This window comes from Rhinoderma darwinii, chromosome 3 (assembly GCF_050947455.1).
Source record: "Rhinoderma darwinii isolate aRhiDar2 chromosome 3, aRhiDar2.hap1, whole genome shotgun sequence".
Taxonomy (NCBI): Eukaryota; Metazoa; Chordata; class Amphibia; order Anura; family Rhinodermatidae; genus Rhinoderma; species Rhinoderma darwinii.
The window spans coordinates 165,265,717-165,337,805 of record NC_134689.1 but is presented as its reverse complement, the minus strand read 5'-3'; positions in this window follow the sequence as shown (position 1 = coordinate 165,337,805).

Here is a 72,089-nt window from a genome sequence, read left to right as displayed (position 1 = left end):
ATATTTAAATAAACAGTATATGCTGCAATGTATTTCATTTAAGTACATGTCTTAGATATTACTTTATTGTTGACGTCAAATAGTGTTAGATGATGGTGGATTAAGACTATATATTCAAATGTATGCTTTCAATTGTGGGTGTAATGGTAGTGATAATTTACTGAAGATCAAAGCATTTGCTCAAGTGCTTGACACGTTTGTGGGTGTAAACTTAACAGAATAATTTGTTGTTTTAATTTAATTTTATAATATATGAAAGCATCATTATTTAAATTCCCTTTATTATTTATTCATTAATTCATTTACTATTTCTATGTAAAGTATTGGGCATTTACTGTTTCTATGAAAAGTATACTATATACTATTGCTTTTGTGAATGATGGTTTATTTGCTTATATTCTCTGTATGAAATTACATTATGAATTATCAAGCAGGATGCCGAAATACTAAGGCGGAATTCACACGACAGGGATTCCCGGCCGGGTGCCGGCCGTTCATAAATCGGCCGACACCCGGCTGCATTAGGAATAATAGACCCCTAATGGGGCTATTCACACGACCGATTTTTTGACGGCCGGGAAAACCGCCCGTCAAAAAATAGGACATGCTCTATTTTCAGCCGGGTGCCCGGCCGCCCGGCTCCCATAGAAGTCTATGGGGCCGGGTAATACACGGCCATCACCGGAATGTGTTCCGAGTGATGGCCGGGTCTACCGTCGCTCGCGCACTCTCTCTCCTCCTCCTCACAGTGCAGAGTGCATGTGAGGAGGAGGATCTTTTATTGCTCGCTGTAGGAGTCGGAATCCCCAATCCCCGGCTGGGGATTGGGGATTCCGCTACAGGAGAAGTGAGTGACTACACTGTCCATATATGGACACAGCGAAGTCACGCACTTCTGCAGCGGAATCCCCGACTCTATGGCCGGGGATGCCGCTACAGGAGAAGTGAGTGACTACACTGTCCATATATAGACACAGCGAAGTCACTCACTTCTGCAGCGGAATCCCCGACTCTATGGCCGGGGATTCCACTACAGGAGAAGTGAGTGACTACACTGTCCATATATGGACACAGCGAAGTCACTCACTCTGCAGCGGAATCCCCGACTCTATGGCCGGAGATTCCGCTACAGGAGAAGTGAGTGACTACACTGTCCATATATGGACACAGCGAAGTCACTCACTTCTGCAGCGGAATCCCCGACTCTATGGCCGGGGATTCCACTACAGGAGAAGTGAGTGACTACACTGTCCATATATGGACACAGCGAAGTCACGCACTTCTGCAGCGGAATCCCCGACTCTATGGCCGGGGATGCCGCTACAGGAGAAGTGAGTGACTACACTGTCCATATATGGACACAGCGAAGTCACGCACTTCTGCAGCGGAATCCCCGACTCTATGGCCGGGGATGCCGCTACAGGAGAAGTGAGTGACTACACTGTCCATATATGGACACAGCGAAGTCACTCACTTCTGCAGCGAAATCCCCGACTCTATGGCCGGGGATTCCGCTACAGGAGAAGTGAGTGACTACACTGTCCATATATGGACACAGTGACGTCACTCACTTCTGAAGCGGAATTCCCGACCTGTGGCAGGGAATTCCTCTTCAGGAGAAGTCAGTGACTACACTGTCCATATATGGACATTGAAGTCAGTGACTTCTCCTGGAAGGGGGGGGATGGGTGCAACCTACAGGGGACTGTGTGGCATCACCTACAGGGGGCAGGGTGGCATCACCTACAGGGGGCAGGGTGGCATCACCTACAGGGGGCAGGGTGGCATCACCTACAGGGGGCAGGGTGGCATCACCTACAGGGGGCAGGGTGGGTGGCATGACCTACAGGGGGCAGGGTGGGTGGCATCGCCTACAGGGGGCAGGGTGGCATCGCCTACAGGGGGCAGGGTGGCATCGCCTACAGGGGGCTGTGTGGCATTGCCTACAGGGGGCTGTGTGGCATCGCCTACAGGGGGCTGTGTGGCATCGCCTACAGGGGGCAGGGTGGCATCGCCTACAGGGGGCAGGGTGGCATCACCAACAGGGGGCTGTGTGGCATCACCTACAGGGGGCTGGGTGGCATTACCTACAGGGGGCTGGGTGGCATTACCTGCAGGGGGCTGGGTGGCATTACCTACATGGGGCTGTGTGGCATCACCAACAGGGGGCTGGGTGGCATTACCTACCAGGGGGGCTGTGGCATTATCTACAAAGGGCTGTGTGTGGCAACAAATTTAAATGAAATTCATCCGATTTTAAAACGGACAGGGAAAAAAACGGATGCAAATCGGGTCCAAATCGGCCGGAAAAAACGGCAACTCGGCCCGGAACGGAATCGGAACGGATGCAAATCGGATGCAAACCGGCCGGGAAAATCGGCCAAAAACGGCCGATTTTCCCGGCCGACACTCGGACCCTGTCGTGTGAATGAGGCCTTAGATATGTATTATGTGAAAGTGATTATAATAATGTTTAAATCATTTAGTTTCGTGCAGCAGCCATCTTGTCTGGAGTTCCCATCTTGGTTCTTTTGTAGTGAATAAGAAAGACATTGTTCCTTTAACGCCAGTAATGTTGATTTCGTATGTTTTATCTTTGACCTTGGCTCCCATACGAAGCTTGCAGAAAAGGCACAGGGAGTGAGATGGGAGGGTGGCAAATATGCTTGTGGGAATGTCTCCCCCAATTTACAGGAACATTCTAGTCAAGAGAGATAAGGCCACGTGCAAACCTGATGTGTGAAGAATTATAATGATGTATCTGGAATGTATCGTATGTCTGTAATTGGCTGAATAAGAATTATTGTCACATTGTCTCTGATTGGTTAACCTCAAGCCTACACCCTTTCTGAATGATAGTATTATAGTTTGAGTTTGGAAATAAACCTCCAGAGGAGTATTTTGAGCATATCAGCAGTGTCTGTGTGTTTTCTTCTCCTCTCTCGATATATATCGGTATGAAATATCCTGATTAGAATGCTGGATAAAGTGCCTGGCCTGAGAGTCTGTTGGACTCGTCTAAATTTCAGTCTAATATATTTTGAGCCATTGACTTCCACGACACTTTTCATCTGTGGACAGTAACAAATTAATACGAAGACAGCAAAAGGGAATTTCTAGAGTTGCATTATCAGTTTTTTGTATTATAAAGCATGCAAATTAAAATTTCATTCGGATTGTTCAATATCTTCAACATGTTACCTGTGTTTTCAGTCTCTAAAACTTCTAACAGTAAATATTGTACAATACGGAATACTTCCCTATTGCATTTCATGTGGTTGAGATTGTGAAGTTATAAGTCAATAATCTTATACTGGAGATTATAACTGAGCTAAAAGTTCATTAGAAAATGGGTGAAAAGTGAGGTCAGCTCAACAGGGTCTTGTAGCCATGAAGTATGCTTCGTGCATGAAAAAAGTAAGACAAGTGGAGCAAAACTCTTCAGAAATAAAGTCCAACATCCAGGAGGAAATTTTAGAAATATTTGCGTCATAATTGGCATTTTACGCCTCCCCGTTTCTACGCTTTTACTATCATTTACGCCTGAAACACACATAAATTATAGCGGAAATCTACGCCAGCTTGTAGCTGGCATACATTTTACTTACTGGCGCATCGACAGCAGAAGATGCAACAAATTTATTAAGAGATGTGCGCCTCAATAAATTAGTCACATATTACTCCTCTGGGCTTCAGACTAACTGGCGTATGAGATGCCAGTCCTAGTAAATCTTCCCGTTAGTGCTTAATTATAGTCAAGAATAATAAATTCAGTATAACAAAGCAATATGGTGAGATAACTTGATCTGACATATGAATTGTCTGCTGCTTAGTAGTACTCTGTTCTCTTTTAAACTTAAAAGCATTTCCATTCCTACGCACAACCTTAGTTTTAGTCTTACATATTTTGGTACCTCAATTTGAAGCAATTAGGTGATGACACACAGGGCTGGCTCCAGATTTATGTGAGCACTTGGGCGATAGAGACACAGTGTGCTCCAATATGCCTAAACTTCTTTCACCCCTCCAGTGTACCATACAACAACGCTGCCAGTGACATTAAGGAGATGTTCACACGTGGTACATAAATATATTTTCCTGTCATTTTTACCAAAGACTGTAAAAAAAATGTGTCAAATACACAGAACAAATGCCATAAGGAAGATAGGCAGCTGCATGTTGCAGAGTTTGTAGGTTAAAGGGGATATGTGGGGTTAAAAAATTATTAGCAGTGTATTCACTGCAGCATGTGAGCACACTCGCTAATATAGATTCCAGTCCCCCGTCGCTCTGATTATGAGATTTTCATAAATATTATAGCAATGCTGGGGGACCGGAAGTCTAGTTACCCAGCCTTCTTTGATGACGATATGACTCCTCTTCATGTGACCGGCCCCGCTGTATTCTATATACAAGCAGTAGCAGTAGTACAGCGAGTACATAGAGTACAGTGGGGTCGGCCACGTGATGAAGAGTCATATCATCATCAAAGAAGGCTGGGTAACTGGACTTCCAGTCCCCCGGCAGCGCTATAAAAATCTATGAAAATATCTTAATCAGTGCGACGGGGGATCGGAATGTATATTAGCAAGTGTACTCACATACTGCAGTGAGTACACTGCTAATAATTTTTGGTCCCCACATAACCCTTTTAACCCCCTAAGGCGAAATTCACACAAACGTGTGTGTTTTGCGCGTGCAAAAAATGCAGCGTTTTTTGCGCGTTGCAGTTCCGTGTGTCATAAGTGTTTGGTGCGTGGCTGCGTGATTTTCACGCATATGCCATCCTTATGACACGCGGTTTTGAGGTTTAGAAAAAGAAATGAAGGAGGTGGTTTTATTTTTCCCTTAATTTCTTGATCTACTGTTGTGCGAATCACTCACGACACACGGAAGTGCTTCCGTGTGCTGTGCGCGATTTTCATGTACCCATTGACTTCAATGGGTGCGTGATGCGCGAAAAAAGCCCAAGTATAGGACATGTCGTGAGTTTTACGCAGCGGACACACGCTGCGTGAAAATCACGGACTGTCTGAACGGCCCCATTGACTAACATAGGTCCGTGCGATGCGCGTGATTTTCACGCGTGTATCATGGACGTGATCTACGCTCGTGTAAATAAGGCCTTAATATCAGAATTTTGAATGCTCTATTTGTTTAGGTGGGCAGTGGAATTTTTTTTGTTTTTTCCCTCCCACATTCCAACAGCCATAACTTTTTCATATTTACATTGACATATGTGGATGAGGTCTTGATTTTTGCGCTATTGATTCCGCCAAAAAAAGGAAACCTTGCGGAACGGAAACAAATGAAAACCATTAGCAATGGAAGCATTACCATTGAAATCAATGGTAAAGCAAACGGAAGCTATGGTGTCACGAACAAATACACGGAAAACAGTGAGGTCCCTGTTCTTCCCAAATCTCTGTCCCTACCTACTTGTACGACCCGACCTAAATGACAGCACACAACTGGGCGGTATTCCCTATACTAGTACAAGTGAAACTGACAAACAGATAAGACAGAGACAGTACGAAATAACAAAGGGTCACCTGGGAAGTACACTGAGGGAGAGGCAGGGCAATTGCGCCACGGACAAGTCCGGGTGCAAAAGGCGGAGTCAGCCAGGCAGGGTCAGTACCGGGAGAGTGCGGAAAAACAAAATGTCAGAAGGCAAAGTAAAGTCAGGAGTCCAGCCCCCGTCCAGCCCTCCTCACAAAGGAGTCAAAATACAAGTCGCTCAGGGGAGTCTGAAACAAGGGAAAGCACCAGGCTAGTTAACTCTAATTACAGGCAAAGGCCTACTAAATAAGGAGAGGGCGGGAGCTCAGGAACATCAGCCAAGCTTTGATTGGCCTGACGCTCCTGAGCTCCTATTGGCTGCAGACTGCCTCAGTCTGCCAGGCCGGGCGACGCCCGAGCAAGTAACTCGACGTCCTGGGGACCGAGGGAGCTGCAGGAAGGGAGTACGTGACATATTGTTTCCGTTTGCCTTTCCGTTGATCGGTTTCTCCAATGGAAAGGTCTGACGGAACCCATAGACGGAAACTAAACACTGATGTGAACAGGCCCTTACACATAATTTAGCGTTTTATTTACATTAGCTTTTAATTTTGGGGAATTGCATATCTCCATACATCTGCATTCAGGGGCGTACATAGAAATCATAGGGCTCCAAAGCAAAACTTAGCGTGGGCCCTAGCCCCAATGAGAGCATTGACAAATGTACTAATTCTTTTTTTAAAGGGGTTAGCCACTTTATTGAAAAACAAAATCATAAAAAGCATTAAACTGTTAAGTTTTGATTTTACAATTATAATTATTTTTTTAGTATCTTACATCATATGGGAGCACAGAACACATCATTCATTGTTTACACAGCACAGCCATAGGCAGCTGGGGCCTTTATTTGCACATTTGACATCAATATAAATATACTTGTAACATCACAACTTACCCGTTTATTGCATTTTCTGATTCTTTTCTATAAAGTGGCTAATCCCTTTAAGTTAATGTTCACTGCTCAGTCTGAACACCATATTTTTCATTGTATTTACACCAGATAATTGACATAAATAAATTTATAAATCTCCCCCATTGAGCTCTAAATCCCCTGCTTCCCTCTATACAGTACATGATAATACTGGCCGCCTGCATCCTCCACTCTGGGGAGGTTAGTGCATTCAAATTCATACAGCTAGCATTGAACTCAATGCAAGCTGTAAAAATCTACTTGCACTGAACTCTACCTAGTGGTGAATGCAGGAAAATGATATTGCTGTATGTCGGGCACCCGTCTCACCACAGGCCCCATAGCAAATGTGAGCTCTACCTTTATGATGAGTATGTCACTATGTGTATTTGCCCGTTCATTAAGTCTGTAAATAATAATACTATTAGAGCATTTATGCAGAGAAAATTCCCTCATTGATAGCAGTGCAGCCTGTGGCTCACTGCTAGTGTTTCTGTCCCAATATAGAATTGGAGACCCAGCAGGGGCCTCAATGGCAGTTTTCCAAAGTCCTGTGCAGGAACTAAGAATACAGCAGTGTAATTTGTAGTTTCTCCACTGAGGGAGAGATTACACAGGAGGTTATTGCAGGATAGATGGCAGGGGCTACTTTATTGGGCCACGGCATTTGTCCAACCTTGACGGGCCCTGATAATATGGATCTGATTTGGGAACCTTATTACCTGATGATCAGGTAGGCAAAAACTACCTTTGTCATGTTCTGGCTCTTTAAAACATATCCAAAGAGATCTAGAGAGAGTCACCCAGATCATGCTTTTGTGATATACCATTTCTTATATATCTGTTATGTGGTGCCAACGAGGGTGGGGTGGACAAAACATTGTGGGTATTACATAAATATTAGATTAAAAGCAGGTTTCAGATTTGAGGTCCAGTTGTGCTCGGAGGAAATCTGCTGTCAAAAATTGCCATTATTTAACTATTGTTTGAGAACCGCTAAAGTTTTGATGATTGCATAAAATATCTTTCTCGTGATATAAAATTAATTGCTTAAATCTTTCTTAGTTGAGCATAAAAATTGCACATTTGTTCATAGATCCCTTTAATCTTGGTGTGATATTTTATCATCTATTACCTGTAAGACAACAAAAGCCCAATGCTGAAGGAGTTCTGGCAGCCACCCATATAAAATGACAGAATCTGTGGACATTAGTCTAATGTGTGCCTTGAGTGGTTGTTAGGCTATGTTCACATCTATGTTGGTGGCTCTGTTAGGGGCCTCCATCACAGATCTGGTCCAAAAGCCCAGAAAAATAACGAAGCATGCTGTGGTGTTTTTTCCAGTAAGACCACGTACACCATGACGGAAACCCAATGGAACCCATTAAAGTCAGTGGGTTCCGTCGGGGCGCTGTCAGTGTTTGGCATGTGACAGATCCGTCACTGCCGTTATTTTCGCTGTTCTGCTCCTATGACGGAGCAGAAAAACAGAAATAGCAATGCAGATATGAACATAACCTAACAGACAAATTCTAAATAAGAATACTGCTTTTTAGCATTGGTAGCTACTGTTTTTTGTATATATACAACTTAAAAGACTTGCTGAAGAACATAAAAGGGGCAATTCAGGTTATAATGCGCCCCTCAGGAATGGTGGGCCACTTTTGAAGATGACCTCAGTCTTCTGAGACCTTTTCAGCTTTTTCTTTCCTTCACTGTTTTCATCATTATTCATACAATTTGTGAACTAATATTTTCTAGTAAGAACATTTCCCTCCATTCCTTCATTTCCACATAGGAATTCTTGAATTATGTTTATTTTCTTATCACTGATTTCTTTCTCTGAGTCGAGATGTCTGCTTATCACATAATTGCAATAACCCCAAAAGCAGAGAATGAGAACTATTGCAGTAAACTGGTTTGTGGCCAAGGCTTAGAAAGATTAATCACAGAAGTAGGATCCTGCCATAGTAATTTGCTATTTCACTCAGCACAGGCAGCATACAGAGGAACGTGCCAAGTGTAAGATTCTAGGAGAAAAGCGGGAAATTGGCATCATTGAAAGCACACTACAATAACAGGTTTATTGAATGGCGCGAAAACGGGTAAAACACATAAATACATTTCAGAAAGTTTTCAAGCTATATTTTATATTCCCACAATCCACATGCACTGTTTATGTCACACAACGTTAAGTTATAGAGTCAACATACAGTATTTCTAGAATACCATCTGACTGTGATAAATATTCTACAGAAAAAACTTAGGAACATATAAAACAAAGTAAAAGATTAAATATTCAAAGCTGAGCAAATACAGAGATAGGAAATATTGAACTGTGCTTGATGTTTTTGTCGTTTGCTCTTCTTAATTCTTACTTCCAACTGTATAGAGTTAAAAGTACAATAGTAAGATATAAATTATATATTTTTTCCAGAAACGGTTTTGGTACCAGAGAATGAGTTCAATAGAAATATTATTAGCATAATTTGTGAGTTAAATTGTGATTCATTACAAGACGACAGCAACATTACAATAACATTACTTCTGTGTATTTTAAGACTAAATGTACAATTGGACATTAATAAATGATGAACATTGCAAACCATGCTGTTGTTAGCTACATTTAAATGGACACTAACTTCTCAGACAACTTATGCTGATCTAATAGTATACCTGATATAAAACAACTTTGTAATTTACTTACTGTTAAAATGTAGTTGTTTGTTCCATGCAAATTCTGTGTGAAGTTACTGCCACTAGGTGTCTCCCTTCCTGTAATCTGCTGTCCACCTCCTGTTGTCAAGCATTTGCTGTTCCTGGTTAAAGCGCAGAGAAGACGCCTGCAGAAGGTGGGGGTGTGTCACTCACTGCCTGCTATAAAATCCAAAGGAGAGGGGAGGGGGAGCAGGAGGAGGGAGCAGAGAGAGAGTGTGACTCAGCAACACATGCTGGATGTACGCCTATGGAGGGGTGAGCAGGGGGAGGAAGCAGGAGCCGAAAGAAACACACAGATGTGATAGTAAGCTTTCTACAGTATGTCACACTGTGCTGGATTCTCAGCTACACTACTCATTACTGCTGTATAATCTCCCCCAGCATCGGATTGGCCCACCGGAAGGGTGGATGATCTTCCGGTATGCACAGATGCCGAGCTGCACCTCTCTCCAACCACGGGGCAGAGAGCTATTGGCTCCATGCCCCACCGCCTACTGTTGTAGGCCACAGATGTCTGCTTATCACATAATTGCAATAACCCCAAAAGCAGAGAATGAGAACTGTTGCAGTAAACTGGTTTGTGGTCAAGGCTTAGAAAGATTAATCACAGAAGTAGGATCCTGCCATAGTAATTTGCTATTTCACTCAGCACAGGCAGCATACAGAGGAACGTGCCAAGTGTAAGATTCTAGGAGAAAAGCGGGAAATTGGCATCATTGAAAGCACACTACAATAACAGGTTTATTGAATGGAGCGAAAATGGGTAAAACACATTAATACATTTCAGAAGGTTTCAAGCTATATTTTATATTCCCACAATCCACATGCTCTGTTTATGTCACACAACGTTAAGTTATAGAATCAATATATTTCTAGAATACCATCTGTCTGTGATAAATATCCTACAGAAAAAACTTAGGAACATATAAAACAAAGTAAAACATTAAATATTCAAAGCTGAGCAAATACAGAGATAGGAAATATTGAACTGTGCTTGATGTTTTTGTTGTTTACTCTTCTTACTGGTAACGGTATATAGTTAAAAGTACAGTAGTAAGATATAAATTATACATGTTTTCCAGAAACATGCATAAGGTTTTGGTACCAGGAAATTATTAGAAATATTATTAGCATAATTTGTGAAGTAATTTCTGATACATTACAAGTCAACAGCACCATTACAATAACATTAATTTTGTGTCATTTTAAGGCTACAGTCACACGAGCGAGTCAGAGTTACGCACTTAAAAAACGTGCGTAAATCTGGTCCGTGTGCGTTGCGTTATGCATCAGTGTACTTTGCGAGTGGCATGCGTTTTTCATGCACTCGCAAAGCACTTTTTTTTTTTGTAAATGGAATTGTACACACATATGACAGCGTATTCTGAAATGTCCCCTGAAAAGTTAGGTACACTTTAATGGTAAAGCGTATAAGGGTACATCAAATCTGACCTCCGCTCTATGGAACACTTAATGGCTTCTCTTCATCACACATTGGTCAGATTCCACACCATTTGGCCTCCATGTGATTCTAGTATGCATTTTTAGACCTTGTGATTGCTATTTCTAAAAGCATGCTTTCCTGGGTTCCCATATTTTGCGATCTTGTAGTGATTAGGTCTTTGGGTTTCTGATATTCCTTTTCAGATTTACTACTGTGTCTTGGTCAAGAAAGTGTTCAAAATTGGCCACATTTTGGCAAAAAATTGCGCCATTTTGATGTTTGCATCTCACTAGACACTTTTTTTTTAAATGTTTTGGCGCAGGGTGTAGCTTAAAATCCAACAACATGTACCAAAATGCTCCCAAAAAACGGTCCTAATATTGTGGCGCAAAATAAGCCAAATCAAAGTGATATATGGTAGAGAAAAGATGTGCCAAAATTATCATGCAGCATGCACCACTGTGATGGATTTGGCGCATTTTATGCCTGCCTGGTCTAAATTTATGTTGTCTAATTATAATAGGATCTATTTGAAACTTCCCCTTACCTTTAAATGATGGAACAGGGTGTCTGGTAGGCAAATTACCATAGAGCGCTTAGGCAATCCCAGCTAGGATTCCTAGCGACTCTTGTTACATCATTAGGCACACCACCTATGTCAAGGAAAGAAAAGTTACCCATGAACACTGGCTAGCTTAATACTGGACGAAGTAGGAGGTGTCTCTGACATCAGACGCCGAGACTGGAGGCTTTTTTGTTATTAAGCGTGCTGGAAGCAGCACACACACGCGCCCCTGCAATAAATACTTTGTATGCTCTCAGAAAAAACATTTTTGAGGTCTCTGTGGTATTTGAAATATACCCAGGCCTACTCGTCATCCTATTCCCTGAAGAATCCTAGGCCAAACCTGGAGGAAACATGTCGGGAGCATGGAAACACACAGGGGTATACCAGAGTCGCTCTCTTCAGAGTGTTGCCCAAACCTTTAAAGAAAGGGCAGCTTTTTTAGGAACTATAGTCCGCAACTTAATTTTGGCCCTAAATTTCTCCCATTGGACACTACTTGTTCTCTCCAAACATACATGTCACGTCTGTGGGGTATGTGGACCCACTAGGCCGCTCCACCATAGTGGAGTAGCAGCTGACCAAACAACAGTCAGTAACCGTCTCTGGGGTAAGAGTAACTGGGAAGATGATCTGGCAGATACTCAGAGAGACAGGCACGTGGTGTAGTAGACACTACGCACAGATGATACTTGGCGAGTTAGATGACACTGGACATGGCAGATGACACTAGACGTGGCAGATGAGACAGAACATGGCAGATGACAACACAAATCCAACACTAGATACAGCTCAAGAGCAAGCTCAGTTACGGGATACAGGACACAGGAAGCAGGATACAGGAACACTGGGAGCAGTATACAACTAAGGGACCATTTTCTGGACTAACATGGAAATACAACAACAACGCTCATGCAAGGAGTGGATGGGCAGAGCCCTTTATATAGTCCAGGGTGTGAAGGGATAGGTTAGGGAAAATTTTGTTGGAGCACACGCTGGCCCTTTAAGGCCGGGGACAAGTGCGCACCCTAGAGGCAGGAGAGTGCAGCTGCGTGCATCGGTGTCTCTTGGGAGGGAGACACCGACAAGCCCTCAGTGTCCTGCGGTCGTGGTAAGTACAGTGTGCTGGCGGTCAGTGAACACGGACAGAACAATACATACCTAACCACAAGTTCCGCTGGATGGTATAAGCATATATCCAAAGTACGCCTGAATTATGGTAGAAACTGGGTTCGATGTCTCTTTTTTTCTTTTTGTAGCATGGGACTGGACAGTCTTAATTTTTCAAGCATTAATGTGATATATGGACAATTTAAATGATAACATATTAAAAGTCAGCACTCTGCACTTTCCAGTGATAATAAATATTTCCGTAGCAGAGCTGTTGCTCGGATTGGTGAAACCAGATTGTTTACATATACCTATTTTAATTATTAATATATGCAATTATTAATATATGCATAAATGGCAAATAACTAGTGTGAACAATATACATTAAGACTATCTATGCTAGATATATTTGACCTGTTTTATCAGATATATAAATTTAAAAGTCTGCAATAAATATTGTACAAATAATAGAATTTAAAGAGGTTGTCTGGTTTAGAAAGCCTATACTCTATTAGAGAATTTTAAGTTTATACAGGGCAGTCACCAGTTCAGGACCCTTATCTATTAGCTAATGTGGTGGAAATGGGACACTTGTTGCTAGGTTCCCTCACTTTTTACAATACCTTCCTCACCACTGACACCTAAAACACTAATCTCGACCCTAATAATTTCTTGCCTCTCTTATTGTGTTTCACTGCAAATTGGCATTTCACTTAACAGACAGGCTCCACTTCAGTCCATTATGAAATCAGCACCCTGGTGGATCACTCTTTCTAGTGGTTATTCTAATGCCTCTGCTTTTTGCCGTTCATTACACTTGTTACCTATTTCTTTTAGAATTAAATAAAAACTCTCCTACTAGTCTACAAAGCTCTCCACCATGCTGCACAGACATACATCTCCATGCTCATCTCTATTTACCAACCCACAGCTGCTCATTGCTCTCACTACCACTTTCATTCTCCCATACATTACAACCTTTCAGGACTTCTCTCATACTGTACCCATTCTATGGAACTCACTGCCGCAGACCATTGGATTTGCTACTTACATTCATGCAACTTTACTTTGTCTACAACTGTAGTAGAATGGACCATACATAACCTGACCTGGTCCACTCAACTTTGCTATGTCCTCCACTTGCTATCCTTGTTGTATTACTCTGCACTTTACATCCTAGTTGGGTCAGATATGGCTGGGTGACAGGTTCATGCAGCTTTATTTATACTTCCATTGCCAATACAAGGGGCTGGTCCTCTAGACAAAATTAGCACCAATTAGCTATTGTGTCCCTCTACTATTCCACTTAGAGTGTATGTTCTTATGGGCAGGGGCCTTTCTCAGGTTGGAAGTGCTGTGTAATATGTGGGTGGTATATAAATAAAAAATATGAATTGTATTATTATTGATCGCTGGGAGCACTAGTAGAGGGACATTTAGTTATCAGCTTATGGTTGGGGGACCCTTCTAACAAAAAGAGTTGGACAACCCCTTTAAGATTCCATTGAAAGCAAGAGATTTTAATCTGAATCACATGTCCAACTGACCAGGTGTTTTTTGTTTTTTTAACCATTGAGATATTCGAATTTGCCTCTATCAAATTAACAATCTAAACATCATCAGTCTAAATCTCAGTTGGGAGATATAATTACTTGCTACTACTTACATTATCCTATAGAAATTCATCTTTTACATATGGCCCAAGAGGTTACTGTAATACCTTCGTTATTACATTTTATGATATAATATTAGAAATGCAATTCAGTGAAAACTTGCTAAACTTTATACAGTTACTATCTTTTCAGTTCGCATTTTCAAGTATAATAAAATTAATTTGGATTTTTTAGCAATACATAACTTGCAAGATAATTTGATGGTACAAAAAATCGAATTAACAGACAAATCAAAATTATTTCAATTTTGAAAACTCGAAAATGGTTTCTACCAACAGAGCATTGGTTATATGACAACTAACATATTGCCAAATTTCCAAGTTAAATGATATCATTATCAAACATGCTAAAACTGATTAATAATATCAATTTTACAGCATATTTCTCCCATTTCTTTTGCCCTATTTACAATATCTAAACCATTAGCGTTAATGGATTGGATAATAATAGTTCACTTGCATGTTTGCTAACAGTAGGATTTCCATGCCTGTACTTTTTCTAAACCGAGCATATTTAGAGCAGGAAAACAACTTTAGTTGAATACTTTTTTAACCCAAATTGGAAATGTTCTTCTCCACAATCAGCTTCTATGAACATTCATTAAAATTACATCATGGTAATATAAATGTAAACTTCTACTAAAAGCCTAGAAAAAAACCTTTTCATTTAATATTGAAATGTCAAACTTGTTTTAACTGATGTTTGAACATTACAATTATAATTGCTTACAGTTTTTACTAATTTCTCTTCAGTTATTGACAATTATAATTACTCTAATTATTGTGATGAAGGTTCCATACACTTTTTAAAAATGTATTTGATTTATTAATAGTCATTAGAGAAAATCTAAAAGCAAAAAACAAATAAACATAAAGCACAAAAGCAAAAAATATTTAATTGCATGTGAATACATGTATTATACAGTACCTACAAGCAAACATGTTTGTTTTGTTTTTAACATGCAGTGGACTAGTTTTAGGACATAAAGAAGCAGTACCAGTCATGCATGCACTTTTGAGGAACCCATAGAAAGTGTAACGTCCTCCCATCCTGCCGGCGCCTTTCTCTCCAGAGATGCCTGCATATGCGGTCGTCCTGTCCCGCAGTGACCAATAGGGTGCGCGCGCTAGCTCAGTCCAGCCTGAAAGAGCCAGAGCGCACACATGTGTGAGATTGAGCTGATTGCTCCAAGATCACCCTGGACTATAAGAAGGGCCCTGCCCCTTCCTTCATTGCCTGAGCGTTGTTTATACCTACCCGTGTTAGCCTTTGCAAATGGTCCCATGAGTGTTTTCCAGTTCCAAGGATTCCCGTTCCTGCTACCTGTATCCTGTATCATGTGCTACCGTATTCCTGTGCTGTACAGAGTTGGAGTGGTGTTGTGTCGCCTACTACACCTGCTCTGTTTCACCGCACCTGTTGTCTGCCTGCTGCCTGAGTTCCATTCGAGCCTAAACCATCGCTTCTGTCTTCATTGCCACAGGTACCTTTATCCGAACTATAGACATTGACTTTGTACCCTGTTTGGCCAGCTGCTATACCGCTATGGCGGTACGGCCCAGTGGGTCCACATACCCATCGTGGCAGACAGCTAATGCTACATAAGAAAACAGCAGCACTGTATGTGGAACAGGGGCATTGCTAGGGCCTTAAAAGATCAGGGGCACAAGCCCCAAAACATGTGTTTACCCCACAAAAAATGTGTGTGCATGTATTTATATGTGTATATATGAGACAGCATATCTGTGGCACTACGACCCTGTAGCTATGGATATAGGGCCCAGCTCGCTGACATTGTGGCTCCAGTGCTGGTCCCAGGAAAGGTAAGTATAATAATTGCTTTGCTTTTTTATGTGTTACTAATTTTTTTTGTGTGTGTGTGTGTTTTTACAGGTTCGGTTGTTGGACTACTTCGGATTGGAGGACTACTTCGGTGACAGCATTTTTTTATTCTTTAAAAAATGGTTAACATGTAATATGCTTAGATACAGGGTCCAACAGACAGTATCACACATGGGCCCTGTATCTAAGCCTACCACATCTGTTACTAATGTTTTTCTTTGTTTGTGCTTTTTTTACAAATTCGGTTGTTGGACGACGTCGGATTCGAGAACTACTTCGATGACTGCTTTTTATATTTTCAATAAAATGGTTAACGAGGATTGTGTGGTGGACTTTTATTTCAATAAAATATTTTTTCTATGCCCTTGTATTTCTTTTAACCTCTTCCCGCTCCTGGAAGTACTATTAGGTCATGGTAGCTGTATCGTTCGCGCTCCATGACCTAATAGTACGTCACGGGAGTAACGGCCATTTCGGCCGTCTTCCCGACACATACAGGAGCTGTGACAGCAGCTGTCTCGTACAGCAGTTGCCGCAGCTCCTACAACGGGGACTGATCGATGTGTCCCCACTGATTAAAAGCCGCGTTCAATACCGATTGCGACTTTTGGGGGGTTAAGCCACCATCGACGGCCCGCTACACGATAGCGGCCGGCGATGGTGGCTATGGCAACCGGACGCATAAAGATGGTGTCCGGCTATGCCATAGACGGAAGCCTAGTGGGTCCTGACAAAGCCAGGACCCACTATGCTTGCTGTCAGTGTGTAGCTTGTAGTACGCATGTAGTGCAGTGTATTAGAATTGCGATCAGGGCCTCCTGTTCTCAAGTACCCTAGTCGAACAAAGTAAAAAGGTTAAAAAAAAAAGTAAAAAAAATTGTGTCAAAATAAGAAAATGAAAGTTTTAAAAGTAATAAAAGTAAAAATTCACCTTTTTCCCTTATCAGTCCTTTATTATTAGTAAAAATAGATAAATAAACAAAGAAACTATACATATTTGCTATCGCCACATCCGTAACGGCCTGAACTACAAAATTATCGTTATTTCTAGCGCGGTGAACACCATATAAGAAAATAACAATAAACCATACCAGAATGAAAAAATTTTTGGCACTTCAACTTCCAAAAAGTGGAATAAAAGAGATCAAAAAGTAGCATTTACCTAAAAATGGTAATGATGGAAACTACAGTTCGTTACGCAAAAAACAAGTCCTCGCACGACTTTCTTGATGGAAAAATAAAACAGTTCTGGCTCTTAGAATATGGCAACACAAAAAGGAAATTATTTTTTACAATAAGTATTTTATTGTGCAAAAGCCATAAGACATAAAAAAAAACTATAAACATATGGTATCACCGTAATCGTATCGCCCCGCAGAATAAAGTGAATATGTAATTTATAGCGCAAGGTGAACGCTGTAAAAACAAATACTCAAAAAAAACAATAGTAGAAGTGCTATTTTTTAGTCACCACGCCACTTAAAAATAAATAAAGACTGACCAAAAAGTCGCATGCACCCCAAGAAAACTACAATGAATTCTTCAAGGGGTCTAGTTTACAAAATAGGGTCACTTTTGGGGGGTTTCCACTGTTTTGGCACCACAAGACCTCTTCAAACCGGACATGGTGCCTAATAAAAAGGAGGCCTCAAAATCCACTAGGTGCTCCTTTGCTTCGGAGGCAGGTGTTTCAGTCCATTAACACACTAGGGCCACATGTGGGATATTTCTCAAAACTGCAGAATCTTGCCAATAAATATTGAGTTGTGTTTCTCTTGTAAAACCTGCTGTTTTACAGGAAAAAATTGAATAAATAGGATTTTCTGACAAAAAAATGAAATATGTCAATTTCACCTCTACTTTGCTCTAAATTCCTGTGAAACACCGAAAGGGTTAATAAACTTTCTAAATGCTGTTGTGAATACTTTGTGGGGGTCTAGTTTCTAAAATGGAGTGTTTGATGGGGGTGTCTAATATATAGGCGCCTCAAAGCAACTTCAGAACTGAGCTGGAACCTAATAAAAATAAATTAGGCAATACTTCGCTTCTTACATTATACTGATAATGAGCAGTGCCCACCTTGAGATGGCCCCAGTTTTGACCATTTGTCTAAACGGAGACCCTTATTAGGCCGTTTCAGTGCCCGTTTTTCCCAAGCATACACCCCTGAGAAGTGTATTTCTATTGATGAGTCCTTGGTACATTTTAAAGGGAGGCTTCAATTCCGCCAGTACCTGCCGAGTAAGAGGGCAAGGTATGGTGTGAAGATGTATAAGCTGTGCGAGAGTGCATCAGGGTATACCTACAAATTTTGGATATATGAAGGGAAGGACACCAGTATTCAGCCCCCAGAATGCCCCCCTTACTGGGAGTTAATGCAAAAATTGCGTGGGATTTGGTGCACCCACTGCTGGACCAGGGTTACCAACTCCACCTGGATAATTTTTATACCAGCGTCCCGCTCTTCAAGTGCCTCGCTTACAGAAGTACTGCGGCATCCCTAAGACACTGCTTGGGCAAACACTCAGAAGGGGTGAGAGAAGGGCACAATCTAGCAGCAACATATTGTGTGTCAAGTACAAGGACAAGAGAGATGTCCTTGTATTGACAACAATACATGGCCACACCAGTACCCATGTACCTGTACGAGGTACCAGTACAGAGACCCCCAAACCAGATTGCATCCTGGACTACAATAGGTACATGGGAGGGGTGGACTTGTCAGATCAAGTCCTGAAGCCCTACAGCGCCATGCGGTGTATTATAAGAAGCTGGCCGTGCACATCATTATCAAGAACCTAATCTTTAGGGACCAAGAAGGGGGCGCCCAGTACTTCTGTAAGCGAGGCCACACGCATCATACCCGGGCAACACTTTCCAGAAGAAGTTCCCCAAACTGGCAAGAAGGCAAAAAGTCAAAAGAGGTGCAACGTCTACTATAAGAGGGGGATAAGGGAGGACACAATATATAAATGTGACACGTGTCCCCAAAAACCAGGGCTCTGTATGAAAGTGTTTTAAAATATATCATACATCCCTTACATTTTTAATCTACCCTGACGCACTCCGCACAGCTTATCCCCCTCATCTTTATCTTCTGAGCCCTGCTGCGTGCCCAAGCAGCTGATAACAGCCACATGTAGGGTATTGCCGTACCCAGGAGAACATTACATTACAGTTCTCCTGGTGGCTCATGCTGGGCTCAATATATTGGACACTGAAATGGCATAGATATATAGAAAATTGCAAATCTCACACTGCACCAGCTGCTGCGCATTACCTTTTACACAATACCTGTGGGGTCAAAATGCTCACTACACCTCTAGATGAATGTGTTAAGGGGTGTAGTTTTTAAAATGGGGTCACTTCTTGGGGTTTCAACTGTACTGGTACCTCAGGGGCTTCTGCATACATGACTTAGCACAAGAAAAGCTTCAGTATGCCAAATTGTGGTTCTTTCCTTCTGAGCCCTCCCATGGGCCCAAACTGCAGTTTATCACCACAAATGGGGTATTGCCACACTTAGGACAAATTGGGCATCAAAATGGGGTATTTTGTTCCCTGTAAAAATAAGAAATTTTGATAAAAAATGAAATTTTATTGGAAAAAAAGAAATTTTTTTAATTTCACAGCCCAATTCAAATACGTCTTGTGAAAAAACTGTGTGGTCAAAATGGTAACAACCATAAATAAATTCCTTGAGGGTTGTAGTTTCCAAAATGGGTCATTTCTGGTGGGTTTTAATTGCTTTGATACCTCTGGGGCTCTGCAAATGCGACATGGCACCCGAAAACCAATCCAGGAAAATCTGGACTCCAACAAACACAAAGCGCTCCTTTCCTTCTGAGCCCTCCCATGGGCCAAAACAGCAATTTATCTTCAGAAATGGGGTATTACCGCATTCAGAACAAATTGGAAAACAATATGGGGTATTTTGTTCCCTGTGAAAATAAGAAATTTTGATCAAAAATGACATCTTATTGGAAAAAAAATTTTATTTTTTATTTCACAGCCCAATCCAAATACGTGCTGTGAAAAAACTGTGTGGTCAAAATGGTAACAACAACCATACATGAATTCCTTGAGGGGTGTAGTTTCCAAAATGCAGTCACTTTTGGGGGATTCCTACTGTTTTGGCACCTCAACACCTCTTCAAACCTGGCATGCTGCCTAAAATATATTCTAATAAAAAAAAGAATCCCCAAAATGCACTAGGTGCTTCTTTGCTTCTGGGGCTTGTGTTTTAGTCCACGAGTACACTAGAGCCACATGTGGGACATTTCTAAAAACTGCAGAATCTGGACAATACATATTTAGTAGTGTTTCTCTGGTAAAACCTTCTGTGTTACAGAAAAAAAATGGAATAAAATTGAAATTCAGCCAGAAAAATGTGCAAATTTCACCTCCACTTTGCTTTAATTCCTGTGAAATGCCTAAAGGGTTAAACAACTTTCTAAATGCTGTTTTGAATACTTTGAGGGGTCTAGGATTTCAAATGGGGTGTTTTATGGGGGTTTCTAATGTATAGGCCCCTCAAAGCCACTTCAGAACTGAACAGGTACCTTAAAAAAAAAGGCTTTTTACATTTTCTTAAAAATATGAGAAATTGCTGTTTATGTTCTAAGTCTTGTAACGTCCAAGAAAAAGAATTTTTTCTTCAAAAAAACGATGCCAATCTAAAGTAGACATATGGAAAATGTGAACTAGTAACTATTTTGGGGGTTATAAATAACCATCTGTTTTACAAGCAGATGCATTTAAATTCTGAAAAATGCTATTTTTTCAAAATTTTCTCTAAATGTTGCAATTTTTCACAAATACACACTGAATATATCGAACAAATTTTACCACTAACATAAAGCCCAATGTGTCACGAGAAAACAATTTCAGAATCGCTTGGATAGGTTTAAGCATTCCGACGTTATTACCACATAAAGTGAAATATGTCAGATTTCAAAAATGGGCTCTGAGCCTTAAGGACAAAACAAGGCTGCTTCCTTAGGTGGTTAAACTTTATTATTATTTCCTTAGTAATGGCCGCTGATTGTCAGCATCCATTATTAAGGTTGGGCTTAATGTTAACTGGTGAAAAAGCTAACACTAACCCCCATTATTACCCTGGTACCCGCCACCACCAGGGCCCGGTACGATTCAGTACAAAATCCTCTGTAATAATGGCCGGGCACTGGGGCAGCCACAGGCTGGTATTATTAGACTGGGAAAGCCCAAAAACAGTGAGCCAACCCAGGGGCGTAGCTAGGGGGGGCAGACGGGCATTTGCCCCGGGCGCAAGGGAAGGGGGGGCACCGAAGAGCAGCTGATCGCTGCTGACAGGCGCCCCGTATGTCGGACACCTGCAGCAGCTTAGGAAGAGCCAGGAAATATAGGGCGTTCTGACTGGGGTCTGTGACAGCCTTGGAGTGGACCAGTCCAGTCACCTGACCTGTCACCTGACCTCACGTCAGTGACATGAGGTCAGATGAACTCAGGTCAGGGGACAGGTCCACTCCCGTGCTGCAGCCTCCCTGCATCTGCCTCCACTCTGTGATCTGTGCCGAGAAGCAGAGAGGAAGCTCCGCCCACAGCCCGTCCTCACCTGTCAGCAAGGAGACATGGTGAGTGTCTGTCTGTCTCTCTCTGTGTGTGTGTGTGTGTGTGTGTGTGTGTGTGTGTGTGTGTGTGTGTGTCTGTCTGTCTGTGTCTCTGCATGTGTTTGTCTCTTATATCTACTACATTTTCTGTACTGTGTAGCAGAGCTGAGATTGTAATTTAGCACAATGTGTTATCTGTGATTTTACATTGGACTGCAGGGGACACAACTACATTATCAGTACTCAGAGAGTTATCAGTGTGCTATCCAGTGGCGTAACTTCCGCCGTAGCAGCCGTAGCGGCTGCTACGGTGCCCGCGGTATGTGGGGGCCTGTGTCGCCCGCCGGCACGGGCCCCCCCATGGCCGGAGGCTCCGATAGCTGCCACTATGGCTTTACAGTACGACGCCACTGAACACTACGGCAGAGAAGGGAGGTATCTCCCCGCTTTGCCATTAAACAAAAGACATGTATCCCCTATCCACAGGATATCCACAGGACAGGGGATACATGTGTGATCGCTGGCAGCGATAGGGAGAACGGGGGACTGAAAGTCCCCTGAAGTTCTCCATCACAAACCTCGGACTTCCGGGGTCTGTGTTGGCTTCTCCGTAGAAATGAATGGAGTGCCGGTCGCGCTTGTGCGCATGCGTGACCAGCGCTCCTCTCATTTTTATTGAGCTGCCGCCACAGACACCCGAAGTCAGAGGTTAATCATGGAGAACTTCAGGGGACTTTCGGTCCCCCGTTCTCCCTATCGCTGCCAGCGATCACACATGTATCCCCTATCCTGTGGATATCCTGTGGATATCCTGTGGATAGGGGATACATGTCTTTTGTAGGACACACTGTAGGTCGGATTCTTTTTGGAGGGGGGGGAGTATGGCGTTCTCTACAGGGGGGCTGTATGGCGTTCTCTACAAGGGGGGCTGTATGGCGTTAGCCCCATACAGCCCCCTCTGTGATAACGCCATACAGCCCCCTGTAGATAACGCCATACAGCCCCCCCCTGCAGGGAACACCATACAGCCCCCCCTGCAGGGAACACCATACAGCCCCCCCTATAGAGAACGCCATACAGCCCCCCTGTAGAGAACGCCATACAGCCCCCCCTGTAGGGAACGCCATACAGCCCCCCCTGCAGGGAACACCATACTGCCCCCCCCTTGTATGGAACGCCATACAGCCCCCCCTGTAGAGAACACCATACAGCCTCCCCCCTGCAGGGAATGCCATACAGCCCCCCTCTAGAGAACGCAATACAGCCTCCCCCTGTAGGGAACGCCATACAGCCCCCCTGTAGATAACGCCATACAGCCCCCCTGTAGATAACGCCATACAGTCCCCCTATAGATAACGCAATACAGCCCCCCCTGTAGATAACGCCATACAGCCCCCCCCCTGTAGATAATGCCATACAGCCCCCTTTGTAGATATCTACAGCGGGGGCTGTAAAAAAGGCACTATCTACAAGTGGGGGTTGTGTGACACCCAGGGGAGGGGGGCCCCAGTCAAAAGTTTGCTATGGGGCCCAGTCTTTCCTAGTTACGCCCCTGGTGCTATCTGTAGTGTTACATAGGACCGCAGATAACATCTATTACATTATCTGTACTGTGATACAGAGCTGAGATTGTAATTTAGCACAATGTGTTATCTGTGGTGTTACATAGGACTGCAGGGGACACAACTACATTATCAGTACTCAGAGAGTTATCACTGTGTTATCTGTGGTGTTACATAGGTCTGCAGGTAACATCTACTACATTATCTGTGCTGTGTACATATGTGCCTGTGTGGGTATATATGGGTCTGTTTGTGAATGGGTCTTTGTGCTTGTATATTTGTGCCTTTTATGTATTTGTATATGTTCCTGTCTGTGTATTTATCTGTGTGTGTGTGTGTGTGTGTGTGTGTGTGTGTGTGTGTGTATGTGTGTGTGTGTGTGTGTGTGTGTATATATGTGTTTGTACGTCTATATATTTACCTCTATGTATGTATTCCAGAATGTGTGTATGTATATTTGCCTGTATGTCTAAATATCTGTCTTCATGTATGTACAGTATATATGTTCCAGCGTGTCCATATATGTGGTTAATTTTTGGTTTGTGTAGGGGGCGGCAATAGAGAGTCCCGCACAGGGCGCCATCCAAGCGAAGGCCGGCCCTGGCTGTCACCAACCCTAGTCAGAAGGAACTCCGCCGCTGCCTGCGCCGCATGACCTCCTCGGCTTCTCAGGTAAGTCACACCAGGCAGAGCGGAGAGTGGTAGCGGTAGGCTACCGCTCACTGATCTGTTCACAGTGTGGCGCTAAGTACAAGGGGTGGGAGTGTGGCGCTATCTACTAGGGGGGCAGCGGGCTGTGTGTGGCGCTATCTACAAGGGGGGCTGTGTGTGGCCTCTTTAATTTATTTTCTTTTAATTTATTTTTATGTTAATTACATTATATAACTATATCGCTTGTAAAATGTAGAAATGCTTTTATACTCGCGTTACATTAAAAAAATCGTGAAAAAAAATTACACCTCATTGATTGGTAGGGAAAGAAAACATGGCGAGGGGGAAGGAGATGTCGGGAAATAAGTTGGGGGGGGGGGGCGCCAAACTGAATCTTTGCCCCGGGTGCAGGAGAACCTAGCTACGCCTCTGGCCAACCTACCCTGATAGTGCTAGCCTGCTGCTGCTATGTTCTATCTGGCTGGTTATGAAAAATGGGGGGACCCCACACCGTTTTTTTTCTAATAGTTATTATTTTATTTTATTTTTTTAAATGACGTGGGCTCCCCCCCATTTTTCATAACCAGCCAGCTACAACATAGCAGCAGCAGGCTAGCATTACCAGGGTGGGAAGGTACCCTGTTTTTCGGCTTTCCAAACCTAATAATACAGGCCTGCTGTCGTCCCAGTACCCGACCATCACTACAGATGGTCTGGTACTGGATCATACCCGGCTCCTCCCTGGTGACGGTGGGTACCGGGGTAAAAATGGGGGTAGTGTTAGCCTTAGCTGACACTAAGCCCTGCCTTAGTAATGGACGCTGTCAATCATCCAGCGGCCAATACTAAGCCAATAGTAATAACGTTTTAAAAAAATACAAAGATATATAAAAAATATTTTATTTAAATAAAACCCCCCACACAACCCTCGTTATCCAATTTATTGAAAATAAAAAAGCCATCATCGAAGAAGTCCTCGAGTCCAATTTAGTCCAACAACCGAACCTGTAAAAAAAAAGCACAAAAAAATCCCATTAGTAACACAAGTGGTAGGCTTAGATACAGGGCCCATGTGTGATACTGTCTGTTTGACCCTCTATTTAAGTCTACCACATGTTAGGCTTAGATGCAGGCCCAAGTAGACAGTAATCTTGTACAGTATAAAATTACTGTCTGCTGGGGCCCTGTCTCTAAGCCTACTATGCGGTAGGCTTAGATACAGGGCCCAACAGACAGGACCACACATATGGGCTATGTATCTACGCCTACCATGTGATAGGCTTAGATACAGGGCCCAACACACAGGCTCATACCATGTGCATGAGCCCTTAGTCCTCCCCTATCATATTGTTCTCATCTTTCGCTAATTGCATGCAAATTGATAGAACTATGCACTGTACACTTGACAACATGCTGTTCAGACACTATTTAACACTTTGTTGCATCCTATAGTCCTATGTACTTGTTGTTGTTGTTGTTGTTGTTGTTCAGACGTTGTTTTTCTTTGCAGACATTTTTTCCATATAAAAGGGGTTGTACATGAGTAGAAAACATGGCTGCTTTCCTTCATAAACAGCATCACACATGTCCATGGGTTGTGTCCAGTATTTCAGCTCAGGTACATTGAAGTGAATGGGGCTGAGCTGCAATTTCACATACAACCTGCTGTGGCACTGTCTGTGGAGGAAAGCAGCCATGTTTTTTTTAATCCTATACAACCCCATTCATGTACAAGAAGAAAGTTTGGGTGTCAAAAATGTCATACATATTTATGCTCTATTTATTTGAACATTTTGGAAGAAATTAAGAAGTTGTGTAATTATTTCAACTGTTATTACAACAATTTAGCATGATAATTCACCTTTGATGTCACAAACTTCAATGAGACTATGAGGCACATTAAAAAAAAAGGCAAATATCATAAATAACAACAAATAAACTAAACTGGTCATGATTCTCACAACTTCTAGAAAGTCAAAGCTACAATATAAAAATAAAGCTGTAAAAAGTAGAAATGAAGTCATTAATAATAGGCAGGTGAAACTCTGCTATAAGGAGACTTTCATTTATCATTCTTTTGTAGTACATTTCTGAGTCAATCTTTTGTAGCTGTCTGATATTTGATGGAGTAATCACAGAAATATAGACTTTATACATTAAATAATTAAGTTGATTTTCTGTCCCAGGATAAAATTCATGACTAACTGTTTAGGTATATATGCACGTTTCACATAATTTTATTTATTGTTCTTATTGTTACTTTAAAATATAATGTTTGACAGATGCTGACATTCAAAAATAAAGTCACCAAAACAATCTATTACAGAAAAAACTATTGAAAATAGAGCAAACTGAATAAACATGGATAAAGTCACATGGGTCACACGCGTTTCGTAGCCTTTATGTCCTAATAAATATATGTTGTTTAAATACAACTCCGTTATTGCCTTATTTACTACTTCAAATTCAGCAGCGTCTCATTATAGCCCAAACCTTTTTTCGTCCCATACCACTATTTGGGCCCAAGAAAGCATAATTTGCAAAAAAATTGGCAGATTTATATAATAGTATAATAGTCAGAATTCAGTTAAATTAATCTTACGTCAATGCAATAACTTTGTGTTGAAGTACCTAAATGGACCCTTGAAATTTCACAAAATGCATTACAGTACATGAGATGTCAAGAAAAATCTGCCAAGTGTTACTGTCACGAAGGGTCTGTGGACCCACTGGGCCGTACCGCCTTGGCGGTAAGGCAGCTGGCCAACAGGGAGCAGGTGAATGTCTATAGTTCTATAGGTATCTGTGGCAGCTCAGACAGCAGCAGGGCAGGCTCGGCTGGGACTTAGGTAGCAGGCGGACGTCAGGCATGGTGAAGCAGGTCAGACGTGGATGCAGCGCGGCACAGTTATAGGGACAGGGACTGGAACAGGGACTGGAACAGGAAACACACTAGGAGGCCATCACAAGACAAACTATAGGGAAGACAACAACGCTCAGGCATAGAACTAGGGGGCTGGACCCCTCTTATAGTCCAGGGTACTCACGGGTAAAGTTCGTCCATGAGGTCCGGTGCGCGCGCTGCCCCTTTAAGAGCGGGCACGAGCACCCTACGGGATCCGGCAGAGGTGAGTGGAAGCGAGCGCTGGCGTCTCCTGAGGAGGAGGCTGGGGCCAGCGCTTGCCGACTCGTGGCTGCGGCTGTCAGGGGGATGTTGGAGCTGACAGCCCGCAGCCAAGGACATTACAGTTATTCAGCTTTACTAGTAGATAGTTAAGCAGTTTAAAGGAGTTTTCCGAGAACAGATGCTATTTTCAGACTACTTGTGGCCACCTTACTTTGCCTCCCCAAATACCTTTTTTTCCCATTTCAAGTTGTTCCCCTCTGATTATTGTCTCCTGTTGTAATGCTGCGCTTTGTTTACCTTGCTCCTTTCTATTGTATGACCGCGTCCGAATTCGCTCCCAGCATGCAGTTCTCCCTGTGCTGAGCATACATGGATCAAAGAGACATTCATTGAACCGTGCATACACCAGTATGATGCCTGGTCACCTGGGACAACTTACTGACATCTTGATGACGCGCTGTTCATTTACCTAGCCGGAAGAGGCATTCGTCTGGAAGAATAGCAGAGTACTGAACAGTCGGGACGTCATCTGAAGTCCTGAATTCCAATGGGAGTGGTTTCATGTGACCGGTGTGCAGAGGAGGAGAAAACAATATCTTTAAAAAAAGTAAAAGTTAAAGGGTAAGTTTGTTTAATACCTATTTGGATAGGATTGTCAAAACTTATTAAAAACTGGAAAAACGTTTAATTTAAAATACTAAAATCAGTGTACAGTACTAAAAAAGAACAGCACACTAAGAAAATGGGGTTTGAAGCTATTTACAGCCTTTTTTTTGTTTTTGTACCACTGTGTTTTAATAGTCATAACTTCTTAATTATTCTGTTGACATATCTGGATAAAGGCTTGATTTTGCGGGACTAGTATTTTTAATATATATGTACAGATTGCCCAAAAGCAAAAAAAAAAGTGCCTGTTTTCCACCTCACCAACTGATTTAAAATGTAACAAATATTATTTAGTAAGTTTAAAATGTGAAAAGATTCCCTACACGATACAGATACTATTTAAAATTAGCTGTCCCTACCTATCCAAGTACAACTACATGGTATTATTAGATACCACAATTAGCACTCCAAATAAAATGTTTTACATTTTAAGTCAGTCGGTGAGGTGGAAAACAGGCACTTTTTTTTGCCTTCGGACAATCTGTACATAAATAGTTGAAAAAGCCTTACCATACACTTAGGGATGCCTTTTGAATTTTTGTATTAAATATTTCTCATGACACCATTTTGGAATGTGTATATAAAGTACTGAATTTTGTTTTTGGGGGGATGGGAAAAAACAGCAATTCTGCAATTGCTTCTTTGTTGTTATCTTTATTTTGCAGATCAATAGGATTACGGCGATACCAAATTTATATAGCTTATCTTTAGAAAACCACTTTATACAAACATTTTAAGAAAATCATTTATTTTTGTGTCACCATATTCTAAGACCCTTAGGCCTCATGCACACGACCGTGTTTTTGCGTCCGCAATTCCCCCGCAAATCCACGGGAGAATTGCGGACCCATTCATTTCTATGGGCCCATACACACTATCCGTGTTTTCACGGGTCTCCGCATGTCCGCACATCCGTGCCGCAGAAACTCAGGACATGTCCTATTATGGGCCGCAAATGCGGTGCGGACATGCCAATAGAAGTCAATGGGCCCGTGGAAATTGCGGATACACCGCCGTGTGTCATCCGCAGTTTGCGGATTTGCGGAAGTGTTGCTAGGCGCCGACCGGAAATGACTTCTGTCGTCGTGAAGTCTGGAGTGCATGAGAGCAGCAGAGAGCAGCAGAGAGCAGCATGGCTTCAATAAACGTAGAGAAACTAATCATCCTGGTCCAGCACAAGCCCTGTCTGTGGAATAAGCGGGTGGAAGAATATGCAGACAGGAATATGAAAGATCTTGCCTGGCAGGAGGTCTGCAGTGAGGTGCATCCTGAGTGGGAGAAGGCAACTAAAGTGCAAAAGAAGCGCATGGGTAAGTTTCACAACTTGATGCGGTTTCTGAGTACTCCTGTCATGTCATAATGACATGCCTGACGTTTTGTTTGGCGGTTGGATCACTGAAACACCCACCAATCGCTGAAATGAAGCTGCAGAAGTGCACGTGAGATTGTGGGGGTCTCATGGCTCTGAACAGCACCGATCAAAACGTGACATGTCACTATGAGGGTATGTTCCCACACACTAATTACCGACGTAATTAGGGGGTGTTTGACCTCTATTACGCACGCTAAATACGCTGCAATAGCGTTGACAAACATCTGCCCAGTGAAAGCAATGGGCTGACGTTTGTGTGTTCAAGCGGCGTGTATATTTACGCGTCAATAGACGCCCGCGTCAAAGAAGTGACCTGTCACTTCTTGTGCCATAATTGGAGCCGTTATTCATGGGCTCCTATGAAAATCATTTACGTCCGTAAAGGACGCTGCGTTAAAGCGCCAGCACATGCCTTTACGTCTGAAATTACGGGTGATGTTTTCTCATGAAACCAGCAACGTCATTTCAGCCGTTACGGACGCTGTCGTGTGGGCACATGGAAAACGTGGCAAGTCTGCTGTAGTTTCTGCAACGTCGGAATTACCTGTAGGTGCAGATTTGTTTGCGGCATCATTTTCATATAATAAACCACATTTCCTAATATCTAGTAATGTACTCTTCTAAAATGTTGATCTGTGATTGGTTTATTTTATATCATAGTCGAAAACGTCAAAACACGCTGGAACACGTGCAGAGACCAATTCAAGCGTGAGATAAATGACAAGGGGAAGAGCGGAGACGGACGTCTGAAAAAAAAGCCATACATGTACACCAAACAACTTTCGTTTCTTCTTGATGTAATGCAGGTTGGCCCGTAAGTATTGCTTATATACTTTGACCATTGTAGTCTGCCCATGTAGCCAGTTGTGTAAGTACCGCTGTAGCAGCCGTAGCGACTGCTACGGGGACCGCGGCATGAGGGGACTCCACCATGTCCGGAGGCTCCGCTAGCAGCCGCTATGACGGCTACAGCGGGACGCAACTGAACACTACGGCTGAGCAGGGTGGTATCTCCCCGCTCTGACATTAAACAACAGACATGTATCCCCTAACCACTGAATCGGGGATACATGTGTGATCGCTGGCATTGACAGGGAGAACGGGGGCCAGAAAGTACCCTGAACTTCTCCATCCCAAACCTCGTACTTTCGCCAGCTCCGTCAAAATGAATGGAGCCAAAGTCGTGCTTGTGCGCATACATAACCAGCGCTCCTTTCAATTTTTGGGAGATGTGCAGACGACAGAACTTAAGGGGACTTTCAGTCCCCCCTTCACCCTATCGCTGCCAGCGATAAGGCATGTATTTATAGGACACACTATAGGTGGCATTTGTCCGGGGGGCGGGGAGGGGGGCCTGTATGGCGTTAGCGGCATACATCCCCCTCACTAGATAACGCCGTACAGTCCCCCTATAGATAACGCCATATAGTACCCCGGTAGATAATGCCATACAGTGTACAGTGTGGGGCTGTATGGCGTTATCTACAGGGGTGGGGGCAGCAAAAAAGGCACTATCTACAAGGGGGGGGGTTACACCCAGTGGAGGGATGCCCCCAGTCAAAAGTTTGCTATGCGGCCCTGTCTTTCCTAGTTAGGGCTCTGCATGTAGTGATGCATACATAGTGTATTTGCCCAGCTGTAGACATGACGTTAAATTACTACAAAAATTCCCTAACATTATGTTTTCATTTTCAAACAGAACCAAGGATAATCTGGAGGAAGAAGAAGACTCTGATGAGACTCAAATTGAAGAGCCTGACGTAGCTTTGGGGACTGCTAGGTCCACTTCCACTCCTGTGACAGCGGAACCAACAACAGTGGATAATCCAGTCTGTGCCGCGGAGGAAGAAATTATCCCCCGAGGTAAACGTCGACGTTCTGCCAAAGGTCCAACACGTACAGAGCCAAGGCAGGAAGTCGACTTGCGTGTATTAGAGCACTTAGAGAAAAGAGCTACTGAAACTGAAGAGGGCACCTTCTGTCGCGCTCTCTCTAATATTCTTAAAAGAGTGCCAATTTCCAGACAGATAAGGTGCCAAACAGCACTAATGGAAGTCGTGGAAATATTTGCGACACATCCTGACCCACGTGCAATGCATCAGGCCATCGAGTTTCATAGACGGGGGTGTGATGCAAGCACCTTCAACTGTGTCCCTCCAGCACCTGCAGCAACCGCGCAAGGCATCCAGCATCCGTCATATGTTGACTCAATGCCGCTATTCAGTGTCGATCGTTCAGTTTATGGCATGCCAGGACCTTCTCAGCAACAGTATGGGCACATGCAGCAGGGGGAGTCAGTTCCACGACCACATCATGAACCTGCACCTTCGCAATCCTTCTACAATTTATAATTTACTTATATAACATAGTTTTGTTTATGTTTGTTGACACTATTTTATGCAAGAAATAAAATACGTTTATAGTTAATTATGTGTTTGTCTTTATTATTATTGCAAAACATAATGAGGTATTGGTCTGCATTTCTGCCAAATGCAAATAATCGCTTTTTTTTTTTTTTTAAATTAATAAAGAATTAAAAAAAAAAAAACAGAAATACATTAGCTCGCAACCCGCGTCAAGGGTCCTCATTCTCTTGCGAGTCCCTACTCTACTACTGCAACTTTAACTACTAACATTTGTAACATAAACCGGAAATACAACAGTCCCTCTCAAATTTTAATTTGGCAGACAAAGCACATCCCTTTGCCAAGGAACTGCTCCCTCAGGTGATACAAAATAGTCTGTATACACATTACGGACTGCCAGTCCAGACACTCCAGGTCTTCTATGTGGTGTGTAGTCCAAAGGGATGTAATTAGGAGAGAAATGGTTCAGCTCTGCGTCCACTGCCGACTCATGAATCCTCAGAAAATTGTGGAGGACAACACAGGCTTGGATAACCTTTGTCACATTTTCAGGATTCATCTGAATGGAGCTCTGGAACACACGCCACTTGCAGCTTAGAATTCCGAAGGCGCACTCCACATACCGTCTTGCACGTGTAAGGCGGTAGTTAAAAATGCGCCTCTGTTCATCTAAGCCACGCCTAGGGAATGGACGCATCAGGTGAGGGGACAGTCCGAAACCTTCATCACCCACAATGACAAAGGGTGCTGGTGGTCCTGTAGATCCTGGAAGCTGTCTAGGTTCCGGAAGGTCGAGCTGGTTAGATGCTAGCCGTTCACCCATTCTGGAAGCCCTGAAGATGCCAGCATCCGCAGAGCTTCCATAGGCCCCAATATCGACAATTATAAACCGATAGTCACTGTCAGCCAAGGCCAACAGCACCACCGAGAAAAACTGCTTATAATTAAAATACTGAGACCCTGAGTGAGCAGGCTTTTTTACGCGGATGTGCTTACCATCCAGCGCACCAACACAGTTGGGAAACTGTGCTGATTGGAAGAAGCCATCGGCAATCCGAATCCAGTCCTCTGGCTTGGGCTTTGGCATAACTGCTGCTCGAAGTCGCTGCCAGATGACTTCGCAGGTAAGCCTGACAATCTTAGAAATAGTGGAGCACCCCAGCAGAAAATGGAAATGTAGCGAGGCAAAGGAGTTGCCGGTAGCAAGAAATCTGTAAAAAAAAAAAAACATATATATCAAAATATGCACAGACAGGAAAAATATCTGCAACACGGTGGCAAGGCGGCAATATGAACAGGGGACAAGTATACTAATATTGTTTGCAGGGTAGAGACATGTCGTAGAAGGGGATTTAGGTTTTCTTACCTCAGAGTGACGATCAGGCGTTCCTCTGGAGAAATGCAACGTCTCATGGTGGTGTCCTGGAAGATCAGTCCAGGACGAAGGTCCGCCAGCAGACAGTCAAAAGTTTGCACGGACATACGGCAGTAGCTGAGGAACTTGTCCGGGTGCTGCCGCAGGTCTGAGTACAGCATGTTAAAATGCCCCTTCCTAAGCCGTTGTGAGATAATGGGGTGAACCCAATATCTCCTCCTCCTCCTCGGTTCTTCGTCCAGCATTGGTGGTTGCTGTCCAAATCGCCTGGAGAGGAGCCAGTACAGGAGTACATCATCCACATCATCCGAAGACATGTTCGCAGTGAGTAAACTGACAAAAACCACAGCTATATCAGCAGCGCAATCTCACTGAACTCGCACAAAGCAAAGATCAGGGAAAATGCAGCAGGAAATGGCTCCAGAGCGATCATGTGACCTTCTTAGGGGGTTTGACCAAGCTTTTGGCATCCTGTTTAAAAGTCCTTTTTTTTTTTTTTTTTTTTTCATCCGCATTTTTGCGGATTACATACGGATGAACTGCGGACTACATACGGATGAACTGCGGATGACATTCCACGGAACACGGTCCTGGAATTTGCGGACCAGAAAAACACCACGGTCGTGTGCATGAGGCCTTAATCTTTTTATTTTTTTCAACCACCAAGCTGTATGATGTTTTTTTTTTTTTGTGGCACAACCTGTAGTCTGGTAGGATTTAATAGGAGTACAAATATATTAGACCTAGGGGCCCGATTGGGTGGCAAAAGGAGCCCTCTCCCTCTGTCTAATCACTTTGATGCATCTGAGGGATGAAATTGCCAGGATCACAGTTATCATCCCATCCCGGCCGTTACAACAGATTGTCAGCTGTAACATACAACTGGAACTAGCTGTGACGCGCCATACATTTATGGTGCTTGGCTTAACTATCTAGCGCTGTAAATGTACGGTGGCTTGCGCCAACGGTTTAAATAAAAGCTGTTTTACATAAAGAGCGTTTACCCTGGTAAATCTTAGTGCAGTATGAGATGATCATGTCAGTATTATGCTTCATATATGATGGTGACTTTAAAAAAAAAAAAAAAAAGGGAAATCTTTGCTTTTGGAGCTCAAATTTAGCAGGAATGGTTTGCGGAGGCCATGTCGCATTTGCAAAGCCCCTGAGAGGACAAAACAGTGTAAACCCCCCCACAAGTGACCCCATTTTATAAAAGATACCCCTTGAGGAAATGTTCTAGGGATATAGTGAGCATTTTAACCCCAAAGGTCTTTTGCAGAAATTATTGGTTGTAGGCCGTGAAAATGAAAATCTACATTCTTTCAAAGAAAATGTAGGTTTAGCTAATTTTTTCTCATTTCTAAAGGAGAAAAAAACACAACATCTGTAAAGCAATTTCTTCCGAGTAAAACAATATCCCACATGTGGTCATAAACCGCTGTTTGGACACACGACAGGGCTTAGAAGGGAAAGAGCGCCATTTGGCTTTTGGAGCTCAAATTTAGCAGGAATGGTATGCGGAGGCAATGTCACATTTGCAAAGCCCCTGAAGGACCAAAACAGAGAAAACACCCAAAAAGTGACTCCATTTAGGAAATTACACCCCTTGAGGAATTCATCTATGGGTGTAGTGAGCATTTTGACCCCACAGGTGTTTCATAGATTTTATTAGAATTTGGCAGTGAAAATAAAAACAGTCCTTTTTCTTCAATAAGACATAGCTTTAGTTAAAAATGTTTCATTTTCTCAACAAATAAAGTAAAAAAATAAAGCAACTTCTCTGGAGTACGGAAATACCCCATATGTGGTCATAAACTGCTGTTTGGGCACACGGCAGGGATCAGAAGAGAAGGAGCGCCATTTGGCTTTTGGAGTACATATTTTGCTGAATTGATTTCTTGGCACCATGTCACTTTTGCAAAGCCCCTAAGGTACCAGTACAGTGAAAACTCCCCAAAAGTGACTTCATTCACGAAACTACTCCCCTTGAAGAATTCATCTAGAGGTATAGTGAGCATTTTGACCCAACAGATGTTTCATAGATTTTATTAGAATTGGGCAGTGAAAATATAAAAAAATCCCTTTTCTTCAATAAGACGAAGCTTTAGCTCAATTTTTCATTTTCTCAACAAATAAAGGAGAAAAAGAACCACAACGTTTGTAAAGCTAATTCTCCCGAGTACAGCAATACCCCATATGTGGTCATAAACGACTGTTTGGGCACACAGTAGGGCTCAGAAGGGAAGGAGCGCTATTTGGCTTTTGGAGTACAGATTTTGCAGGATTGGTTTCTGGTCGCTATGTCGCATTTGCAAAGCCAGTGTGGGACCAAAACACCAGAAAAACCACCCAGAAGTGACCCAATTTTGCAAACTAGACCCCTCAAGGTATTCACCTAGGGGTGTTGTGTGCATGTTAAGCCTGCAGGTGTATTGCAGAAATTAGTGTGCACTCGGTGTTGCAGAGTGAAAATGGGATTTTTTTCCATAGATATGCCAATATGTGGTGCCCAGCTTGTGCCACCATAACAAGACAGCTCTCTAATTATTATACTGTGTTTCCTGCTTTTAGAAACACCCTACATGTGGCCCTTATATTTTGCCTGGACTATCCACAGGGCTCAGGAGTGAAAGAGCACCATGCGAAGTTGAGGCCTAATTTGGCAACTTACACAGTATTGGTTCACAATTGCAGAGGCTCTGATGTCAAATAATAAAAGAAACCCCTGAGAAGGGACCCCATTTTGAAAATTACACCCCTCAAGGCATTTATTAAAGGGTGTAGTGAGTGTTTTCATCCCACAGGTCTTTTCCATAAATAATTGCACTGTGGATGGTGCAAAGTAAAAATTTTCATTTTTTTCCCTAGATGTGACATTTCAGTGGAAAATATGTCATGCCCAGCTTGTGTCACTGGAGAAACACCCCCAAAAATTATTAAAAGGGTTCTCCTGGGTATGGCGATGCCATATATGTGGAAGTAAACTGCTTTTTGGGCATACTGTAGGGCTCAGAAGGGAGGGAGTGCCATTTAGCTTTTGGAGCGTGGATTTTGCTTGGTAGTAGTTTTATTTGAGTATCACTGGTATTTCAGTTTATAATGTGAGGCATATGTAACCTGGGCAGAGTACATCAGGGGCATAGTCAGGTTGTATAATAATTGGGTAAACAATAAAATAATCCCTAAATATTTGTTACGCTGTGAATTAATCCTTTATGCACAGGCCAGTGTCGCACTGATAAATGGTGTCCTTTCTTATCCCCTTTTGGTCCACACTCTGCACCTTTACAGTTTGGGGAATTTTGCTGGGAAGTGTTGTCCTGATTTAATATGGGCACCCTCGTTTGGGCCCTCCCCTTCCTGGTTCTCTAATTTTAGGGCCTTGATAAATCGCCACTTGAAACCTTGGGCCTGCACAAGTGCATATTTTTATTTCCTGACTTTTTGGAGCCTTAACTAATTGTATTTTTTTATAGACGTAGTAGTATGAGGGCTGTTTTTTTAGCGGGACGAGCTGTAGTTATTGTTGGTTCCATTTTAGGGTACATGCGACTTTTTGATCACTTTTTATCCTTTTTTTGTGAGGCATGGTGACCAAAAAACAGCAATTCTGGCATAGTTTATTTTTATACAGCGTTTACCATGCATTATAAATTACATGTTAACTTTATTCTGCAGGTTAGTACGATTCCGGTGATACCTAATTTATAGCACTTTTTTATGTTTTCCAACTTTTTGCACAATAAAATTACTTTTGTAAAAAGAATGTATTTTTTCTGTTGCCATGTTGTGAGAACCATAACTTTTAAATTTTTTTGTCGACGGAGCTGTATGAGGGCTTGTTTTTTGCGAGGCAAGCTACAGTTTTTATAGGCACCATTTTTGGACGTGTGACTTTTTGATCACCCTTTATTTTAATTTTTGGAAGACAAAGTGACCAAAAAAATAGCAATTCTGGCAGTATTTTTTAGTTTTTTTTTTCGGCGTTCAATGTGCGGGACAAATAACATAATATTTTTATAGTTCAGGTTGTTACGGACGCTGTAATACCAAATATGTATGGTTTTACTATTTTTTCCAATAATAAAGGACTTGATAAGATAATAAGGGCGATTGTGTTTTATTTTATTACTTGAAACTGTTATTTTATTTTTTACAACTTTTATTTTTTCTTCTTTTACACTTTTTTTTTAAATTTTTCTTTAGTCCCACTCGGGGACTTGAAGGTCCAACTGTTTGATTGATGTTCTAATACATTGCACTGCCTATGTAGTGCACTGTATTAGAACTCTCAGTTGTTCAATGACAGCAAGCTGATCAGGCTCCACCTCCGGTCTTAGGCCTCCTTTTTTAGGCCTCCTGTTGCCATAGTAGCAGTCGTCAGTCATGCCATCGCATGAAGGGCTGACGATTTGCTACAAACCACTAAGCTGCAGCGATCGCTATAGATCGCTGCATCTAAGGGGCTAATGCCAGGAATCACTAACATACAGCGGGCGCCCACTGATGATGACGCCAGCTCAGCTTCTGAGCCGGAAGCTGAGCTGGGGCCATCTTGCCGATGGTAGCGGAAGTCCGAGCGGGGCATAGGAGGCTTCCATTTCTGGCAGACCGGGAGGCCAGTATTAGGCCTCCGGTGGCCATTTCAGCCACCGGCAACACAGCGATCACGTTGCTGGGGTGTCGGTGGCTAAAAACCCCTCACATGCTGCGATCTCTAATGAACGCAGGATCTGAGGGGTTAATCGGACAGATCAGAGGTTAGCTCCGGTCCTGGCTGTTGCATCAGGGTTCCAGCTGTAACATACAGGAATTTTGAGGCAGATCTTGACTTGCCAGCTGAGCACTTGCCGCATATTTTGGCCGCAGCCATTGAGCGCCGCAGGCAAAAACCTCCGCGAGAAACGCTTTCTGTGACTCCTATTGAGGTCAATGGGAGGTCAGAGACTATGACACCTGAAAAAAGAATACACTTTTTTTCCCGCGAGAGTTTTTTTCCGCTCGCGGTGAGAAAAAACAACTCCGCCCCCATTGAAATCAATGGAAGGCGATTTCGGACGTTTTTTGGCACAATTTCCAACAGCGCCAAAAGACTGAGTGAACTCCCCCTAAGCATTACGGCACCGAAACGTAATCATATAATTGATAAAGTCACCACTTAGTAGTTATTAATCAAGTAATCATTTAAAGAACTACGGGCTTAATTCTGCAGCGCTCATCATCCCTATGTTTTCTTGCTACTTGTGATATTAGAATGTACCGTATTGACAGTGCGGTCAAATTGCGTTTTTTTGCCACGGTTTTCACAAAATCGCAGCACATGATGTGATTTGACCGCACTGTGTGAATTAAGCCTAATGTTTTTATACGTTTTGTACTACTTTTTTTAAGCAATCTTCGAATTTGTGATTTGAATGGTGTGGTTTGCTGCAAGTTTCATAATCGCGGCAAAACCGCGCCATTTTTGCCGCGTTTACGAAAATCGAAGCAAAAACATATGGTGAATTAAAAAACTCAACAAACCCTACAGGAGTTGGGGTCAGGAGAGACAAGTAAAGAAGAGACAATGGGGGATGGAGGGAGAGAGGGGGTTAAGGAAGCGCTCACCAGGACCTGAGAGGTGGACGTGCCTTCTCTTCTGCCAACTCTGCTACTGCTATACTGTGGTAGAAGGACCTGATCCGTGGGCGGAGCTTCTGTTCCTCAAAGGCCAGTCAGGTCACATGGGCATGACATCATTAAAGGTCCTTTAGCAAATAGCATCTGTCCAGCTTTAACCCGTTGGTGATTGCTAATACACCTTTTCACGTCGGTCACTAACGCGCTTTATTCTGATGCATAGGCCTTTTTACGGCACTGCATCAGGATAAATAAACAGAGCAGGGAGCTGTCAAGTCTCCCTGCCTTCAGCTGCCAGGCAGCTGAGGGTTGGAGGCGTCCGTGCTCGAACGTGTGAGATCGATATAAGTATCGATCTCACCCGTTTAACACTTCAGATGCGGTGCTAAATAGCGTGCACCGCATCTGAGTGGTTTTGGAGAGAGGGAGGGAGCTCCCTCTCATCCCACTGACACCCGGCGATAAGATCGCTGAGTGTCTTTGTCTCCGATGGCAGCCGGGGGCCTAATAAAGGGCCCCAGGTCTGCCTGTAGTGAATGCCTGCTAGGTCATGCCTTAGGCATGACCTAGCAGATGCCTGTCCGTTTTAAACGGACAGGCAGTTATACACTGCAATACAAAAGTATTGCAGTGTATTATAATAGCGATCGGAGAATCGCATATTAAAGTCCCCTAGTGGGACTAGTAAAAAAGTTTAAAAAAAAGTTTAAGAAAGTTAATAAAAAAAAATGTGAAAAAAAAAATGAAAAACCAACTTTTGCCCCAAAATGCTTTACTATTAAAAAAACAAAATAAAATAAAAAAGTTACGGATATTTGGTATCGCCACGTCCATAACGACTCCGACTATAAATCTATTACATTATTTAACCCGCACGGGGAACGCCGTAAAAAAATAAATAAAAAACTATGGAAAATTTGCTGTTTTCTGTAAATCCTGCCTTAAAAAAAGGTGATAAAAAGTGATCAAAAAGTCACACCTACTCCAAGCTGGTACCAATAAAAACTACAAGTCTTCCCGCAAAAAAAAGCCCTTATACAACTGCATCGGCGGAACAATAAAATAGTTATGGCTCTTCAAATATGGAGACACAAAAACAAATAATTTTGAAAAAAACACGTTTTTACTGTGTAAAAGCAGTAAAACATACAAAAACTATACAAATTTGGTAACGTTGCAATCGTAACATCCCGCTAAATAAAGTTATTGTGTTATTTATACCACATGGTAAACGACGTAGATGTAGGACGTGAAAAAGCGTGGCGAAATTCAACCCCAAAAAAAAGTTAATAAAAGTTAATCAATAAATTATATGTACCTCAAAATGGTGCTATTAAAAAATACAACTTGTCCCGCAAAAAACAAGACCTTATATAGCTAAGTCGATGCAAAAATAAAAAACGTATAGCTCTTGGAATGCGACAATGGAAAAACGTAAATAATGGCTTGGTCATTAAGGTTTAAAATAGGCTGGTCATTAAGGGGTTAAAGCTGCTTATACAGCGTTTTTACATTAGTAACCTTACAAAAATGTGGTGGGGGGACGCAGTTGCAATTGCGACCGCTGCGAACCCTATAGCTACACCACTGCTTCCATTTATTATAATGGCTTTAATGGTGCTCCGTGGTATGTTCAAAGTTTGAGAATATTTTTTTATAACCCAACCCAGATCTAAACTTTTGTGATATTCCAACTTTATTCCAAATATATTAAAAAGTCCATATATGAAGGGGTGGGTGCATCAGTTAGCAGACCTACGCGTTTCAGACAATTCAGAAAGGATTGTGTCACAGCGTAACACACATCTATGAATTATTTTATTGGTTTTTTTTACCCCATCATTATACCACCTGACTACGCCCCTGATGTACTCTGCCCAGTTTACATGTAACCCCACATTATAAACGGAAACACCAGTAAGACTCCAAACAAAACTACTACAAGCAAAATCCACGCTCCAAAAGCCAAATGGCGCTACCTCCCTTCTGAACCCTACAGTGTGCCCAAACAGCAGTTTACTTCCACATATATGGCATCGCCATACCCGGGAGAACCCTTTTAACAATTTTTGGGGTGTGTCTCCAGTGGCTCTAGCTGGGCAGAACATATTGGCATATCTATGGAAAAAAATCCCATTTTCACTCTGCAACATCGAGTGCACACCAATTTCTGCCAATCACCTGTGGGGTTAATATGCACACTACACCACTTTGTAAATTGCCAAATTAGCCTTTAATTTTACATGGTACTCTTTCACTCCTGAGCCTGGTCGAATGTCCAGGCAACAGATTAGGGCCACACGTAGGGTGTTTCTAAAACGGGGAAACAAAGCATAATAATAAGAGAGCGGTCTTGTTATGGTGGCACAAGCTGGGCACTAGATATTGGCATATCTATGGAAAAAAATCCCATTTTCACTCTGCAACATTGAGTGCACACCAATTTCTGCCAATCACCTGTGGGGTTATTATGCTCACTATACCCCTAGGTGAAAACCTTGAGGGGTTTAGTTTCCAAAATGGTGTCACTTCTGGGGGGGATCCTCTGTTTTGGTCCCACAGGGACTTTGCAAATGCGACATAGTGCCCAGAAACCAATCCAACAAAATCTGTACTCCAAAAGCCAAATGGCGCTCCTTCCTTTCTGAGCCCTACTCTGTGCCCAAACAGCAGTTTATGATCACATATGTGGCATTGCCGTACACAGAAGAAGTTGCTTTACAAGTGTTGTGGTGCTTTTTTTCATTTATTTGTTGAGAAAATTAAACATTTTCAGCTAAAACTACGTCTTATTGAAGAAAATTTGTATTTTTTATTTTCACTGCCCAATTCTAATAAAAGCTATGAAATATCTGTGGGGTCAAAATGCTCACTACACCCCTAGATGAATTCCTCAAGGGGTGTAGTTTCGTGACTCGAGTCACTTTTGGGGAGTTTCCACTGTACTGGTACCTTAGCAGCTTTGCAAAAGTGACATGGTGTCAAGAAACCAATCCAGCAAAATCTGTGCTCCAAAAGCCAAATGGCGCTCCTTCTCTTCTGATCCTTGCCGTGTGCCCAAACTGCAGTTTATGACCACAAATGGGGTATTTCCGTACTCCAGAGAAGTTGCTTTACAAATGTTGGGGTTCTTTTATTCCTTTATTTGTTGAGAAAATGAAACATTTTGAGCTAAAGCTACGTCTTATTGGAAAAAAAAGATTTTTTAAATCTTCACTGCCCAATTCTAATAAAATCTATGAAACCCCTGTGGGTTCAAAATGCTCACTACACCCCTAGATGGATTCTTCAAGGGGTGTAGTTTCCTAAATGGAGTCACTTTTTTGGTGTTTTCACTGTTTTGGTCCCTTAGGGGCTTTGCAAATGTGACATGGTCTCCGCAAACCATTCCTGCTAAATTTGAGCTCCAAAAGCCAAATGGCGCTCTTTCCCTTCTAAGCCCTGCCGTTTGTCCAAACAGCCTTTTATGACCACATGCGGGGTATTGTTTTACTCGGGAGAAATTGCTTTACAAAAGTAGTGGTGCATTTTCTTCTTTTATTCCTTGTGGAAATTAGAAAAAATTAGCTAAACCTACATTTTCTTTGAAAGAATGTAGATTTTTATTTTCATGGCCTACTTCCAATAATTTCTGCAAAAAACCTGCGGGGTCAAAATACTCACTATGCCCCTAGATAATTTCCTCAAGGGGTATAGTTTCTAAAATGGGTTCACTTTTTGGGGGATTTCCACTGTTTTGGAGCCGCAAGAGCCTTTCAGACCCGACATGGTGCCTAAAATATTTTCTAATAAAAAGGAGGGCCCAAAATCCTCTAGGTGTTCCTTTGTTTCTGAGGCCTGTGCTTCAGTCAATAAGTGCACTAGGGTCACATGTGGGGAATTTCTAAAAACTGCAGAATCTGGGAAATAGATATTGAGTTGCGTTTCTCTGGTAAAACTTTCTGTGTTACAAAAAAAATAGATGAAAAATGAATTTCTGCAAAAAAAAAAGAAATTTGAAAATTTCACATCTACTTTGCCTTAATTCCTGTGAAACATCTAAAGGGCTAAGAAATTTTCTAAATGCTGTTTTGAATACTTTGAGGGGCGAAGTTTTTAAAATGGGGTGACTTATTGAGGGTTTCTAATATATAAGGCCCTAAAATCCACTTCACAACTGAACTGGTCCCTGTAAAAATAGCCTTTTGACATTTTCTTGAAAATGTGAGAAATTGCTGCTAAAGTTCTAAGCCTTGTGATGTCATAGAAAAATAAAAGGATGTTCTAAAAACAATGCCAATCTAAAGTAGACATATGGGTGATGTTAATTAGCAACAATTTTGTGTGGTATTACTATCTGTCTAACAAGCAGATACATATAAATTTTTCGCAAAATTTTTTGTGTTTTTCACAATTAAATACTTAATGTATCGAGAAAATTTTGCCAGTAACATAAAGTACAATGTGTCACGAGAAAACAATCTCAGAATCGCTTGGATAGGTAAAAGCATTCCGAAGTTATTACCACATAAAGTGAAACATGTCAGATTTGAAAAAATTGGCTGTGTCCTGAAGGCCAAAACAGGCTGTGTCCTTAAGGGGTTAAAAGACTTTGCACTTTGTGAGTCCAACAGATAAACGGGGGACCACTATCATTTTGAGGATTGAGTTGGATCATAAAAAAAAGAATACATATGTATAATATAACCCCCATAGTAATGAGACATTGAATATTTTTATCAGATTCACTCTCATATAAAGGGCAGCAATCTGATATGATGAAAGGAATGTTCAATAATGCAGAAATGACCAAAGAATGAAAGCTCGATCGGACTTATAAGCCCTTACCCGAAAAGCGACAATACTGACATGTCAGGTTCCCCATATTGGTGGCACCAATATTTATTAAAGATATTGTATGTAATATATATATATAACACACAACAATATGGGAGACCACTATAGTTCTAAGGGTTAGGTTGAATCAAAAGGAGTACATGCACATAATGTGACCCCTAAGATGGCGGGGGCATGAAATCCCTTGGTAGATTCAATCTCATAAAGGGGAAACAATCTGGTAGGATATTCAATCATCTTAGTATTAACAAGAGCTCCATCGAACATACAAGCCCACATAGAAGGATGGCCTTTAACTCCTTTAGGACTGAGCCTGTTTGACTTTGTGGACGCAGCCAATTCTGTCAACTCTGACATGTGTCACTTTATGTGCTAATAACTTGGGAATGCTTTTACCTATCCAAGCGATTCTGAGATTGTTTTCTCGTGACATATTGTACTGTATGTTACTGGAAATATTTGATCAATACATTCAGTACTTGTGAAAATCACCAAACTTTAGAGAAAATTTGCACAAATTAGCATTTTTCTAAACTTAAATGTATTTGCTTGTAAGGCCGGATTTACACGAGCGTGTGCGTTTTGCATGCACAAAAAACGCAGCGTTTTGCGCGCGCAAAAGGTACTTAACAGATCCATGTGTCAGCCGCGTATGATGCTTGATTTTCGCGCAGCCTCCATCATTATGACACTCTGTTTGTATGTCTGTAAACAGAAAAGCACGTGGTGCTTTTCTGTTTTCATTCATACTTTTTACTGCTGTTGCGCGAATCATGCGCGTCACACAGAAGTGCTTCCGTGTGCTGCGCGTGATTTTCATGCATCCATTGACTTCAATGGGTGCGTGATGCGCGAACAACGCACAAATATAGGACATGTCGTGAGTTTTACGCAGCGGACTCACGCTGCGTGAAACTCACGGAGAGTCTGCACGGCCCCATAGACTAACATAGGTCCGTGCGAGACGCGTGAAAATCACGCGCGTTGCACGGACCTATTATACGTTCGTCTGAATAAGCCCTAAGACAGATAGTAATACACACAATAGTTACTAATTAACATTTCCCATATGTCTACTTTATGTTGGCATCGTTTTTTGAACATTATTTTATTTTTCTAGGACGTTACAAGACTTAGAACTTTAGCAGCAATTTCTCACATTTTCAAGAAAATTTGCAAAACCTATTTTTATAGGTACCAGTTCAGTTCTGAAGTTGCTTTGAGGGCCTTATATATTAGAAACCCACATAAGTCACCCAATTTTAAAAACTGCATCCCTCATAGTTTTCAATACAGCATTAAGGTTGGATTCACACGAGCACATTACGTCCGTAATGGACGGAACGTATTTCGGCCGCTAATCCCGGACGAACACATTGCAGGGAGCCAGACTCCTAGCATCATAGTTATGTACGATGCTAGGAGTCCCTGCCTCTCCGTGGAACTACTGTCTCATACTGAAAATATGATTACAGTACGGGACAGTTGTCCTGCAGCGAGGACGTAATGTGCTCGTGTGAACCCAGCCTTAGAACGTTTCCTACTCCTTTAGGTGTTTCACAGGAATTAAAGCAAAGTAGAGGGGAAATTTACAAATCTCTTTTTTTTGTCGGAAAATCCATTTTAATCAAATTTTTTTCTGTAACACAAAAGGTTTTACCAGAGAAACACAACTCAATATTTATTGCCCAGATTCTGAAGTTTTTAGAAATATCACACATGTAGCCCAGGTGTGGTAATGGATTGAAGCACCAGCCTCCGAAGCAAAGGAGCACCTACATGATTTTGGGGCCTCCATTTTATTAGAATATATTTTAGGCACCATGTCAGGTTTGAAGAGGTCTTGTGGTGCCAAAACAGCGGAAACACCCCCAAAACACACCATTTGGCCAACTCCACTCCTCAAGGAATTCATCAAGGGGTATAGTGAGCATTTTAACCCCACGTGGTTTTTTTTGCTGACTTTAGTGGAATTAATCCGTAAAAATGAAAATCTAAATTTTTTCCAATAAAACGTAGAAATAATCAATTTTTACAAGGAATAAAGAAGAAAAAGTGCCCCAAGATTTGTAAAGCAATTTCTCCTGATTACGGTAATACCCCATATGTGGTAATAAACGGCGCTTTGGACACACAGCAGGACTCAGAAAGGAAGGAGCGCTATTTGGCTTTTGGAGCTCAAGTTTACTCAATTGGTTTTCGGGTGTCATGTCACATTTGCAAAGCCCCTGAGGGACCAAAACAGTGGACCACCATGCAGAAGTGACCCCATTTGGGAAACTACAGCCCTAAAAAGAATTTGTCTAGGGGTATAGTGGGCATTTTGATCCCATAGGTTTTTTGCTGAATTTAGTGTAATTAGGCCGTCAAAACTTCTATTGTTTTTTATTCTTTTTTTTTCACCCTGCGCTATAAATGACATATTTAATTTATTCTGTGGGTCGCTGCGATTATGTCGATACCATATGTATATAGGTTTTTTATGTTTTACGGTGTTTGCACGATAAAATCACAGTTTTAAAAAAATTATTTTGTTTTTGTGTCGCCACAACTTTTTTATTTTTCTCTCAGGAAAGCTGTGTGAGGGCTTGTTTTTTTGCGGAACAAACTGTAGTTTTTATTGGTACATTTTTTGTGTACATACGACTTTTTGATCCCTATTTATGCAATTATTTGGGAGCTGAAGTGACTAAAAATAGCGATTTCGATATAGTTTTTTTATTATTATTTTTATGGCGGTCACCGTGTGGGATAAATTTAATTATATTCTCATAGTTCAGGACGTAACGTAACGGACCCGGCAATACCAATTATGCATAGTTTATTTATTTATTTTTTTCTAATAATAAAGGACTTTATAAGGGAAAAAGTGCAATTTTAAAATGTTATTTTTTTGACATTTTATTTTTGTACATTTTTTTAAACTTTTTGTAACTGTTTTTTTTTTAGTCCCACTAGGGACTTGACGATCCAGTTGTGGGATCGTTAATATAATACCCTGAAATACTTATGTATTGCAGGGTATTATACCGGTCAGTTTCACTGACAGGAGGCATATTAGGACCTGCCTCTGGCAGGACCTAATTGGCTTCCATAGATGGCAGACCGGAAGCCTAACAAAGCCATAGCAATCGCCCCCCACAACAATCGGCCCTCGCAATCGCGTAGCGGGGTGCCGATTTTGCTATAACAACTTAAATGCGGTGGTCACTATTGACTGCCCCATTTAAGGGGTTAATGTTTTCCCCCAGTACTAAGGCTGCTAGTAGCAGCCTGTACTGGGAGATGCCAGGCTGCGGGGACTGCCTGTGTGCTCTGTTAGGAGCACACGTAGATTAACGGGCTGCAGGCACAAGGACAAGTGCTGCAGCACGTTAATCTACGTGGGATGGTCGGGATGGTCGGGAAGGGGTTAAAAGAGGTTTACAAGCTGTCTGGTCAGACACAATATTTGTCTGAGTGGCCCATTGGTATTCTATATTCCATGATGTAAACTACTTGAGCAGGCGAACAAATCGTGTGGTCAGAGAAAGAAAGCCAAAAGGTACAAAGAACTACTCTAGGGGACATATTTGAAACCTTTAGTAATGAAACTTAAGTTCCTTCCTTAAATTTAAGCCCGTAGGGACCCTGGTTTTGAGATGGTAGATCCAGAAAGCCTCCCTATCCAGGAATATATGTTTGTGGTTACTTCCTCGTGCCCTACTTTTAACTCTTTCTATGGCATATGTGGTAAATGACCTCACAGATCTACTATGGCACATAACAAAGTGTCTGGCTGCATTTGAGATGTTCAGAATGGCAGGATTCCTGATATAACCTAAATGTTCCAGGACTTCCGGTCTTAAATTTCCTGGTTGTGCATCCGACTTACATATGGCGACATTCTGTGCACTCAATAATATAAACAACGTATTTTCTGATCATATTTCCTTGATCGGGAAGTTTTTATCCTTACTTGAGTCACAGAAATGTTTGCTAAGTTGAACACATGTGCATACTGTCATGCCCATGGCCGCGGGCCATCAGGCTCACTCACCTCCTGACGCTCTTAATTTTGAAATTAGTCAAAATTAGCCCATGAGCCCCTGGACTATAAGAGGGGCCCAGCCCCTTCCTACCTTACCTGAGCCTTGTTGTCGTTACCCTAGTCTGTCTAAGCAAATGGTCTCCTAAGTGTTTTCCAGTTCCCACTGTTTCCCCGTTCCTGCAACCTGTAACCTGTATCCCGTGCTATCCTGGTCAAGTACTGTGTTGAGCTGAAGTCGAGCTGTGCTGTATACCACGCTTGTCCTGCTACACAACGCCTGGTGCCTTTTCTGCTGCCTACTCCCAGCCGAGCCTGTCTTGCTACTGTCTGAGCTACCACAGGTACACTATGCGAACTATAGACTGTGACCTGTTTCCTGTTGGCCAGCTGCCATACCGTCAACGCGATATAGTCCAGTGGGTCCACGTACCCAATGTGACAGTAGGCTCAGGCCATGGACCCCGCTGGTCAATCCAAGACCATGATTTCATCACAAGAGATGAGGGCGGATATGCTAGACCTTTGGTCTCAACAGAACCAACTCCTCCAGACCTTGGACATTATTGCACGTTGGCTGGAGGTGCAAGCTGCCGATCCCCCTACTACACCTCATGGCAGTACTGATCCTCTGACTACACCACCTGGCAATGCTGATCCCCGATTTTGTTTGCCACTTCCTGACCGCTATGATGTAGACGCAAGGACCTGCCATGGATTTTTGAACCAGTGCCAGATCCATTTAGCGTGTATACAAGGGCATTTTTGTCTGATGGCGCAAGTGTCGCTTTCATCTTCTCTCTCCTCACTGGCAGGGTCCTTGCATGTGCGAACCCTATCTGGGAGAAACAAGGACCAGAGACCCGGGACTTCCAGGGGTTCCTACGGACATTTCACATGGTGTTTGAGGAACCTGGATGAGTCTCGTCTGCAGCCGCCTCCTTGCTGAACCTACGCAGGGAGACACCTTTGTGGGCGAGTAAACCATCCACTTCCGCAACCTGGCGGGATAACTGTTGCGGAATAATGAGGCCCTGGTGGCTACATTCTGGCAGGGACTGTCTCGTAAGATTAAGGACGAGCTTGCCCCCCGGGATCTACCGTCTACAATGGATGACCTCATCCTATTGGCCGCCCGGATTCTTATAAGGATCCGAGAAGGGTTCCAAGAAGCTCGTCCGGAGGGAGGATCCCTAGACTGGTTCTTACTTTGCAGCAACCCTTGCTCTCCTCAGATGCTGATCCTCCTAAGGAGTCTGTGAGGACGGACCAGTTTAAGGTGTCTACCCATGAGAGACAACACAGACGCACCTCAGGACTCTGTCTATATTGCGGCCTCAGAGGCCATCTTGTGTGTCTGTGTCCCCAAAAGCCCCAGAGCCTAGGGTTGGTGGGAGAGACAACCTTGGGTAAAGAGGGACATTCGTCTAAATTATCCATTCCCGTGACCATAGTGTCCGGCGAGAAAACGCATCGGGTCTCTGCGCATCTGGACTCTAGATCTGCTGATAATTTCATTCATGGAGACCTGGTGGATCTTCTCAAATTACCCACTACCCCTCTGGAGAGGCCATTGATGGTTGCATCTGTGAATGGACTACAACTGCCAGACCCAATTATAGCTGTGACAAAACCGTTGAGGCTCCAGGTGGGAGCCCTCCACTCCGAGCTCCCCTCGTTCTTTGTCTGGGCTAAAGCCATCAATCCTGTGCTGCTGGGCCTGCCCTGGCTCCAACTACATGCTCCGGTCCTGGACTGGAATTCTGGAGAGGTTCTCCAGTGGGGTCCCGATTGTCACAACCGTTGTCTGGTACAGATTCGTTCGGCTCAGCCTCCTCTGCCTCGGTCCTTGGCAGGATTGCCCGGTCATTATTCTGAATTTCGGATGTCTTCAGCAAGAAAGAGGCGGAGACGCTGCCACCACGCCGGGCGTATGACTCTCCTATAGACCTAGTTACTGGTGTGTCCCTTCCCTGTGGTAGGGTATATCCTCTCTCCTTGCCAGAGACTCTGTCCATGTCTGCCTATGTTAAAGAGAACTTGGAGAGGCGCTTCATACGGAAGTCTTCCTCCCTGACAGGAGCCAGGTTTTTATTCGTCAGGAAAAAGGATGGTTCTCTGCGTCCTTGCATCAACTACTGGGGTCTCAACCAGATCACGGTAAAAAATAGGAATCCGTTGCCATTGATCTCTGAACTGTTTGATTGCATACGTGGTGCCAAGAGTTTTTCAAAGCTAGATCTGCGTGGGCCTTACAACCTAATCCGAATTCGCCTGGGTGATGAATGGAAGACTGCATTTAACACCTGTGATGGACACTATGAATATCTAGTAATGCCCTTCGGCCTGTGTAATGCTCCCGCAGTCTTCCAGGAGTTCGTTAATGACATCTTTCATGATCTCCTCTATGTTTGTGTTGTAGTCTATCTTGATGACATCTTGATTTTTTCTCCAGATCCAATGACTCATCGGAGACATGTCCGTCAAGTTATGCTGCAGTTAAGGGAGAATCGCCTGTACGCCAAGTTGGAGAAAGGCGTGTTTGAGAAAGATGCTCTACCCTTCCAGGGCTACATCAGCTCGAATCAAGGCCTCAAGATGGACCCGGAAAAGATAAAGTCCATCCTGGAATGGCCACACCCTCAAGGCTTGAGGACCATATAGCGTTTCCTGGGATTCGCCAATTTCTACAGACGGTTCAAACCGAACTTCTCCTCACAAACATCTACTATCTCTACCCTCACCAAGAAAGGCATGAACGCCAAGGTGTGGACTCCAGAGGCAGAGGCCGCATTTAATAGCCTGAAGAGTGCCTTCACGTCAGCCTCTATCCTCCATCATCCAGATGTTTCTCGACAGTTCTCGTTGGAGGTGGACACCTCCTCTGACGGTGCTGGTGCACTCCTGTTCCAGAGAGGTTTCAAGGGCAAGTCAATGGTATGTGGCTATTATTCTAAGCTCGTCTCTTCCGCAGAACACAACTACTCAATTGGGGATCGGGAGTTACTGGCCATCAAAGTAGCTCTGGAGGAGTGGAGACATCTATTAGAGGGCACAGTTCATCCCATCTTGATATCTATGGACCACAAGAACTTCAATTTTCTCCAGACGGCCCAACGACTGAATCCTCGTCAAGCCAGGTGGTCGTTGTTCTTTGCCCGGTTCCAGTTTGAGCTCCACTAACGTCCGGCTGACAAGAATGTAAGGGCCGATGCCTTGTCCAGGTCATTGGAGACAGAGGACACTATGGAGTCTCCACAGAGTATCATTAACCGTCCTGCATCATCCCTGTCAACCCTCTGCAAGACATTCCCCCGGGGAGGACTTTTTTACGTCTGATAGAAGAAGAATCCTTCGCTGGGGACACAGTACCAAATTGGCAGGTCACACAGGTGTCCGTAAGACCCGAGACCTGATTGCTCGTCAGTTCTGGTGGCCCACACTGCCCAAAGACATCACAGACTTTGTCTCCTCCTGCACAGTGTGCGCAGCAAATAAAGTTGCCCACTCCAAACCAGCGGGCCTGCTCCAGCTGCTGCCGGTGGCCGATGCCCCCTGGCAACTTTTTGCTATGGACTATGTCACGGACCTGCCTCCCTCTGCTAGTTGCAGTACGTTCTGGGTGGTGGTGGAACGATTCTCCGATGGCTCATTTCGTTCCACTGCCCGGCCCACCGTCCGCTTCCCGACTGGCCAATCCCTTCGTCCAACACATCTTCCGTCTGCACAGCTTGCCTCTACATATTGTGTCAGATCGGGGGGTTCAATTCAGCTCAAAGTTCTGGAGAGCCCTCTTCGTACTCCTTGGTGTGAAGTTAAACTTTTCCTCTGCCTACCATCCCCAGTCATATGGTCAAGTCGAGAGAATAAACCAGATTATGGAGAACTATCTATGACACTTTATCTCCAGGCAGCATGATGACTGGGTGCAGCTGCTTCCTTGGGCTGAGTTCTCCTACAACAACCACACCAGTGAGTCCACCGCTAAGAGTCCATTCTTCATTGTCTATGGCCAACACCCTCGAATACCTCTTCCTGGTTCCACTACGTCCCAGGTTCCTGCAGCTGACTCTGCATTCAGGGACTTTCTACAGATCTGGCAGCAGACTCGATCTTCTATTCTGCTGGCGGTCGACTGGATGAAGAGAAAGGTAGACACAAGAAAACGCGAGCCTCCCCAGTTCCTTCCAGACACTAAGGTCTGGCTGTCCTCTAGGAATATCTGGCTGAGGGTGCCATCGTACAAGTTTGCTCCCAGGTTCCTTGGACCCTTCGAGATTTTGCAACAAATGAACCCTGTTTCCTACAAGCTTCGGCTGCCTCCTACCCTCAAGATCCCCAACTCCTTCCATGTCTCCCTGCTGAAGCCGGTGATCTTGAACCGCTACTCCAAGACTTCCACTTCTGCAGTGGCTCCCAGCGGTTCATCAGAGACTTTTGAGGTTAAGGAAATCCTGGACACCAAGAGAGTGGATGGAAGAACCTTTTATTTGGTGGATTGGAGGGGCTTTTGGAGCCAGAAGAGAACCTTATTGCCCCTACCCTCCCTAAGAAGTTTCTCTCTCGTTCTGGACCCAAGAGGAGGGGGCGTAAGAGGGGGGATACTGTCATGCACATGGCCGCAGGCCATCAGGCTCACTCACAACCTGACGCCCACAGCCATTGAACTGTGAGCGCTGGTCCCCATCTCCTCTTCAGGAGACGCCAGCGCTCACTTCAGCTTCTCAGGTGCGCGCTGGCCCTTTAAGAGCGGCAATTAAATTAATAAAAATTAGCCCATGAGCCCCTGGAATATAAGAGGGGCCCAGCCCCTTCCTACCTTGCCTGATCCTGGTTGTCGTTACCCTAGTCTGTCAAAGCAAATGGTCTCCTAAGTGTTTTCCAGTTCCCAGTGTTTCCCGTTCCTGCTACCTGTAACCTGTATCCCGTGCTATCCTGGTCAAGTACCGTGTTGAGCTGAAGTCGAGCTGTGCTGTATACCACGCCTGTCCTGCTACACCACGCCTGGTGCCTGTCCCCTGCCTACTCCCAGCCGAGCCTGTCTTGCTACTGTCTGAGCTACCACAGGAACACTATACGAACTATAGACTGTGACCTGTGTCCTGTTGGCCAGCTGCCATACCATCAAGGCAGTGCAGTCCAGTCGGTCGACGTACCCAATGTGACACATACCTTGCATGGGTTAGAGCCGCACCCAAAAAAAACCTTGTGTTGTAACAAGGAGTTGTTGGTTTTGTGGGATGAAAACAGGGATGGAGACAGAAAATTGCCAAAAGTTGGAGCTCTCCTTGAGGCAACCCTGCACCCCTTTTATTAATATATCATCAAGTCCTTCATTTTCCAGAAGGATTGGGATATACAGTGAAGGAAATAAGTATTTGATCCCTTGCTGATTTTGTAAGTTTGCCCACTGTCAAAGACATGAACAGTCTAAAATTTTTAGGCTAGGTTAATTTTACCAGTGAGAGATAGATTATATATAAAAAATAAAAAAACTGAAAATCACATTGTCAAAATTATATATATTTATTTGCATTGTACACAGAGAAATAAGTATTTGATCCCTTTGGCAAACAAGACTTAATGCTTGGTGGCAAAACCCTTATTGGCAAGCACAGCAGTCAGACGGTTTTTGTAGTTGATGATGAGGTTTGCACACATGTTAGATGGAATTTTGGCCAACTCCTCTTTGCAGATCATCTGTAAATCATTACGATTTTGAGACTGTCGCTTGGCAACTCGGATCTTCAGCTCCCTCCCTAAGTTTTCGATGGGATTAAGGTCTGGAGACTGGCTAGGCCACTCCATGACCTTAATGTGCTTCTTTTTGAGCCACTCCTTTGTTGCCTTGGCTGTATGTTTCGGGTCATTGTCGTGCTGGAAGACCCAGCCACGAGCCATTTTTAATTTCCTGGTGGAGGGAAGGAGGTTGTCACTCAGGATTTGACGGTACATGGCTCCATCCATTCTCCCATTGATGCGGTGAAGTAGTCCTGTGCCCTTAGCAGAGAAACACCCCCAAAACATAATGTTTACACCTCCATGCTTGACAGTGGGGACGGTGTTTTTTGGGTCATAGGCAGCATTTCTCTTCCTCCAAACACGGCGAGTTGAGTTAATGCCAAAGAGCTCAATTTTAGTCTCATCTGACCACAGCACATTCTCCCAATCACTCTCAGAATCATCCAGATGTTCATTTGCAAACTTCAGATGGGCCTGTACATGTGCCTTCTTGAGCAGGGGGACCTTTCGGGCACTGCAGGATTTTAGTCCATTACGGCGTAATGTGTTACCAATGGTTTTCTTGGTGACTGTGGTCCCAGCTGCCTTGAGATCATTAACAAGTTCCCCCCTGTAGTTTTTGGCTGAGCTCTCACCTTCCTCAGGATCAAGGATACCCCACGAGGTGAGATTTTTCATGGAGCCCCAGATCGATGTCGATTGACAGTCATTTTGTATGTCTTCCATTTTCTTACTATTGCAACAACAGTTGTCTCCTTCTCACCCAGCGTCTTACTTATGGTTTTGTAGCCCATTCCAGCCTTGTGCAGGTCTATGATCTTGTCCCTGATATCCTTAGAAAGCTCTTTGGTCTTTCCCATGTTGTAGAGGTTAGAGTCAGACAGATTAATTGAGTCTGTGGACAGGAGTCTTTTATACAGGTGACCATTTAAGACAGCTGTCTTTAATGCCAGGACCAAGTTGATTTGGAGCGTGTAACTGGTCTGGAGGAGGCTGAACTCTCAATGGTTGGTAGGGGATCAAATACTTATTTCTCTGTGCACAATGCAAATAAATATATATAATTTTGACTATGTGATTTTCTTTTTTTTTTATATATATATAATCTATCTCTCACTGGTAAAATTAACCTAGCCTAAAAATTCTAGACTGTTCATGTCTTTGACAGTGGGCAAAGTTCCAAAATCAGCAAGGGATGAAATACTTATTTCCTTCACTGTATCTGTAAATAATGTCCCTGATCTGAGAAAATTGGTTGCTGTATTACAACACAGGAGTGGGCTTAACAGGACCGGATACAACCTGTGGATTTTTATTAAACAACTGATCTCGTGTTTTAGATTTGACTATTGATCTTGCCCTGTCGAGTGTCCAGTTTCCATAACCCCTTTTGCTTAACCTCTAGCAAATCAGTGATTGTTCCCCTGAAAAACTTCAATTTATTTTGGCCCTGATCATTTCCCCTACTGGGATAGATGTGATAGTATGCCTGGTATGATTGCTGTCAGCATGTAAAGGTGTGTTTACCGTCACCTTTTTTCCGTAATTTTTTGGAAACAATGTTCTCCCATGTTTTGGAGGACAATTCTAGATCCAAAAAAGAAATTTTATTACTCTGGGCCAAGTAAGTAAATTTCAAATTGTACTCATTAATGTTTATATACTCGATCAACATCAGTATGGCAGACACATCGTCCTCCCAGATGAGGAGGAGATCGTCGATGTATCTGCCATACCAATGAATAAAAGAAAAGCATTGTCAGGGGAATAAATGACCAATTCCTCCCACCAGGCCATGATGAGGTTTGCCAATGAGGGTGAAAATGTCACCCCCATTGACACCACACTCAGCTGCAAATAAAATTGGACATCAAATTGGAAAAAATTATGTGTCATCAGGAAGTGTAAGACTTCCCTGATGAAAAGCTCTAGGTCATGACTATAAGTGCTGTATTTGAGCATGTGATGGTGTAGAGCCCTGAGAGCAACTTCACGTGGTATACAGGTGTAAAGTGACACCACAACGCAGCTCAACCACGTAAAGTTTTCTTGCCACGCTTTGTTATAAAATGTACAGAGGAATTCTCATGTGTCCTGTATATAGCCTGGTATTCTGTGCACGAGAGGCTGCAGCAATGAATCAAGCAACTCCGACAGCCTCTCGGTCAGTGACCCTATACCAGACACTATAGGTCGCATTGGGGGAGGATTCAATGTCCCATTAGTATGGGGGTTATATTATACATATGTATTCTCTTTTTTATTGATCCAACACAATCCGAAAAATGATAGTGGTCCGCCGTTTATCTGTTGGACTCTATATACACAATATGCAACGTTTTTTAATGAACACTAGTGCCGCTAATATGGGGGACCTTGACACATTAGCATTGCTAAATTTGGGTTTGGAGCTCATGTCCTCTTATTTTTTCTGGACTATTGAACATCTTACATACCATACAAGATTGTTGCCCCCACATGAGATTGAATCTTTAAAAAGATCTTATGTCCCATTATTAATGAGGTTATAGTATGTATATGTATAATCTTTGGTGTTTTTTTTCCGATTCAATCTAACCCTTAGAATGATAGTGGACCCATTTTCTTGTGCACATTATATTTATATATATATCTACAATATTCAAACAGAGAAAGCAGCAGCACTCAATCTCAGTAAGAGAAAGCTTACATATGTGAACGGGTGCCAGCAAGCAGTCCAGATCCTAGGACTGTATCAATATTCAGGTGAAAAAAATCTTGCAGCACTCCAACAGGATGAATGAAAAAAACTGTGATTTATTGAAGCCAACATACAGAGGTGTGACGTTTCAGCGCAACATTAGGACTTTTTTCAAGCATAATGGTGTGTACAACAGTCATGGTTTATATAGTGTGCATCAAATACAAGCAATCAAGCTCATTACAATAGTATCAAAAATACAAACAGCATTTAGTTACGTGTAAAACAAAAGTTACGGTATCAAAAAATAAAACATTGATACAGAAAGTGACAAGTGACATATTAAAAACATCTAAAAACGTCTATATATTAGAACAACTTAATATAGACCTAATTACAATTTAATCAAATATTCAACAAGATGTGTATCAAGTTACGGCTCTCAGACCACTGACCAATCAAAAGACTGATATTTAATTTATGCAAAGGACTCGTATGTGTTTGACTCAAGTGCTCCCTATCAGGCATTTATTGTTAGCAGGTGCGCATGCGTCAGGCTGACAGCACCAGGAAGTTACGTCTATAGTATGTTGCCTGGTTACAGGTAATCAACAAACTCCTGACGCCATTGTGCACACATTCGACTAGCGAGAACAGGAAAGAAGTTCCGGAACACGTTGCCAAGTGACAGGTAACAATCAATATTATTGTAAATAGCTTATCAAGCAAAATTTTTCAAAAATACATATAGACACAAAATAAATCGAACCACGGAATGACAGAATTTATAAATATTCAGGACATATATATGTCCGAAGATGTCCAGGATCAGTATCAAGAAAAGGTAAAAAACCTGTATATACAAATGTATATGTATGAGAGGGAAGCAGCAACAAAAACGAAGTGCAGCAAATAAATCCATTCATAAAAATGTAATAGAAATTCTATATAATCGATGCCAGTTATAAGGTATATTAAACTGCGGATAAAGGATTCACACGAAAGGGGAGGGATCAGGGTCACAGTTATGTGCTCCATGAAAACCTACACCAAGGTTAGTAGAACGACAGTATCACACTCCCGTGTGCCAAGTCCAACCACAATAACCAGCAATCATGTATCGAACCCATGAGACCTCCGCAGTAGTTTATTAGATCAGTCAGTTTATACACTAATATTTAAATTATTGCTGCGCCCCTTTCACATACATTTAAATAAATATTTTCCAAAACATTAATACATGAAAACTATTCACAGGACATCAAAATTTGAATATCCAATTTCCATCTTCCATTTATTCTTGGTCAATTTTGTATCTTGTGGTCTGAAGTGGTCTACATTCACCTTACGATCTAAAAAAAAAAATAAATAAAGTGTCAAAGATCAAGGTATATATATATATACATCTCATATAAAAAAATACAAAACCAAAAAAAATATATAATAATAATAGACAAAAGAAGGACATTGCTAGAGGATGAATGCAGATGTCAGAGATTAGTCTCAGAGAGTAGCCCTAGCGACATTAAATTCAACATTGAGACCTTTCGGTCTCAATGTTTCCAAAAGGAAAATCCACTTTAATTCACATTTATGTAGTAATACATTCCTATCACCCCCACTCTGGGGAAGTGGAATATGTTCCAAAATCATAAATTTTAAATCTCTTTCGGTATGTCCTAGTTCAAAAAAATGTTTCGCTACCGGCAAATCTCGTTTATGTTTCCTAATGGAATACCGATGGTTATTCAACCTAGTTTTGAAGTCGCAGGTGGTTTCACCAACATATAATAACTGGCAGTGGCACCATAACACGTAAATTATCCAATCAGAATCGCACGTAAAGTGCTGTCTAATGTTGTACTTTCTGTGTGTTTGAGGGTGCTCAAATACATTGCCCCTACACATGAGTGGACAATTGATACATTTATAGCAGGGAACATTCCCTGGTTTTAACGATCTCAATAAGGTCTGTTTACCACTACTGGATATCTTACTTGTCTTGGATTTAACCAGTTTGTCACGTAGATTACGAGGTCTCCTAAATGACATAAGAGGTGGGCTGTTAAGCTCACCAATATGTTCATAACTGTTACTAATAATTCGCCAATGTTTATTCAGAATTTGTGAAATGTCCCCGCTCAAATCATTATAGGTGGAAATAAATGGTATCCGATGTTTGTCCACTTTTTTAGTAGTTTTTATTAACTTATCCCTAGGGATACTATCAACTCTTGTTTTGTGAGCATATAGTAACCGTTTAGGATATCCTCTTTCTACAAAATTAGATACCAAACGATCTAAGGATGAATCCAATTCAGTAGGGTCATCAACAATACGTTTAAGTCTAACCATCTGACTATATGGTAATGATCTTATCATATTTTTGGGATGGCTACTTTCAAATCTTAAGAGAGTGTTTCGATCCGTATTCTTGGTATATAGCCCAGTAATTAGAACATTATCAACCAATTTTACACAAACATCTAGGAATTCTATTTTCTCAACTTAATAAGTCATTGTGAACTGTAAATTGTCATCGATCTGATTAAGGAATTGATGAAAGGACTGAAGAGAAGCCTCACTATCTGTCCAGATGAGGAAGATGTCATCTATGTATCGCCACCACCCCAAAACATGTCTGAAGGGGTGGGACACATAGACGAACATCTCCTCAACCATATTCATAAAGAGGTTGGCATAGGTAGGGGCCATATTAGACCCCATTGCCGTGCCCTGAAGTTGGATATAATAATTGTCATCAAAGGTAAAGTAGTTGGATGTTAATATAAGATCAACTAAAGATATTAAGAATTCACAACTGGGGGCATCATAATTTGAACAAGCCAGTTTTTTTTCTAATTGCCTCTACACCTCTACTGTGTCCAATAGAGGTGTAGAGGGACACAACATCAAAGGAGACCAGTAACGACCCAGGTGGGGGTGTCATTAATTTGAGTTTTTGTAAAAAATCTGAGGTGTCCCTAATATATGACTTAGTCTCAAAAATGAATTGTCTAAGGGCTCTATCGACAAAAATAGAAATGTTACTCAATAGCGAACCCCTCCCTCATACGATAGGGCGGCCCGGTGGATTCAGCAATCCCTTGTGTATCTTGGGGAGTAGATACAAGCTGGGAGTATTAGGGTGGCTAACAGTAAGAAACGTCTGTAATGCAGAATCAATAATATTACCCTCAAAAGCCTTGGTCAAGCAGTTTTTAATTCTCCTCTCTATATCAAATCTAGGGTCATAACTTAATAGTCTATAGACCTTAGTGTCATTCAATTGTCTATAAGCTTCAGCAATATAGGATTTGGAGTCCATAACCACAACCGCACCCCCTTTGTCAGCGGGTTTGATGGTGAGGTCGAGGTTATAGACCAGCTCATCCAATGCAGATAATTCAAGCGTAGTAATATTAGAATGTTTCAAAGTATTGCCATATGTACTAGACCGTAGATCGCTCAAATCTTTTTTCTATTACATTTTTATGAATGGATTTATTTGCTGCACTTCGTTTTTGTTGCTGCTTCCCTCTCATACATATACATTTGTATATACAGGTTTTTTACCTTTTCTTGATACTGATCCTGGACATCTTCGGACATATATATGTCCTGAATATTTATAAATTCTGTCATTCCGTGGTTCGATTTATTTTGTGTCTTTATGTATTTTTGAAAAATTTTGCTTGATAAGCTATTTACAACAATATTGATTGTTACCTGTCACTTGGCAACGTGTTCCGGAACTTCTTTCCTGTTCTCGCTAGTCGAATGTGTGCACAATGGCGTCAGGAGTTTGTTGATTACCTGTAACCAGGCAACATACTATAGACGTCACTTCCTGGTGCTGTCAACCTGACGCATGCGCACCTGCTAACAATAAATGCCTGATAGGGAGGACTTGAGTCAAACACATACGAGCCCTTTGCATAAATTAAATATCAGTCTTTTGATTGGTCAGTTGTCTGAGAGCCGTAACTTGATACACATCTTGTTGAATATTTGATTAAATTGTAATTAGGTCTATATTAAGTTGTTCTAATATATAGACGTTTTTAGATGTTTTTAATATGTCACTTGTCACTTTCTGTATCAATGTTTTATTTTTTGATACCGTAACTTTTGTTTTACACGTAACTAAATGCTGTTTGTATTTTTGATACTATTGTAATGAGCTTGATTGCTTGTATTTGATGCACACTATATAAACCATGACTGTTGTACACACCATTATGCTTGAAAAAAGTCCTAATGTTGGACTGAAATGTCACACCTCTGTATGTTGGCTTGAATAAATCACAGTTTTTTTCATTCATCCTGTTGGAGTGCTGCAAGATTTTTTTCACCTGAATATTGATACAGTCCTAGGATCTGGACTGCTTGCTGGCACCCGTTCACATATGTAAGCTTTCTCTTACTGAGATTGAGTGCTGCTGCTTTCTCTGTTTGAATATATTTGGATCTACTCAGCTGGCACCTTATTCCACTATTTCTATTGCTGATACCATGGAACAAATCGGTAATTTGCAGGATATGCCTTCAGCCAACTCTACTGTTTTTACGGAGGAGGACATTGCTAGAATTTTGAATGGAGCAGAAGGGGATGTCTCTTTCTTGAGTGTACCATCATTACCAGATGTAAAAAGAAATTTGGAGTTTGAATCAAAAAGGTTGATCAATGTGGAATTGCATCTCCTTACACTTGGTCAATATTACAAAAACAAGATGATTCCACGTGATATGCGTCCCCATTTGAAGCCTACAATGCATACTCAACATGATGAATTCCGTATCAAATATGAGCAATTATCAACTAGGTACGCTTTGGATATAACTTTATTGAATATGGATTTTTTACAGAGAGATCTCATTTGTGTTAAGGCTAAAGTAAAGGAATTGGAGAATGTACTACAGTCGCTATTGTTTGCTGAGGATTTTGGTCTACATATTGAGAAATTACATACTACATTGAGTAAAGCTAGATTGGAGACAGAAACCACCAAGAAAAGAAAATGGTATAGAGACCAACTTGATTATAAGACTGGACACGTTTATTCATGGGACTACTCTAATGATCGTACGGTGGGACCACCAAGGAGGGAACGTAAAAATCGGGATATATACAGGAACATCAATGGTGAAGATCGACCTCTTGATCAGACCCAGAGTAACAGCTCAAGCCATACAGATTTTTTAGGAGTCAACAATATGGAAATCAGAAACGAAAACACAGCAGGAGAGCGGGACATAAGAGGCACCGAAGAAGGAAGAACCCGGTTACAGAGGCAACAACGGCAGAAGATCATCTACAACAGCCAAAAAAGGAACACCTCAAAACGGTGGTAAATATATCCTCTCATAGTCTGTCTGATTCTCAGTTACAACTTTTGGCCAAGGGCCTTACATTTTGTCCAAATCAAAGGATTGATTGGTTTCAATTGGAACTTGATCTGCACAATTTTATTAGATCTGTTAAACTAAAAGTTTGGTTTGATTCTAATCCATCTAATAGCACTCCAGTTATTGAATCCAAACATATGTGTCTTAAAAATTTTGGTTTGTTTAATAAGAGTAAGTTTCAACCTCCTATTGTGTCACATCCCATTGAGACATTCATTGATCTGGTAAAAAAAGATTTGAGCGATCTACGGTCTAGTACATATGGCAATACTTTGAAACATCCTAATATTACTACACTTGAATTATCTGCATTGGATGAGCTGGTCCATAACCTCGACCTCACCATCAAACCCGCTGACAAAGGGGGTGCGGTTGTGGTTATGAACTCCAAATCCTATATTGCTGAAGCTTATAGACAATTGAATGACACTAAGGTCTATAGACTATTAAGTTATGACCCTAGATTTGATATAGAGAGGAGAATTAAAAACTGCTTGACCAAGGCCTTTGAGGGTAATATTATTGATTCTGCATTACAGACGTTTCTTACTGTTAGCCACCCTAATACTCCCAGCTTGTATCTACTCCCCAAGATACACAAGGGATTGGTGAATCCACCGGGCCGCCCTATCGTATCAGGGAGGAGTTCGCTATTGAGTAACATTTCTATTTTTGTCGATAGAGCCCTTAGACAATTCGTTTTTGAGACTAAGTCATATATTAGGGACACCACTGATTTTTTACAAAAACTCAAATTAATGACACCCCCACCTGGGTCGTTACTGGTCTCCTTTGATGTTGTGTCCCTCTACACCTCTATTGGACACAGTAGAGGTGTAGAGGCAATTAGAAAAAAACTGGCTTGTTCAAATTATGATGCCCCCAGTTGTGAATTCATAATATCTTTAGTTGATCTTATATTAACATCCAACTACTTTACCTTTGATGACAATTATTATATCCAACTTCAGGGCACGGCAATGGGGTCTAATATGGCCCCTACCTATGCCAACCTCTTTATGGATATGGTTGAGGAGATGTTCGTCTATGTGTCCCACCACTTCAGACATGTTTTGGGGTGGTGGCGATACATAGATGACATCTTCCTCATCTGGACAGATAGTGAGGCTTCTCTTCAGTCCTTTCATCAATTCCTTAATCAGATCGATGACAATTTACAGTTCACAATGACTTATTCAGTTGAGAAAATAGAATTCCTAGATGTTTGTGTAAAATTGGTTAATAATGTTCTAATTACTGGGCTATATACCAAGAATACGGATCGAAACACTCTCTTAAGATTTGAAAGTAGCCATCCCAAAAATATGATAAGATCATTACCATATAGTCAGATGGTTAGACTTAAACGTATTGTTGATGACCCTACTGAATTGGATTCATCCTTAGATCGTTTGGTATCTAATTTTGTAGAAAGAGGATATCCTAAACGGTTACTATATGCTCATAAAACAAGAGTTGATGGTATCCCTAGGGATAAGTTAATAAAAACTACTAAAAAAGTGGACAAACATCGGATACCATTTATTTCCACCTATAATGATTTGAGCGGGGACATTTCACAAATTCTGAATAAACATTGGCGAATTATTAGTAACAGTTATGAACATATTGGTGAGCTTAACAGCCCACCTCTTATGTCATTTAGGAGACCTCGTAATCTACGTGACAAACTGGTTAAATCCAAGACAAGTAAGATATCCAGTAGTGGTAAACAGACCTTATTGAGATCGTTAAAACCAGGGAATGTTCCCTGCTATAAATGTATCAATTGTCCACTCATGTGTAGGGGCAATGTATTTGAGCACCCTCAAACACACAGAAAGTACAACATTAGATAGCACTTTACGTGCGATTCTGATTGGATAATTTACGTGTTATGGTGCCCCTGCCAGTTATTATATGTTGGTGAAACCACCTGCGACTTCAAAACAAGGTTGAATAACCATCGGTATTCCATTAGGAAACATAAACGTGATTTGCCTGTAGCGAAACATTTTTTTGAACTAGGACATACCGAAAGAGATTTAAAATTTATGATTTTGGAACATATTCCACTTCCCCAGAGTGGGGGTGATAGGAATGTATTACTACATAAATGTGAATTAAAGTGGATTTTCCTTTTGGAAACATTGAGACCGAAAGGTCTCAATGTTGAATTTAATGTCGCTAGGGCTACTCTCTGAGACTAATCTCTGACATCTGCATTCATCCTCTAGCAATGTCCTTCTTTTGTCTATTATTATAATATATTTTTTGGGGTTTTGTATTTTTTTATATGAGATGTATATATATATATACCTTGATCTTTGACACTTTATTTTTTTTACTTTTTAGATTATAAGGTGAATGTAGACCACTTCAGACCACAAGATACAAAATTGACCAAGAATAAATGGAAGATGGAAATTGGATATTCAAATTTTGATGTCCTGTGAATAGTTTTCATGTATTAATGTTTTGGAAAATATTTATTTAAATGTATGTGAAAGGGGCGCAGCAATAATTTAAATATTAGTGTATAAACTGACTGATCTAATAAACTACTGTGGAGGTCTCATGGGTTCGATACATGATTGCTGGTTATTGTGGTTGGACTTGGCACACGGGAGTGTGATACTGTCGTTCTACTAACCTTGGTGTAGGTTTTCATGGAGCACATAACTGTGACCCTGATCCCTCCCCTTTCGTGTGAATCCTTTATCCGCAGTTTAATATACCTTATAACTGGCATCGATTATATAGAATTTCTATTACATTTTTATGAATGGATTTATTTGCTGCACTTCGTTTTTGTTGCTGCTTCCCTCTCATACATATACATTTGTATATACAGGTTTTTTACCTTTTCTTGATACTGATCCTGGACATCTTCGGACATATATATGTCCTGAATATTTATAAATTCTGTCATTCCGTGGTTCGATTTATTTTGTGTCTATATGTATTTTTGAAAAAATTTGCTTGATAAGCTATTTACAATAATATTGATTGTTACCTGTCACTTGGCAACGTGTTCCGGAACTTCTTTCCTGTTCTCGCTAGTCGAATGTGTGCACAATGGCGTCAGGAGTTTGTTGATTACCTGTAACCAGGCAACATACTATAGACGTCACTTCCTGGTGCTGTCAGCCTGACGCATCCGCACCTGCTAACAATAAATGCCTGATAGGGAGGACTTGAGTCAAACACATACGAGCCCTTTGCATAAATTAAATATCAGTCTTTTGATTGGTCAGTGGTCTGAGAGCCGTAACTTGATACACATCTTGTTGAATATTTGATTCAATTGTAATTAGGTCTATATTAAGTTGTTCTAATATATAGACGTTTTTAGATGTTTTTAATATGTCACTTGTCACTTTCTGTATCAACGTTTTATTTTTTGATAACGTAACTTTTGTTTTACACGTAACTAAATGCTGTTTGTATTTTTGATACTATTGTAATGAGCTTGATTGCTTGTATTTGATGCACACTATATAAACCATGACTGTTGTACACACCATTATGCTTGAAAAAAGTCCTAATGTTGGACTGAAACATTGCACCTCTGTATGTTGGCTTGAATAAATCACAGTTTTTTTCATTCATCCTGTTGGAGTGCTGCAAGATATTTTTCACCTGTATATATATATATCTATGTATATATATATATACATATATATATATATATATATATATATATATATATATATATATATATATATATATATATATATATATATATATATATATAATGGGAGTAGTTGTGACTCCCATACTGACATCCCACTTGGTAATAAATATATGAAAAAATGTCCTTTATATGATATATAATAGACCGTTATATTTTTTCAAGGTGGCTTCTGCACGGAGGTGGGGAATATATACCTGTAGCTCTCATGGAGCTTGCTTGATGTACCACGATATACGTGGACAAGATGGAAATGACCCGGTCTTAATTATCGCTGGTTTGAATAAATGAAAAAAAACAAATAAATTGTGGTTCTTGTCTCTATTGGAGGTTTGCACATTTTGCGCATATAACACAGTGTTTTGACAGTGTTGGCTAGGCACCGGCTCATGCTAAGCGAGCATTGGCTGAGTAACATGGATGCCATGACAACAGTTGATGCTTTGATTCCATTGGTTAGCGCTGCTGCCTCTGATAGATGCCTTTCAATTAGTCTGTGAATAGGGATGTTATTCCCAATATGTGTCCAGGATTACGCGATTGGTGAGTGGCTCCTGTTTCCTCCTCCTTATGAATATTTATGAGCTTTTCTGACAACTGACGATTTTTTAAATTTTATATGGTGTATTTTCACTGTACACTTTATTTTATATATGTACGATATATGTATGTAAAATATGCACAATTTGAATGTACTTTAAATGCATTTTTTGTATGCTTTTTACAACTCTGATGTAATGATCACTAATGATGTATTCACAAGTGGAGGGTATAAAACCCTGATTGACACATATCACCATTGCTTGACAAAGGTCCTGCTGAGAGGACTGAAACGCAGCTATTTCTGTACATGGGTGAATAAACCACTATCTTTGCAACTACTTTTGGAGTGCTGCGTCTATTTCCTAGTTTGGATATATATATGTATATATATATATATATATATATATATATATATATATATACAAAGTCCACCATCCAGCAGCACCAGTCAGAAATATAGGTGGGTGCATGTCCCAGGAGCCCGATCACAGCTCCCAATTCCACACTAGTCGTCCAATAAGAGACAGCACTCCAGATAGTAGTGAAAAATGGCTTTTTATTAGCCCCTGTGCGACGTTTCGGCTCTTCAAAATATTGAAGATAAATTTATTCAGAGAGGTTATCCATCAATACCTCTTAAACGACAAAGAGCTAGGGTGGAACTTATGGAAAGGGATACATTATTAAGGTCTAGAAAATGAGGGTTATTGCCTGCTCGTATACCTTTTGTGAGCACTTTTGCTGAAAACAGTGATAGTGTCAATAAAATCCTTCTAAAGTATTGGCCCATTTTAACACACAGTCTACCGCATATCCCTGAGATCAAGAGCAATCCTCTGTTCTCATATCGTAGATCACCCAAACTTCAGGATAGATTGGTACACTCTGATATAGGTTCTGGTAGAACGAATAGACAAACCTACTTTACTAAAAGCAATACAGGCTGTTATCCGTGTCTTAACTGTGTCAATTGTCCTCTGATTCACAAGGGATCTTAAAGGGAATGTGTTGCCAGAAAAACATGTTTTTTTTAAAAAAATTAAACATTTAGTGTGTGGGTGATTAAACATTGTTCAAATTTTTTTTTTTTTTTTCACGAGTCAGGAAATAGTCAGGAAATATTATAAATTAATTCTAATTTATAATACTACCCATTTTTGGTCACTAGATGGAGCTATTCCCAAAATTGCAGCATTGCAACAATGGGTTAAAAGCCCTCGCTCTAGTGAGCTCTCAGCATCCCCCCCTCCTTTATCCTGGCTAGTGCCGGGATAAACGAGGGGTTTGAACGGTGTAACCTCCTACGCTGTGTGTTGCCATTTTTTGAGCTAACACACAGTGTAGTAGGTTTACATACAGTAGTGTAAACACACAAACACGAACATACATTGAAATCTCTTACCTGCTCCTGCCGCCGCGGCTCCCTCCGGCCCGTCCGCTCCGTTTGCTGCCGCTGGTCCAAGTGCACAAATCCGGAAGCCGCGACCGGAAGTAGTAATATTACTGTCCGGCCGCGACTTCCGGTCCACAGGAAAATGGCGCCGGACGGCGCCAATTTCGAATTGGACTGTGTGGGAGCGGCGCATGCGCAGTTCCCACACAGACGCCGTACACTGAAGTCAATGGGACGGGAGCCGTTCGCAGTCCCTATGGGACTGTGGCTGCCGTATTCCATGTCTGTATGTGTCGTTAATCGACACAGACAGAAATGGAACAAAAAATGGCAGCCCCCATAGGGAAGAAAAAGTGTAAAAATAAGAAAAAGTAAAACACAAACACACAAATGAATATAAACGTTTTTAATAAAGCACTAACATCTTTAACATATAAAAAAATAATTTGTGATGACACTGTTCCTTTAATTTATTCATCCTCTGACAAAACGAATATATGATATCAGGTTTTATCTGAATTGTATCTCTGACCATGTTGTCTACATATTGGAATGTCCGTGTCATCTCCTCTATGTTGGAGAAACTTCCCTTGAATTTAAAACACGGTTGAGTCAACACCGCTATACTATCCGTGAAAAACGTATAGATCTTCCTGTGTCCAAGCATTACACGGAGCTGGACACACGGAAAAAGACATACGAGTCCATTTGATAGACCATGTACCTCCACTACGTAGAGGAGGAGACCGTATTAAATCTCTTAAATATAAAGAACTCCAATGGATAGAGAGATTACAAACATTGAAACCTAGTGGTCTCAATGTTGACTTTATAACCTACGGTGTAGTTTAGGGATCTGTTTGCCCACAGGGGGGATATGATGTTCATAGGTCTCCTTGTACATAAACTAGTGTAAAAATTATTAAAATCTGTAACCTTATCTATCTTATCTCTTTCAGATCATTGATAAAGAAAATTGTCAAGTATTGCCTGTGTTTTTGCCTTGGATCCATAATTTCGGGGTATTGTATTAATTTTATCTTATATAGCCTACCAAACGACATAAGTAATAGTATATGTATAAAAAAATCTTTTCTAGAAAATTTTTATTAAAATTTGGAATCTTGTCTACTTATTGCTCTTTGACCTTGTACACACAGTGCGTTTATCCAGCGTTTTTTGCCTCATTATGGTGTTTGGCTCCTATTTTTGCAGGGGCCAAATTATTATAAATTATTATAATCTATTTGGGATACATATTACAGTGAACCAGCATGTTGACATTATTTGTCATTTTTTCATTAAGATGGTCATTTTTTGTCCTCATATATCTTCTCTATACATATATGCGCGCTATTTAGCGCCTTATACTTGGATTTTCAATCTTGAGTATATATTATTATCTAATAAGCTGTGAATCAAAATTGAGTGAGACTCTTGTGATCTTTCATTAAAGCTGTTATTTTAAAGCTTTTTCCGTATGTTTAATGTTCTCTTTATGCTGTTTAAAAAGCTTTGGAATGTGTGTACAATCTTCAAAGCAAGGTTCTCTTTATTGACTATGTAGTTTGTACAAAGATGGCCACCATTGGCTATGAAGTCTGTACAAAGATGGCCACTATCTGCTTCAGAGTGACATTGCGCATGCGCGAAATAGCGCTCAAACGAGATACTGACCTGTCATAGACAGTCGACATTTACCTTCTAGGCGCCGGAAATACAACCCGAACACATGGCTCCAAGGTAAACACAAGGCATATGTTTTTAATTTTGATATATCGTTTGCACCTGCATTGTTATTAAAATTGTATACTAATTAGCAGCTTTTCTGCCTTAACACTGGATGGCCCTGATTGATTTGAGGATCATCGTATATATGTTGGCACATGTTTGATGTTTGTATTTTATACCTTTTATTTATGAAACATGATTGTATTTCTGTACTTATTTACAATTGATGTTAATCACTTGCCTAATGAGACCAATTGTGTGGTCTCCATATATAGCACACGTTTTTACACTATTTGTATGCTTGAGAAAGGCTCCATGTAAAGAGCCGAAACGTCGCACAGGGGCTAATAAAAAGCCATTTTTCACTACTATCTGGAGTGCTGTCTCTTATTGGACGACTTATATATATATATATATATATATATATGTATATATATACATATATATATAAAATTTAATATTTTTAGTACAACTAGTGCCACTAATATGGGGGAGCTTGACATATTACCAAAAGCTAATTCTAGCATTTGACTATTTGATTGCTATCCTTTTCTCAACATAACTTATTGATTCATAATTGTTATTCTTTTAGAATACATAATTTAAGTTTTTGAGGTGTAGAAATTCTATTGGGAACTGTATCATACTTAAATACAATGTAGTCCCTTCCCCTTTTTTTCTGACAATTGTTTTTTCTTGACATACTGTTTTCAATAATTTTTTTGTATGATTTTAACATAGTCATTTTGTCTGCATTTATATCTGTTAGATTGGCTCAATATAAGACGCTCTTCTAATTTTTTCAATTCTGCCCCCCCCCTGTTAGTATGGAGTTCACGTCAGACCAATAGGCGTATACACTTCACCCATATAGTGGCCAAATAAACACAGGTGTATACTGAGGATTATCTCACAGCAGGCTGAAATTTATTCACTCTGCTGTGCTCACTCATGAGTAACCCTTTGACCCTTCACTTGGGATCCAGCCATTGGATGTGGAGGTGGACGTGGGAGTTTCTTTTTGATGAACCCACTGGATATAAATGCAAGCTGTATCTTGTAGTATATACAACACCCCATGAGTAAGGACATGTGATTAGTCGGAAACGCGTAGGCCTGCCATCTGATGCATCACCCCTTTATATATGAACTTTTAATATATTTGGCATAAAGTTGGGATATTACTTCCTTTTAAACCCAGCGCTGTATCAAGTTTCTCTTTTTCTGCTTTGATCTTTATCGTGTGCCGACATGAGGATCCCTGCCTGGGCTCAGACATAGGATTGGTGAGCTGGAGGATTCCTCCCCATTTATGTCAGCTCATGTGACATTTTTATTTCACACAGGGAGACCTTATTCAACTATTTATGTGACTTTTGAAGTTAATTGGTTTGACCAGACCTTGTTTAGGGGTTTCATAGCAGAGAGGGTAAAATACATATACACTCACAATGTGTTTTATTTCCCTTTTAATTTGTTTTTTTTTTTATTCCACTGTAACAATTAAGACTATTTTATCAGCTCCATTACATAAAGTCAAATTTAAAATCCATTTTAATTTGAGGTTGTAAATCAACAAAACAGGAAAAACACCAATAGGGGTCTTTGAATGAGATTACAGCTGGGAGCTTTGGTGAGGACTGTGACCAATTATGTTCCCTGTTGCTCAGCAGGGTAGGTCACTTTTGCTCAGTTAGCTGTTAGTATGCAGAGGAAATTGCTAAATTATGTATTCTATGGGGGCTGGATCGGGACGGAAAACCTAATGAATATACATGAGCATAATCTATTTAGATTAAAAGGAACCCGTCACATTTAATGTTGTCCTATCTGCAGGCTTTATGATATAGAGCAGGAGGTGCCGAACAGATTGATGTATAGCCTTGCGCAAAATTATTCAGAATAACTTGTAATTTATTAATATAGTAGAGTAGGACCGCTCACTGGACTCTTATGTCCATAGTGGCCAAGGTTCTAAATGAGTAATTTCGTATATCTTTTCACACACAATTAGGGTATGTTCACACGCTTAACCAAAAACGTCTGAAAATACGGAGCTGTTTTCAAGGGAGCTCCTGATTTTCAAAAGTTTTTTAAGCTACTCAAATTTTTCGCAGCTTTTATCGCGGCCTTTTTTGGAGCTGTTTTTCAATAGAGTCAATAGAAAACGGGAACAGAACGCTGTTTTCCCATTGCAATCAATAGGCAGATGTTTGGAGGCATTCTGCTTCCAATTTATCGGTCGTTTTTCGGCTGTCTAAAGCCCAAAAAACGTCCGAAAATAAGCCGTGTGAACATACCCTTACTGTGTATATAAATCTGCTCAGCGCCTCCTGGCCTATAACATGCTGCCTGCAGATCAGACTGCATATTTGACGTGACAGGTTCCCTTTAAGATGCACAGATGTGTTTTAGGAGGATAACATCATACATTATATGAAGAAAATAACCCTTACATAGAGAAAACTATATTTATTATATCATTTTAGTATAATTGGTCCAAAGACATATGCTTTTGGTTACAGATACACTTTATTTAGTATTGGAATCTATAATTACAAGTAGTTGTTTAAGTTAAAGGGCTTAGATGTCTTTATTGTATCCACTTCTCTTGATAGCAAAATCAGAAGTACTAAGTACAACATTTAGAAAAAAGCACATGCACGAAATGACAGCAATAATAGAATAGTAACTTCCAGAGTTGTTTATTACGCCTACTGGGAAAAGTAAATTACCTTGTCAACATCCTACCTAATTTGTCATACAAATATGCTGTAATTCTAAAACTTTTTCCAAGGTAACAAAAGAAATTAAAGTACTGCAAAATCTCTACTTCAATGACAAAGTTACCGACAAGTGTTTTGCAAAGTAGATTTGGTTAAATCTAAGTTCATTTATCAAAATGTTACAATTTTGAAATGTTATATAACTTTTCTCTCTGGAACTGAAAAAGTGGGGATCACTTACTGTTGAAACTGTCAGGTCCGTATTTCACACCGAATAACCACCTCTGTAAATTGAAAGCTGAAGGCATGCCTGGAAAGAAGTAAACCAGCCAAAGATGTTTGGTACACAGCTTCCCTCAGTCAGCCAGGAGGAAAACTGAAAAACTTTTTTTCAGAACAAAGAAACACAGAAAAAGACACATACCTCCTCCCCAGAGATGTGGGAGTGCACAAGCCCCCACCGGTTTCTCAGCTGTAAGTTCTCAGACTCACAATTCTTGCATTTCAGGGGGCGGTGTCTTCCATAGGTGTGTCCGACATTAACAAAGAACTTATTATATATCAGTATATTACACAAAGAACTGAAATGTATATACATATGTGTGAGGATAATATTTTTCAAACAATATACATAGTAATGATCCCTGACAGTCCCCCCTAAAAATATTATTACTCTATCCCTGAGTCTTGCCTAGCAACCTACCACTGACCACTCGAACCAGGCGGGTGGGGGTTTTGGATTTCTTCACCAGCTTGAGACGAGCTACTCCTGATGAGTAACCCCCCTTTGTACCTGGACTTCCAAGGTGTCGGAGTGGTCCTAACTTTCCCTATTCTCCTCAGGATACAGGATGGTTGTCTTGATATAATCTACAAACAGCTGCTGGTTGTAATATATATATAATTAATCCGGTCTACATTTTTATTAATGGTAATAATTGTCGCACTGTCACTTACTGTCCTAATGGGACTTTTACCCCTGCAGATATGACAGGTCATGGGCAGCACAGTGACCTTCACCTCACACCTTCACATAAAACTCCTCAGATTGTAATTTGCAGCACCGTGGCATATTTACACACATTATAATTAAAAACCTCAGACATTATAAACAATAGGGCCTCAACTAATAATCATAATGCTATCACCAATCTC